This window comes from Meleagris gallopavo, chromosome 3 (genome assembly GCF_905368555.1).
Source record: "Meleagris gallopavo chromosome 3, MGAL_WU_HG_1.1, whole genome shotgun sequence".
Classification (NCBI taxonomy): Eukaryota; Metazoa; Chordata; class Aves; order Galliformes; family Phasianidae; genus Meleagris; species Meleagris gallopavo.
Window position 1 is genome coordinate 64,331,531 of NC_139406.1, and position 72,089 is coordinate 64,403,619.

A 72,089-nucleotide genomic window follows, 5' to 3' on the forward strand; every position below is an offset into this window, starting at 1 on the left:
GGAAAGAGGTAAATGGTAAATGAAGGTGAAGGTTATTTTAGTTTGCTTTTGGTTCTCACTGCTCTAGTCTATTATAACCAGACAATAATTTACAACAGCCTCCCTTATGCTGAGTCTGTTTTGTCCATGATGGTATTTAATGAGTGATCTGCCTCATATCTAAACTTCTGAGCTTTCTTTCACCATATTTTCTCCATGTTCTGTTGAGGAGGAGGAGTGAAAGAGCAGCATGGTGGAGCTAAGCTACTTGGTAGTGTTAAATCACCATACGCTTCTAAGTAAATCTTGAAAGTAGAGACCCTTTCTAATTTTTCTCTTCAATAAAATGGATTTTTTGAATGTATAACAAAACAAATTACTTGTGCTGGATGAGAACTGAAATGCATCTTTGTCCTTCTAGGGTATATTTTAAAAAATTGAATAGTACTTCAATCTGTCCAAGGAAATTTTATTTTTTTAAGTTTTGTTATTGGCTAAAATTCCATAACATTATTCTTAGACTAACTTTGTAATTAGCATTTAGTTCAGTACCTTTAAGCAGCGCATAGCTGCTTAATTTTCTATCTCAAATCCAATTTCCAAAGTTTTCAGGAATCTGTTCACTTTCTGCAGGGTTTTTCCCACACCTTTATATTGGCTCTTTAAGAGAGAACAGAGCACATCAGCCATCTTAGTGTTCCAGAGTAGTATGGCAGTGGCAAGACTCCCTACGTATTATTATTGAAGCTGAGTGACAAAAATATGAAAAATTCAAATGAGTTTATGTGTGAGGCAGCTCTCTTGTTTTTAGGTACAGATGAGGTTTAAAAACTGGAAAGAGAGGTGGAGTAGGCTGTGAACTGGCAGCTCACTGGTTGACTTTGCACTGGGCTTAACGTAGCTTTGCAGCAGTTTATTTGGACAGCTGGAACATAATGCAACCACTGAGCAGTTATCAAGTGAGAATCAGTTGAGATCATCTGCTAGCTGTTACGCACTTCTTGTCTCCCGGAAAATTGAAAATAAGGGTGGAGTTAGATTGTGATTCTCTCCCGTAAAGAGCTGCCATACTTATGGAGGGTAACACACGGCTACTGTAGTCTTCCTTGGCCATCTTGAATAAAAAATAAATAATCTGTTTAGGTAAAATAATTCCTGTTTAAGATCTGAGGAATCTGAGTCTTTGGCTTTTTAGTGATTTATTTGTGTAGATACGTGTTATTTATTTATTTATTTAGTAAGTCATTTTTGTAATTCAGGGTGCATTTTATCTTTAATCTGCACACATCAGAAAATAGTATTAGTACTAAGTGAAAGCATATCAAAATTGCAAAGTGCAGTTATAACCACACTTAATTCTTGTGTACTAATTCATTAATCTTAGTAAGGTATCCGTCTTGATAATAGCCTTGTTGTAATAAGATATAGATTTAATTTTATGCTGTATTAAAATTACCCTCCACTCTGCTTTTAAATTGGTTGCTTTCTGTTTTCATTCCATGCTCTGTTGTATGCAGAAAGTGAAATCCACAGGCCTGTAGTAGATGAAGCTAATATTGTCTGTGTCTTTCACTGCTGGCTGTAACAAAAATCAATACAAAAAACTTATGAGCATTTTCAGTACCCAATTCAATAGAAAATATGTCCCATTTCTGCAGCTTTTGCAACATTGTTTGAGCTTCCAGGGCATGAAGGTCTGGACATACTTTTTATTGAATCAGGTCCTGCGTAATATCTTCATATATTTTTAAAGAAAACTCAGAAGGTACACACTGAAATAAACAGTGAGAATTGTACAAGTTGATGGTTACACTAGAAAGCTTGAATCATGACGTGAACACTGAAAATTGGCTAGCAGCAGTTTCTCCTGCAAAAATATTTTATTTCTTACATGAGGACTGCTATATCTGGTTGCATCAACTTCAAAGAATGCAAACACAGTGCCTTTGGCATTGCCTAACTTTAAAAATATACCCACTGATGAACCATCAATAGATACTTCAATAAAAATCATCATGGTGATATTATATCCTGCCAACATTACCTGAACTGAACTTGCTCTTATTTTGTTCTTTTTTGGCCTTTTTTCTTCCCCCCTTTCTCCCCCCCCTTCTTCCCTCCCCACCTTTTTTTTTTTTTTTTTTTTTTTTTTTTTTCCTTTCTGAGGCATTGCTTAAATATTTAAAAATATGCTTTAACCTACTGTTCATTCAAAAAGTCTGATTAGTGTCAGTTCCATAACTATATGGAAGTGCCTGGAAGATATATGCAGTCTGGGAGAAAGCACTTGGCTTATGATAAACGTAAGATGAAAGTGATGCTTCTAGGCAGGGATTCAAGGAAATTTCTAGAAGGCCAACCTCCCTGTCAGCTGAAGACAGCAGAGCATTCAGCTCAGGAGGAAGCACTCATTTACTTTCACTGTTTTTATACACACTTAACATATTCAGCAAGTGTTTTGTGGAAAATTGTCTTCTTCATCCTCCTTTGCTTGGGCTGAGGAGAAAATTTGTGTCACTTCTAATGTCTGGGTATGACTAATACAGACTTCCAAGATTTCCTTGCTGGCAAATAAATGGAAATTTGTAAACTCTAGTCATATCTGTGTCTGATGTGGGAGATATAGTGCTATGATTTGCCAATATGAGATGTGGTGACTGTGTTAAAATCATTGTAAATTTGTCTTGCCATTTCAGAAGTAAAGCAGAAATCGCCTTTGTTGTTCTTGTGGTACAATTTCAGGTAAACTTATAATCCCAATTTGTCTTAGTTGTACCTTAGTTTAACCTGCTGGTTTAAACTACAGCAGAATTCTGTTACCACTTATTGTAGATCTCTACCTTCTCGCTTCTTCATTAGGTCATATTGGTGACGTATGAATTATAGTCATAGAATCACCAAGGTTGGAAATGACCTCCAAGATCATCTAATGCAACCATTTGTCGGCAATGTGAACAGTGGTGTTGAGTGCACCATCAACAAATATGCAGATAGCACCTAGCTGAGTGGGGTGCAGTTGTGTCAACAGTTTACAGGCTGGTATGGCCCAGTTCTACGACTTGTGGGGCAGGGGGACCCACATACCCACACCCTGGGAAAGAGATAACGGGAAAAAGGATAGAGAGAGGGGCCTGAAAACAAAACAGCAGCAATAATCTGAGGAGAAACAAACTTATTTACTATGTAAGATATTGGAAAGCAAAATAACACACTATATTACAATAAGATATAATATAATTAGAATTGAAGCTAAGAAATCAAATAAAATAACAATGTGTCTGAAAGCTGAAGGCCTTACTCTAATGCTGTGACAAGATGGCACCTTCAACAGAAACATGCCAGACAATCGAAAGGGGGGCAGAAGTGAAGTATGAACAGTCTTTACCTTTCGCTCTGAGCGGAAAGTGGAAACAAATTATTCTTCTCAAGACTGTGCTCTCAAGCTGTTCTTTGCTCAACCTGTATCAGTGCTGGAGATTGCCTCTGCCCAGGTACATGACCTTGCACTTGATCTTGTTGAACTTTATGAGGTTGGCATTGGCTCACTTCTCAAGCCTGTCCAGATCCCTCTGGATAGCATCCCCTCTCTCTAGCATGTTCAACTTGTCATGGTTTTATGATTTTTGGTTCTCAGCATCTCATCATAACATCATGTAGTAAGAGAGTTAATGCTCCAGTTCCGTGGATCGTGGATAGTTCCAGGTATCTGTCCCAGAAGAGAAGAACTACATACTACATACATATTTTATTTTTTGTGTCACAGTTTGAAAGCATGAAGAAACTAATTTTCTCCTCCTTGGCTGTTTAACAATCTATTCTTGAGAGTTTTTTGTTTGGAATTCTTTCTTTCCACATTCTGCAGCAAACAATTATTTTTGCTGTCATTAGTGATCCTTCTGGTTTTACAACTTGAAATCTGCTTGGAGTTGTCACTTATTACTAATTATGTCAATAGTATAAAAATAACATGGCTAATTACATGAGATATATAATGCTACACACCAAAAGGTAGGAGCAACTTTTAGATGATCTTTTGTATTTATACCCAATTTTTGTCAAACAAAAGCAATATGTTTTTGAAAGAATCATTTTCAAGAACAGACTAAGCAGTCAAGTTATCTAATTGATTGGAGAATTTTTCATTTCAATTATGACCTTGAAGTCAGTGATGCCTGGAATGCCCCTCAGACCATGTCATGGGATGCTCTAGTAAAAGATCTATCGTTAGATCAATTACTAAAAGCAATGGAACATCTGATCCTACCCTTGAAATTAACCAGGAAAAGTAGGTCAGCACACCTTCAGCTGACACAATGAAGTATTATGCTCTCAATGACCCAGGAAGGAAAGCACTAATGATTGATGGGAAGAGATATTTAAATGAGAAAGTTGAAGCACACTAGAATTAAGCACGTCAAAATGATCAAGCAACTCTAGACAGCCAAGTGACTTCAGATAACAGCAATTTTGGCCATATCTTATTCTCCCTCCACCACCAAAAACAAGTCATATTTATCATCAAATGAAAGAGAATTTAGGCTTCAAAGACCCATCATATTTTTCCAAATTGTGATTGTTTCTTTCCTTTCTTTCCTTTTTTTTTTTTTTTTTTTTTTTTTTTTTTTGAATAATGCTGTTTAGTTCATTAGCTCTCATAGAAAATCTGCTGCCACCTCTTCTGAGGAGTTTAAAATAAAAAAAAATAAAAAAATAAAAAAAAATAAATAAAATTGTGACAATGAATTTTGTAGATTGTCACCACTGTACAATATGAAAACTGTTTTCTGAATATGCTTCAGTGGCATTATTGCTCTTTGTATTAAGAATGAAGGAAGAAAAATAACAAAATACTTGTAGTAATATAAGAATATCAGAATGATATGCAAGTATTCTTAAATTATTTCATGGTCAAGAGCTTAATACGTACTTAGCACTCTCATAGAACAGCCTGGATGCACATAGATAGCAGTACAACCTCATAGTACTCTAGGAAAGGCATCATAAAAGCTCTGTATTGGTTTTTCCTTTTATTTCCATTAGATGTAAATTAAAATGAACCATACCTGTTAGAAATAGACTTCCAAGGTAGATACTACACATGTTCAAGTTATTGTTTAAGGACTGTGAGAAATCCTCGTCTCTGACGGTAGAAGGATTTCATGATCGTTTTTTTAAGATCAATAGTGAGATAAAAGGTGTGTTTTTTTCTAAAGTGTATAATAGATTATCTAATACCTTTCCCAAGCTTTCTGGGACAGGATTTTGAGGAAGGGAAGACTGAAGAATCTTGGCAATTTCTGCCCAGGCTGATGGTTTTCTTTTTTTCACATCTGAAAAGACTGTAATTACTGATACTTTTTCTAAAAAAAATCATTCAAAGATTCAGCAACTGTATTCAGAATATCCAGGGATTCTAGGTAGTTATTTTATTTGCAAATTTGGTGCTCAATTGTTTTAAAATAAAGTGACCTAGTTTCTTTATTCAGCAATTAAACACACATCTGCCACAAGATATTTATAATTTAAAACTGGAAGTTTACTGCATCAACGACTACTTGGACTACTAGAAAGAGAATTTACAATGTGCTGTTTTTCTAAATAACTCTCTATTGAAGGAGACTTTGCTTAGTTCACCGAGCGTTTAAAATGGGTAGATACGAAATATGAAACACCTATACAGAAGATTAAACTGAATGTCAATAGAGCTTGAATGACTCTAGTCCTTAGAAGAGTCTGCTATGAAATTTTTCAAGTTTATGTTGTTGCAGCAACTGAAGTGGATTGGACAGGGGGACTGGAATGTGAGCATAGACTACTTCAGTGTATTTCAGTGTTCAATACAAAGGAGAGGAGTTGTAAGCATAACTTAATGGTTTTTACTGCATTTTTATCTGTTCTTTAAGTAGTATCTAAGGGCAAAGAAGTAGCTGGGACAACTGATTAACTGACTCTGTCAAGCCCTATTAACTGTAACCTCAAGAATAAATTGCTTTCATAGACTACAATTTGGGTTCTGCCAGGTATAATTCCAAAAATTCTGCATCAGTTTGTTTCCACCAGTCTGTTGCTTTTCTTTAGATCCATGGCCTTTACAAAGGGAGATTTAGTGGATTTTCTCTTTTTCTAGAAAAGTTGTCAAAACAATAGGAAAATTGTTTGAATTAAGAGTAGGAGAAATTCTCAAACCTCCCATAACGTAGGATAGATATTATTTTTTCTTATATCATGCATTATGACTTCTACTTTATTTTTATTAGATTGCTATGCCCACTTACTTTTCTTCATATCCTGTTTGAAATGAGCAATTCTTTTACTAAGTAAAATAAAATAAACAACAACAAAGCCAATGGTGCTGCACATGGGTAAACATGCTGTGATGATTAGCCTGATATAACTCAGTTATTTTACATAAACCACATGGAACTCATTGCTCGATTTGAACTGCATCCAATGAAATTAGCTGTACTCTGCATGCTCAAAATATTTAGTACCAGCGTATTCATTTATATCACTAAGTACAGCCCTTTAGAGTGATGAGGGCAACAACTCTTCAGCATTACTCTTCAGCATTACCCTTCCTTTCAGTTCATTATCACTGAGATAATCAGGAACATTCATAAATTAAAGAAAGTTAAAGCCAGTCATCCCAAAGGAAATTTGCTGATTCAAGGTATGAAAAGCTTTTAGCTTTCATAGTTGGTATTTTCTTAACAATCACAGGACAGTGTACATAATACTGCAGCCTGTAATATCATTAGCAAGTCAGTGAAATGGACATCAAAAACTGGACTTGCAAACAGAGCTCAAAAAAACTTTGAAGTAAGCACATCTACTGAATGTAGTCATATGCTGAGATTGAAACAGATTGTTTCTGGATTGTTTTCTCCCTCTTTTTGTGTACATGTGCTTGAGTGTATGTTTCTTTAAAGAAACATCAAAACATGACTCTGGTGGAATTATTATATTTAGATTATTTGCCTTAATGCTTTGTGGAACACTTTCATTAATATAACATATTGTAAACAGAATGCCACCTGGAAATTAGACCTTTGTTTGATGTTTGTCAAATTGTTCTTAAGAACTTCAACAAAATAGTGTATCAAGCATTACAAAGACCAAATCTTAATTAGGAATGGTATACTTGGAGTACTGATTAATTTCAGGAAATGATTTTTCAGTACAATGAAGAGATGGAGATATAGCAAAATTTTTAGTATAGTTAGACTTTGAATGCCATGGTTTTGATCAATAAGAATTAAAAGATCATTTGCAAAGCTATAGTTATACAATTTATTTTTATTTTTCTTTTCTTTAAATATGTCAAAGCCTAATGCATAAAAATTGCTGGTACTATATGACAGAAACATCAAAACCACGATTTTTCTTTTTTATATAACACTTATTTCATAGCTTTAGTTTTCCATGTAAAATAAAGTTTTATATGTGTTGGGCTGGATTTAGTTTGGTAGTTATCAATTTAATTAATAATCAACCAAATGACATTCTAGGTTTGCTTTGGATAGCAGTTCAATGCATTGTATTGATTTTGTATTATTGGACTAGGTGTTGTCATCATTATTACTGTGTGCCATGCTTCAGGCAGAATTTGAATTAACCAGTAGTATTTTAGTATAGGGATTTTTTTAGTCATTTGCATGGAAATTGTGCTATAGCTCAGTAGTTAATTAAAAAGCCCTTTTTTTTTTTTTTTGGTTGTCGCTATTGTTTTGTGTTTGTATGTTAAGCATTTTTATTAAAATGATTCAGAACAAAATGCTTCTAAATGCTTTAGCTTATTTGTATACTGTGATATTTTTTCTTTTTTCTCAAACTTCATTTTCTTCTCTTGAGAATATAGCACTGATGTAATGTTGGGTAGTATTGTAGCATCAGGGCTGAGTTTAGATTGTTGTTTATGTCTACTGACCTTTATTTTCTGTATAATAAAAAACAGCCCACTATTCACAGTTATGTCAATTACAGGAACATATCCTGCCCAGAGAGTCACAGTAGCTGCTCTGACAGGGAACTAGTCTCAGCAAGGAGATGGGTGACAGTAAAAGAATGCTTAAATACATTCAAAACCTCTACAACTGCAAGAAATTGGACATCTTGTGCTGTATTTTACCTATCTCTTATTCCCTCAAGAGAGGGAGTCTTCCTTGCAGAAGTGATAGAATTTGAGAATAATATGGACTTCAATATTCTATCTGAAAAGAAAAATAAATTCCTTTAAAAACTATTTCAAAATAGAATTTCCTGTGCTGCAGGCTTAAATTTGTATAACTATTAGCTAAAATGAAAGACCACAATTATTCAGATCTGAATAGTGGTCTGTTCTGGATTAGTTGGGCAATTTGTGTGAATAATAAAGATTGCTATTATAAATATGCAAGTGGCATATCAGCTAGACTTTGCAGTGATGTTCAAATTAGAATCAGCTCATTCTATATGTCTATAAGTATTATGGACACGGATGCAGACTCAGTGCTAAAGTTATACTTTTCCTTAGAATCTCTAAGAAAGGCTGAGATTGGTTAGGTCTCTAGATCACTACTCTAGAAGTGTTAGTTCTTAGTAAATTTTTAAGAAATTGGAAAAACCTAGACTAAAATATTACTGCTTTACAATCTACCCAGACCCAACAAAAGAGATAAGGAATTGTAGAAAGAAAAGGACTTTCCTTTCTCATATCTTCTTGTTTAGGAAAACATATTTTCTTTGTGTGCCTGAAAATGTAATTGTGATGCAAAACTATGTGCTTAAATTAATCAAAGCCTTTCTCAACACAAGTCCAAAAAAAGTATTAATTCTGATGGACCCACTTTTCTCAAAAAACAAAAATATGTTATTAAAGATATACCACATAGTCACTTTTGGACACTTTTTCCAAGCGTTGTTCCATCTGAATTTCACAAATTTGATACCATATTTTGACAATTCAACTGCTTATCTCAGTATTTCACATGATGCAATAATAATGAAACATGATGTATTTGCACCAAATGAGTCATTCTGATGGTGTGTCTAACCCAGTATATTTCAACTCAAAATTCCTTAAAAGACATTTGTAAAAGCCTCTACTTAATAGAGCTTCCCTTGTTGGATATATTTCTATTTACTATCACTATTCCTTATATTATTATTATTTATTTCTTTTATAGCAAACCTCTCAAGTCAGTTAGCTTTCACATTAAGTCAACGCAAGATAAGAACGAGATATGCAAAACCTCAGGAGTTAAAACATCTTTTCTTTATTTCTACCTTTGTTCAGTTTTGAGAATGCATGTGTAGAAGGTCTATTCTAGCATACTTTATTCTAGTAATAATTATATTCCTACACAGCTTTTAAATACCAGATTGTTCTATTCCTAAAAACTTGTGCCAGGAAAAGGAGTTTGGAGATATTTCATGAGTATGCATTGAAAACTGCTGATAGGATAGACTTTTGTTTGGGCAAAATTTCATCACTGAGTCATGTGAAGAATTCCTGGAATAAAGTTTCATTTTTTATTGCTCTAAGAAGCCTGAACTAAAGACATAAAAAATGTTTCTACTGTAAGAAAGATCAATAAATATCTGAATGTTAAGAAAACTGCATTGTTCTTCCAGTTTTGTTACCTGAAGAAAAAATCCTGCACCTTTTACAAAGACTCTTTGCCAGTCCAGGATATTTAGATTTCAATCTAGAAAAATAATTACTTGATATTGCTTTTTATATGGCATTTCTAAACTGTTGCATTTTTTTGCTCATGTGCCACTGGTACAAAAAAATACAGGAGATACATGCTATTTGTGGGAGATGACAGATTTCCATGGCTTCAAGTGTACTGTTGAGTCTTGGTTCGTTCAGTTTGATGATTAGTCTTTTTTTCTGAAATAGCTAAGGAGGGCCTCTCTCTGATGTTACTGTCTTCTTTTGCTTCTTTGAGATGGAATTTATGACCTAGTTATGGAAATGTTAGGTTTAGGGAAAAAAAGAGTTACATATCTTATTATTCGCTTTTCCACTCCTGTGAACATTGCGACTCTTAATACTTATGGCATTATATACACATCATGGCAGACAAGTGGATCACCCTGCTGAGTGGATTTCAGGCTCCTGTTAAGGTGATAGAACAGCAAAACCATGGCGTTAACCAAAATATCTCCAGATAATCATAATAGGTACTGGCACAGAATAGAGATAGCAGAAATCCTGGCAAATTCTGTACTTTCTTTTGATCATCTTCTGCATATACTCTTTCCTAAAACACTGGTTTGGAGCGGGGAATAACCTTCATTCAATTGGCAGAATTCAACTACAATGATGTCCATTACTAACTTAATAAAATACAAAGCACCAATTCTCTGAACTCTCCAATTTAAATCCTACTGTATGTGTGGAAGAAGGGGTAAGATAAAGGGAACTATAGAGATGGACAAAGAATGCTGAATATAAGATGATTTTTTTGCAAACGAGTTTTCTGAGTGTATATGGGATTTCAATGAAATGTAAGTGGACAGACATCACTGATTTTTTTTCAGCTCTAATGGGCTAGGTTGTTCATCTTTTAGGTGCAGGTTATGAACATGTACAAAAGCTCCACATTCTCTTATACAGGTGGATAACCTTGTAGCTATCATCTCTGCCCCAAAACTTGCATATGTAATTAGTTAAAATACAAGTGCTTTCCGAACAGTAAAAATAATTTACAAACTCTCAGGAGATAAGGATACATTTTTTTCGTCAAGCTAGTTTATTGGTTGAATTGAACTGCTAATATTAATAAAGTATATTTTCATTATTATCTATTGTGTATGTGACAATATTCCTGCCCAACAAAAATAATAAAAATAACCCTAAAAAAACCTCAGCACTGATTAAAGTGAGATGTGTCTATTCCTTAAGCACTGAAAAAGCAATAAAATAAAATTAAATCCATATTTTAATAAAAAAGATCTCTAAAGGCCATTAGAAATATGAATAATTATAATTGTCCCGTAAGGAATAAAGTTTATGGTGTTTTTTTGTGTGTTTTCCCTATATATAACAAGTTAGCTATTTATGTACATACAGCTTGTTACTGAAATTTTGGCACAGTTCTTTCCTCCTTTGCTTGCTACTGAGGATTCACGATATCTTTTCATTTCATTGTATTGCCTGAGCTCTGATTTTTGTGGAGAGTGTAAGCATGTTCCCTGATTCATTTTTTTAATATTATATTTTTACATGACTAGATTTGCTAGCCAACAGCTATATTTCAGTTTGTCACCAGACTTCCTTCCAAATGGAAGCACTTTATAAAACATGTGAAATCACAATACCCAATCATTCAGAAATATTGGGCTACTTCAAATTTTTATAAGCTCTTAAATTTGGAGGTGATCAGGGTTCTGAGCTTGCATTGCACAGAATAATTTAAAATTATTGGAGCACTTCACATATTTTTAAAACCACTTCAGCTAAGAAAGGATAGGGTTCTAGAAATATGTGACACATAAGGGTGTAAAATTATCTGAGAGCTTAAGTGCTTCAGTGTGAAAGTGATCAAGGTTCCTTGCTTGCACATTGCAAAGTAATTGAAAATTACTGGAGTGCTTCAAGTGGTTCATGTTTTTAGAAGAGTTTTAGTCTTTCCTACTAAAATACTCTTTACAATTCTGAACGTCTCCAATATTTTCAAATGTTGAGATCCACCCATTATCCTTCTTTTCATTGTTTTGAGAATCTTTTAGTGCTGGACACATAGAAGCTTTCCTGAATGTAAGTGTTCTATTTCTACTGAGGTAAGCAATTCAAGCATTAATTTTAATAATATCAATATTGAAAGCTGATATTTGAACTCATGCCTATATGTACCATTATTTATAGAGTACTTTCTATAGGTAGCTCAATTAATTCCATTTTTTATAAGATGTTCTTTTTGAATTAGATTTTAATTTATTTTAAATTACTTGATGCTACATTTAGTTTTGTTGAGTTTTCCTAATTACCTTGAAAATACTGCTTTTTTTTTCCCCTCCTTTTGTGTGTCCTCTATTCTACTCCTTGCTGTCTTCAACGCATACGGTGCACAAACCACTAGTATATCATAATTCATTTTCTCACAGCTCATTCTCAGTACTGTGTTTTGGTAGAACTCACAGAGGGTAGATTTTTGAGCTGGATTTATCATCCACACAAGAGAATCATAATAGTTCTATATTTTAAGAGGGGAAGAAAAAAATCCTATAAAGAGCATCATTCTGCAATGCATTGTTTCTGTACATTGAATTTATGACTGTAAGAAGGAAATCATTTGTGTTATACAGGTATTCTATTGTGTGCATTTAAAAATTTAATTCTGTCCCCATTGTGCTATTTGTTTTACTTAATGGTTCTCACAATCTTTGCTTATTTCAGGTCCATATTTCCTTACCTTATCTTTATCATGAACTGTTCCATTCAACCATTTGCATCTTTCAAATATGTAAGAAAAGAATCTATATTCCTTTTTATTTTATTTTAGATCTAAGAAGTGCTGTGGCAAAATGTTAAAACTAAAATCACCCAAAATTATAGAAGCTTATGTTTACTTTAGCATTGCACATAATATCAAGATTAATAATACTTTTTTTTTTTTCCAAAAAAATTATGAGATTTAGAGAGGGTTTTAAAATATCTATGCAACAGGATGAAATCTTCTTTAAACAGAATAGTACAATCATAATCTTAAGAAGAAGCAACTAGAAAATACTTGCAATCAATTTTTCAGCTTTTTGAAGATCAAAATGGACATATTACATTGTTTAACATAATATTGCATTCATTTTCATGTTACTGTTTTCATTTCTAAGATGACTAGAATAGCAGAATTCCTCGCAGCTAATGCTGCCTTCTGATTTGAATTGACTGTTTGGAAACTTTATTTATAGTGCTTGTTATCGTTCCTTTGTGAGAATTTTAAATTATGAGCTGCCAAAAAGTGTTCACTATGTAAGAAAGGTCAGGAATTAAAAAGGCATCATCTTCTATACATTCTATGCTTGCTGTCATGAATAGTGCCCTCCAACCTTTCTATGACCCATAGAAAATTAAAACAAATGATTTTTATCTTACAAAATCGCATTAATATTGGCTACAGATATATCCATATCAATAGCCACTTTTAAAACAATATTTTTACAATTTTGGAAAATGAAATGGCTATTACGGTTACAATTGTTGGGATAAAGAAGACAGATATGTATAGGGATTGAAAAGACTGAAATCTGTAAACATTAATATAAAAATTGTTTACAGTGTTAACATTTATCAGAGAGAATTTTCTGTGTGTTACAATAAATCACATCCTATTGTACAAGTACCTGGCCTCTATTTTTCAACTCAGTATTTTCAAGTATTAAATGTGATCATGAGGAAAAAAGATGTTTGTACCTGTGGATCATTTTACACAAACACAAAAGTAGCAGATTAAAATATCTGTTCCTGATGTTTTTCACTTTATTTTGGGATGGATGATTAAGGAAGATTTGTCTCCAAGTTCTGGGAAGATGTTTTCCAGAGAAACTTACTAAAAATCCCTATAAAGCTGACATCATACACTTCCACTTTACTACTGTAGCCTTTTCAAACAAGATAAGAGAAATTTCTGTAAGAAGAAACAAAATGCTTGCACGTGTTTGGAGTGTGTAAGTGCTATGTGCATAATTGCAGCATTAATATCATGTTGTGGGCTCTGGAGGTCAAAAGAATGAGAGGCCACCAAAATAATAGGAGAGAAATCCATCTTGGCCACTAACCTCAGACGGTCTAGATTTGCACCGTTGTATCTAGAAGTAAGTTTAGGGAGAAACATCACTTTCTATTCCTTGATTCTTGCCTTCCTTTTTACTCTTACATAAGGATTTACTGCTATCTACCATCAAAGTGAGAATTCTTCTCAAGGTAGACTTTTGATCTTGGTGAGGATGGCCATTTTCAGGCAGTACTTACCAGCAAAATGAATAGTGCATAATCAGTGCCTAAGGCAATCCCTTAGAACTCACTAATAACTTTAGATGTTTCATAAATTTGCTGCTGAAAACAATCTCCATTTCACATATGTGGGAATGTAGATCTTTAATTTTCCTACACATACCAAAGTGTTTAGATAGTGTGACCTAATTATTTGTCACACTTTCACCATCTTTCTGTTATGCTGATAAATCTTAGAACTGCTTGGAGGGTCCAAAATAATATTTCTAGACAAAACCTCAAAACTATTTAATAAACACAATCCATATGACCTGCCTTTTGAAAAAGTGGATATATAATCTTTCACCTAACTTGCACATGTGCTTACCATGGGTGAGATTCACATTGGTTTATGAGTAATACAAATATTCATAAAATTCTTCTGGTAGTAGAACCCATGTATATATTGAGGTTTTTGGTTTGTATACTTTGAATTTTGTTTTGCCTTTTTTTTTTTTTTTTTTTTTAAATTAAAATATGGTCTCAGACCTGGTTGTGCTTTGCCTTTCTTTTAAAAATCATTTTCTCCCTTATCTTCCTTTGATCCTTCTACTGTAGTTACTTACTATGGTTATTTCTCTGTATTGTAACTGAAGAAATTGAGAAAGGGGAGTCAATTATTTTATCATTTCAGCAGTAAGGATGATGAATAGATATGTATAAAGAAAGAGTCCTAAAGAAAGGAAAAAAAAAATACATCTTTCCATGCTGAAAGTATCATTTCCTTTCCCTTCTGTTGCAAATTCAATTCAGTTATTATCTGAGTACTATCATGAGGAGCCAAAGAATGAAAAATTGAAGTCGCTCTACCAAGGGGAGCTCATAACTAAATTACAGGTTTCAGAAATATTGATAATTATTTTGCATTTTCTGAATTTCTGAAACACTTGTTACATGGTTAATTATAGATCTTTTCTGCAGTCCTGCTAGGTTTGTACATGCAATAGTTTGTTGACATACACTTACATACACAAATATAGGAACAGCAGAAAAATGAATGTGTGACTATGAAGCAGTAAAAAAGTCAAGAAAAAAACCCTCTACTGTTTTTTATTTATCTCTCTATCAGTAATTTAGTAATTTAGTAATTTAGTAATTTAATTACCTAAACAGTAATTTAGGTAAAATTACACAGTTTGAGTTCCAATAATTTTTTTTGTAACAATTAGGGAAGTTCCCTAACTACTGAAAGTCCTGTTAACAAGTAAATATTACAGGGACTTCGGACCACTTTATGACGTGTAGATAAAATACTATAAAAAGGGAACTTTTTAATGTATATTTTACTTAGGAATATTGAAAGCTGTAGTAGTAGCACTGTTTCAATATCCCAAATTCATTATACATTTCAGTTGGATTTATTTAAATATGACTTTTCTATTATTATTATGTATTATAAAAGTGATCAAGGCAGTGCTGTAGGGACTCAGTAACAACAAAAAAAAAAAAAAAAAAGAAGAAAATAAAAAGATGTGATCTGTGTTTAGTTGCTAAGTTGGAAACTTCATAATTAGGCCATCTCAGAAAAGGTCTTATGGAACCAGCAGCAGATCATGACATGCTGAAAACACAGATAATATTTCTGAAAAAACGCATCTAAATTAATCAACGTATTTTTTCTGTAAAGTTGATTTGATTTATAATATATTATATTTATTGGTATTTGGTATATTTTTAAAATAACAAGAGACTTGAAATAAAACAGGACTTTTTCACTCTTTGAGAAACAAAAAAAATCAATCCATTTTATCAGTGTTCGTCATGTAGGAAACTATGACCCAAATATTCATTATGAACTTCTTCAGAAATTAAGAATAACGAAGATTTTCACTGTGAGTTTACTTAAAGAATAGACCATTTCTCTTACAGATTGTGTGTACTATAAATATTTACCCAATAAATAATAGTAATAATACTAGTGATTAAGAACTTATTAGAAAACAGTGCCCTAGAAATAGAAAGGTGACTGTTTTGTTTCTGTGTTTATTTAAGTATTTATTGAATATGTTTTGCTGTAGTTATTGAACTAGCCTTTATCTGCAGAAGGAAAAGAGATCAGTTTCTTCCAGCTGCTGCTAAATGTAATTTTAATTATCACAGATGAAAATGGTTACTTTCTTAAAATAATAAAAATAAAAATCTTGCAGAAATGATTGTTCTTTGTGCTGTTAATTGTTTGTTGACTGTAAGTTTATTTTTTCTTAAACTTTTCCTACACCTGATGGGAACTTTGATTGTAATAACTTGGACTGTAATGAGGCCATATTCACAGTATATAAAAAGTAAAGACAAAAGACAGCTTGTAATGATTTTTCGTTTTATTTTAACGTGGCTGTTATTGAGTGATAAGCATCACTCATTTTCTACGTGGCAGCACCAGGGAATGGCCGAGCTATAAAGACAACTTTTGATATGCTACAGCACTCTCATGCCTATAGGGGATAAAATAGTTAGTAAAGCTGTGGCTTTTAGAAGGGTTAGATAATACCACGGAGCAAAGCAACAAAAAATTAAGAAGCCAGGGTGCATCAAGTCTACTGATTCCATATCTCTCTCTGTAGGGATTCAGGTTCCTCAGTTGTCATCCTTCATGCAAGATCACAGTAAAAACCCAGTCAAAACAGTTTTTAAAGACTTTGAAGCTGAAGTTATTTTAAAGAGCTTTTGTTCACCTAATCAGTTGTGTAAACAGCTATGAGATACATTGTTGGAAACTGCGTTGTCAGCAGTTTATGGGCTGATTTGACTTGGTTCTGTGACTAGCGGGGCAGGGTTACCCATGGGTCTGCGCCTCTGGAAAGGGGAAAATAAAGGGATAGAGAGATGAGCCTGAAACAAAACAGCGGCAATGATCAGAGTAGAAACAAAGTAATTACTAAATAAGATATTGGAATGCAAGATAACACACTATAATACAATATAAGACAATATAATTAGAATTGGAGTTAATAAGTCAAATATTATGAGAGAGAGTGTCCAAAAGCCAAAGGCCTTACTTTAATGCTGAGGCAAGATGTGCAGTCGGAACAAGCAGCAGGAAGGAGAGCCAGGTCTCGTGACCTTGCCATGGACTTCATCTCCTCTTCGAACGCAAAGCCCTTTGGAGTATGTAGTTCTTCTTCTTTTCATTAACTCTTTAACTCCAGTGCACTACATGATGTTATGATGTGGAATACCAATAGAGCAAAAACATAAAACCATGTCATTCATAAAGCGCGATACAGGAGTTGGGGTGTATTTGTGGTGGTTTGATTATTTTTTTTCATAGCTTGGCAGTTAGCTTACCATGGATAGGATATACCCAGCATGGATTCTGTACTCACTGTGAAAATACCCACCAAAGTTTTGGAGCTGTGTTCCATGTTTTGTTTGCTGTGATCATTTCAGTAATTAAAAAAGTTCCACTTTATATCCATGTCTCCTCTTGATGGTATTCTGGTTGATATAAATGGATGGCAGGATTTGGCAGCCCTATTCTAGGAGAGAAGGAGAGATGTTTGTCAGCTCATAAATCAGCTGACTGGGAGGAAACTCACTGGTGCTCATACCAAAATGAGCAATATGAAGAATGGTTTCCTACATTCGTGCAAAGGTGAGATTTATCACTGGTGAGAAGGTCCAACATTGCTTGGGTAAATACCTTCCTAAAAGCCAGTGTTTTAAAGGACTTTGCTTCAGAACAGGTCATCTTGACCTTGTTATTTCCAGATTAGTTCCCGAGGTCTGCATTTGGCTTTTCAGTCAGCTCAGAGAAAACTTCAGCGGCCTGGAACGGGAGGTGCCTGCTGCCCTGTATGAGGGAAAGCATATTAGATGTCAGCTCTGATTGCTTAGGCCTCTGTCCAGAGAAAAGACAGGGTCAGCGGTCAGGCTGGCAGCTGGCTGTTTCAAAAGGGCAGCTTTCAAGCTTAACCTTAAAAAACAGTCTCCTGGGATTTGAATCCGCTCTTCAAAGTCTTATGGAATCCCAATTTCAACTTTGTAAAGATGATCTCTCTCCAGCCTGGAAGTCAGTACCACCATTCCTGCATGGCTTCTCCAGTTGGAATCCCTGCTTATTTATTTCTAACTTTTCTGTTTACTAAAGAGTGGTTTCTTAGTTTTGTTTGAAAAGGAAATTGACTTCCCTCACTCTTTGTCATTGCCTTGTTAACAAGGAGGAGGAAAAGCTGCCTAATCTCAACATTATGAGAGTTGTTAGAATTGATCCCAAGTGAACTCTGGAGAGCAGAAAGTCAGATCACCTCTTTGTTTTGTTTCAGGGGGTTACCGAAAGGGAATGACAGCCTTCAAGGGACCTATTTCCCACTAGCTGAAAGACTGCATTAAGCAAACATGTTTAGTGAAGGGTAAAGAGAGTACCGGTGGGAACGATAGCGTGCACCACTACAGCAGGCTCAGGGCTCAAAGCAGAGCAGGCAGATGTCTGCTATGTAGAGCTCTCTAAAGAGGCCACGTGGGCCTTTCTTCATGTGTTAATTTGGTATTGCGGACTGGATTCTCTGATGCATCCTCAGGGGCAATTGGTAGAATAGTGCTATAGGCTGCCTCTTCTAGCCACTCCTTACCTACTAGGTAGAAGAGACATTGCTCACAAATCTCAGCATCGGAGATGTTGGACAAGGAGATTTCTATTGCAGTGATTAGATTTCTGCATCTAAGAAAGTATTGGGAAAAAAAAGAAATGTGTGCTTTTTTTTTTTCCATGTGAGTTAGCATTGCTTTGTTGTCATTGGTGCAAGTAAAGCTATTAGAAATAAAATTTCCAGTATCTACATGCTTCTCAATACAACAGGGGAATATTTGTACTGATTCCTAAATTGAATTTGTTCCCTTTCTGAATTTATATAGGAATAAAAACTTTGTGTGGGCCAGTTTCCTTTCACGTGTTTGGGTGCAACATTTCCATGCCAATGAGAATTCAGCATGCGGGGTGAAAGGAGCTGGTAACACCATATCAGATATAAAAACATGAGAATTTTCATGGATACATAGAGAACTGTGATAGAGTTAATTCAGGTCACTGCTACAGACAAAAAATCATTTATTTGTTTTCTTTATTTGTCTCACAACAAAATGTAATATATTTGTTTCAATATAGTATTTTCAGAGTGCATTCTACAGGGCAAAGACGTTTCTTGCAAGACTGGGAAAACTGAGCTCATATATTTGGGCTCAAAGAAAATTAAAAAAGGCCAGTGCTGTGGGGTTAGTATCCTGCTGAGGCATGCCACCACTGAACCTTGTGCCCTACCTTATTTACCTGAGTTCTCTCAGTTCCAGAGGGACCCAGAGGAAAGGAGCATGCCTGCAAGGATACATACTACGACTCCCAGGAGTCACTGCAGCCTGAATGAACTTTACTACCTAGGCCAGACAAGGAAAATGCACGTTTTTCCACACTACCTAAAATTTCAAGAAAAATCTGAAACTTATGCAGTTTTATCTTTATTGGACACACTTAAAAATGTAGCATTTGCTGGCTCTTCACTGCCATTCCCAGGGTTGCAGAGAGAATTTTTATGGGAGAGGATCCTAGGTCTTGCATGCAGTCTTTTCCCATGCCCTTACTGGTCGGGCACCTCGGATAATGCTCTCTGAATTATCTAAAGGAATAGGTGTTGTAGATAGACAAAGAGAGGGGTGCTGGAAGTTAAGCCTGTTTCTTCAGCATTCATGTACTACTCCAAAACTTACAGGAGTTAATCAGAAGATCATTTCTGACAGTGCAGTTGTTTGCATCTTCAAGTGAAAACTGAGAAGACAGAGACTAGTAGAGAAGATGAATGCTGACAGGCCTACGTCTGTCACGTTCTCCACTATTTTAGCTCTGTTTGCTCCACACTCTGATGCCAGTGAGAGCTCTTCACTTAAAGGGCTGATATGGGAAACAAAATTTTCCATCCGCCAGGATAACAGCATCTAACAGAACAAATTATTTTATTTATTTATTTATTTTAAAATATAAAGAGGCTATTTTCACCATCTCCAAATTTTTGTCCTCTTTTTCATCTCATCTTATTTTTTTTTTTTTCTCCCCCCCCCCCAGTAAGTTTCAGTGCTTTTCAGATGTAGGGCACTCTGTTTTAGTGTCATTCAGAACCTGTGACAAGAAAGCCATGTTGTCTCAGTCCAATTTATAGGAGGGAGATGAGGTTCTTTTAATACTATATACCCGGCATGAGATTAAGAAACAAGGTTCAAATGTTGGTCCGACCAGTTTATTATAAATCTTAATTAGGGAGATGGGGAAAGGGAGGATGGACATTATTATGAATTAGGGTAATGGGGAAGGGAAGGAGGATGATAGAAAAGATAGGAAAGAAGGAACAAGGAGTCTTTATAGGAAGCAAGAGGGAGATAGTCACCACCATGGATCCAGCGTGGTACATAGTTCAGTCACTGATCTTCAGTAGTGGTGGGTCATTGGGCATTGTTGTTCTGTTGACGACGACAACAACAGCAACGATGACGACAATGGCCATGGCGATGATGGCCCCTTTTCAATGCTTTCAAAGTGGTTGAGTCAGCTGTCTTTGGAGTGACAGCTCAAATCCAAAGTGGTTGAGTCAGCTCTCCTTGAAGTGGCAGCTTCTGGCTCTGGGATCTCAGCAGAAACTCCTTTGTTCACACCTTCTGGGCCTTGCCATCAGATAAGAGGGAGCAGGGATGCCCATCTGCATCCTCTTTTTCACAGGACACGATGGTATCATTCCCCAGTTTTCCCATACCAAGCTGGAGCTATTTAGTCACAGGCTAGATCTTCCGCCAGTAAACACTCCTGAGCACTCTCTTCCCGAGGCAAGCAGCTCTGGAGGAAGGGGCTTTCAGATGTTCCCAAAGTGATGTCGATTGTCACATGGTAGCACCCATCATTTGGCTCCTCAACAAATCAATTAGAGTCTTATCACAAGAAATACCTCAGGAAGCAAACTTTGAGCCAAAAAACAAAGAAGGATTCTCACACATGTAATTTATACTATTCAAGGAAATGCTATGGAGAACAGCAGGAGGGAGTTAAAAAGATGGTTATTAATTAAAACAAAAACAAAAACAAAAACAAAAACAAGCTCTCTCGAAGTCTAAGTATCTCTTACTAATATCACAATTATTTAAAAGTTTTGCTCATAATAATCAACTGCTTAAACCTTAAGCTGTAGCCATCTTTTCTACCAAATAATTTAAAATAATTTTGTAGCAGCTTCAATAGTTAAAAAGAATTTTTTAAAGCAACCAGCAGTTCCTTTTTCAAGAGCAGCCTATATCTACAACAAAGCGAATACTCTGAAGGGGATCTTATTCGAAGACAGGATTTTTATGATGTTGGGACATTTCTTACCAGCATTATTTAAAAGCTTTTTAAAAAACTGCTCTCTCATACCGTTGTTCTTTCTGTTCCAGGAAATGTTGTTACATATTTAATATCATATTTTAAATGTTTCATATGTTTATGACATGAAATACATGTACAATATAATCAAGGCTTTTCAGATTCTGCTGCACCTATATCAGCCAACACAGCAGTCAGATTTTGTGTGAGGAAATGCCTCTGACAACAAATGCTGTAAATTGAGAAATGCATTTTTAAAATATATTTTTTTATAGTTTTCATTTCTTTCCATTGCAAGACAAAGTCATGGTGAGGAACCTAATGGGAAGAATGCTGCTTCTTTTACTATCTCCTAAATTTACTTTGTTTATTCTGAAGGTTTTATACAAACTGTTAGTAGGCCTGCTTGAACTTGAGGAAACTGTATTAAAAAGGGGACATCTTGAGCTTCACTCATCATTATAAACTGAACCAGTACCATCATTTATTTCTCAAATAAACTACCAAATACCATCAACGATAGTAACTTGATACCTCTGAGACTATACCCAAGCAGAGTAAAACTTGTCTGAGGATTACTAGTTGAGAAACCGGTAAATAGTTTCTAAATTTAGTTTTATGGATCTGCCATGTTCATCTAGATAAAGAATCCTTAGGAATTTGGTTTCTATGGGTAACAAAGATTAGAAATTTCTTTCATTTCAAGATTTTACAATATGGATGAGATCAAAACATTTTTATTTTTTTTTCAGATAGTACTGTTTTAGTTTGGTCTGCATGTAATAGTTGGGATAAAAAGAAAAATACTTGAAATACTTGGAATATTCAACTTTATGACATGGTGTTCTTTCATAAAAATTGATCTGTCCAAAAGTAATTTTTTTTTCTCAGTGATTGGGTTTTCAGTAAGAAAATTATGCTTTTTGCTTTTATTCTAGATTACTCATGGCATATTCTAGAGTGAAAATTGCTGAGCAATTTTCATTGCTTACTCACTCTAAATAAGTCAAACACAGAACTTAAAACAGAATTCACAGAATCAGATCACACTTTAACAATAAAACAAAGTAAATTTGAAGAAAAACTGAAACATTTTATGGTATAAAATGTGTTTTTTAAAATAGTTTTGATGGAAACTTATGGTTTTCACAGGGAAAGATTTTTTAATGAAGACTTCACAGAAAGATGTAGCATACATCATTCTGTGGTGAAAAAAACTTTTCTCAGGAGCATCAATATATTGTGTGTTATAATATAAACACTATAGCATTTGAATGTCCATCCTGTTCTCTTTCTGCTGTTGCTTGTTTACTTTACTTTCATCATATTTGCAAGCACACGAGTTTATTTTGTTGCTCTAAACACATGTGAATCTGATTAATAATATGTTTAATTTCAATGTAGTGTTTCATGAATTTTAGTAACCTCCAAGTCGCTTTTAATGCTTATAAGAAATGTATTTCTGGAACACATACTTCTCAGACTGTAGGGATGTCCTGTTCCCAGCAGTAGTAGAGATTATTTAATTTATTAGCAAATGAATAGTGTGCAAGTACTTTTGAATGAAATCCTAGCGTTGATTAACAGATATTAGTATGTTTTTTTCACTTGTTTATGTTTGTTTGTTTGTTTGTTTGTTTTTAATACATCTTAGGGAATCCTACATCTTCCCCTCCACCCAGACATTCCCCGGTGTATATATTGCATACTTCGAGTAGTTTGAAAATTACATTTTCTGTGTATTGATTTTTAGTAGCATTCTTGCAGTAGTGCTGTTTTGTTTTATTTTCCAAAAATCTTATAAGGACTGGAAAACTGCCAGTGTAGGAATTATAGAAATGAAATGACGTCTGACCTTTGGTACAGCAGAGATGACGACAGTAAAAATTTTCCCATAGCACTTTTTCATTATATGTTGCATTAGCTGCTGAAGGACTGCCTACAAGGAAATGTTAGATGAATCGTCTTGCCTACAAACTTGCTTTTATATCTTTACTAGATTGAAGATAAATTATTAAATATTTTTGTGCTTACTGTGATATGAATTCTTGAACCAATGTTTTTGGCCTTGGCACCAAAAATTAAGTACTTTGAAGTTTCAACTGTCAGTGATTCAAATGATACTGAAAGAAGGTAGTACATGTGAAAAAAATAAGCCACTTAAGTGTTCAAATGCAGATTCAATGCAGATTCAGAACTGTGTGTTCTTTGTTGTTAGGATTGAAACAGATTTTGAAAAATCAGCTATCTACATACAATAAGCAAGTATTTTACTTTCACAGGGGAAGCTATTTTTTTCCCAAAAATTACTTCTTAATGTATTTAACATTTTTATTTCCTTTTCAGCTGAAAGAAATGTAACGAAGTTGTGAGTCAGTGCCAGTCAATAATTATAGCTACAAGTACATGAAAAACTGACTGTGATTTTTGACATTTCAAGTTCCTTCTATATGATTGCATTGGAATGTCACTTCCATCACTGTGCTCTTTATTTAAGTTTGACTATTATTCTAGTTTGATTCAACAGTGTTGTCGTTCAGTTTTTCATTGTTTGTGAGTGGAATTTACTTAGCTATTTATACTACTGTCTCATTTTCCATGTTTCTGCCCAAGAGATTCCTTCCATCTCTTATATAAGGTGCCATTTGCAAGTCATTCTTTACCTGTGTAGCCTACAACTTGTTTGAAATGCTTGGTGTTGACATTTTAATCTTTATTATTATTATTATTATTTCCTATGTCATTTTTTTCTTCATTCTGCTGGAGCAGTACCTGAAAGTTACATTTGAATGTGAAAAACAGATAGACGTGTTCCACAGATAGTGTTACTCATGTTACACATAATTTTAACTCTGATTTTTGTGGTTTGAAATTTATATGCTTGTGATTTTGCAAAATATTAAAACCACTGACTTTCATAGAAGCCTTTGAAGAGTTGCCCTGTGGTAGTTTCCTGTCTGTGACAGTAGCACCATCATTTTTATTTCTGCCAACTTTTTATTAATTTCTACCTTCTCTTTGATAAGATCAGATGGTAAACATTATGTAATCAGTAAGAAACAAATACAGTGATAATTTCTAAAAATTACAAAAAAAAAAAAAAAAAAATTGTCTTTCTGAGTTACCATTACAACAAAATTATCTCTGATTCTAGTAGCTAAGGAACCCACTGGACTACCTCAGTATCTTCTGCCATTGCCACGTTATCTCTACACGGGCCAAACCTCTCTGAAGAATTTTCTCTGTAGATGATATTTTACTTTTGATTACCTACACTCTTCAATGTAGGCAGTAAATTAAACAAAATAAACAAAAAGTCCATAGATCTGATTCCGTTTTCTTTAAGCACTGTGGAGTTTGCACTGGGAATAATTAGAATTATTCTGAAAATCTTTTCAGAAAAAAAAACAAAAAAACTGCTAGTCAACAATATTTTTCAAATTGAATGCTATAGACATATAAAAGTTTGGTTATGTATTTGATTCAGAAGAGCTCATTAACTATGAGAAAAGTCCTGTGTCTTATTAAATGCGGCAATTTGCAACATCTGAATATCTACTCTAAAATTTGGATTTGAGGGTGTTCTGTAAATAAAAGGCAACAAGCTGGCAGTAGAACTTCTTCCTCACCCCATCCCATAAGCATTCCATTGTACATTTTCAATGTCATCAATATTAGTTTCTTTATTTTTCTATGTCATAAACAATAGTGAGATCATTGTTTTCCTACACTATTAAAAAACAAAAACAAAGCTTTTTTTTTTTTAATATCCTACTTTTAAATGGTAGAACAATATAAAGTATAAAGTAAACAGAGTTGCTCAAAAGCAGGAACGGCTGTTTGTAATTGTTCACACCAAGGCACTTGGCTTTGCGATATCATTGCTTACCACTGTCATAGAAAACATTAGATATGATTAGCTGCAGGTATCCATGCCAGATGATATCCTAGTAAAGTCCTTTATATATTTCATCTTATAATTGTATTTGCAAGTTAATGTTTGAAGTGTCAGCCTTTGTAAAATTAGCTCATCTTGTTATGATTTAGAGCTTTGATGTGAGTGAAAGGCTTCAATTGCAATGCACAGTCACATCTGAGAGTAAACTGCATAGACAAAGAGACTTACAAGACTAGTAAATCAAATACTCTGAACTGTCTATGTGGATTATGAGGTACTATTTGCATAACTTTGAAGTATTTATACTGATGAAATTACAATAATTAAAATCATTGCTGTGTCAATTGCTAGATGCCACAAGGCATAGCAATTACTAGCATGCAAATCAGACTTTGTGTAAGCATTTTAAAGAATAATTACCTTATTTGATTCAGATGTGCCTGAAAGGCATTAAGAATCATTTGAGCTATTTTGCCTTCAACAATTTTTAGGTCTCAGATAATACTGTTTTTATTATTATTGTTGATGATACTACCTTTGTTTGAATATATGTATGTATGTTTCTAGTTTAGTTTTAAAGTAAAACCTAGTGGTAAAACTTGCTGAAACAGTAAAGAAAGATTTATTTTATATTAGTTTGTCTGAATCTCTGTCTACATCTTATTTTATTTTGCATAAGAACCAGTACAAGCATGCAGTATTAGTATTGTGTTGCAGATTGTTAAACTTTGTATTATGATATTATGAGCGTACTATATAAATTATTTCTTAAAGAGCAAAATTTTTCTTAAATTTTTTTTTTTTTTTTTTAATTCATAACAACCAACTTGGATTTCCATGGCATGAATTTGAAATACATAATCTGAAGAAAAACAGAGCTTTAAACTCCTCATTCACATCCTTGCAGGTAAATAATTACTAAAAATATAGCACTGATGATAAAATTAATTCAAGCTTATTCAACTTTCAAACCCATTTCTTCTTTCAAAGTCTGGGTGCTGAAGTTGTACTCTGCAGTGAACAGTAGTGGACACTTGACAGATTGGTGCTTTGGCAACGCAAATGGCACAGACTGAATTAAGGGCCCTTTCTAAGACAAAGATCACAGCAGCAATTCAGAGCTGCACAGGAATAACTGCCAAATCATTTAGGCCTTAGGAGTAATCAGTGCTTTGACTTTCCCTCAAAAAGATCCTACCAACTATATTACATGTATCCCAAATGTATGATATATGATGGTTTCTAATATGAGAATCAAGGAGGAAGAAATCAGTCGTCCCTTTGTTTCTCAAGGCAGTCTCAATGGATACCTTCACATACAGCACAGTACCTGTTGCTATTCAAAAAACAGACTATCAGCTAATACTTGCTAAGCATTTGGCATATTAAGCATACACATAAGCATATTTGCCCAGAAGCTGGGCAAATTTTTTGTCACTTTCAGCCTGAATTTTACAAGGATTATGTGGAACAACTAATTAAAGGAATTAAATCCATAGCATGACAAGATCCTTACACTATCACAGCATCACATTTGTTAGCATAAATCATCTTTAAAATGTCTAACCTTTTTTTCTGGAAAGAAGACACAAATAATTTATATAGATAGATAGATAGAAAAGAGAGAGAAAAGTAAAGCAGAATTTCCTAAACATGATATAAGCCTCACAACATGATATTGTATTGAGAAATATGTTGATCAATATCCAATGCCATAAAGTGTCTGCTATGGCTGCAGCTTGTCCATCTTTGTGGGACAGTGCTTTTCACTTTCCTACTTCCTTCTTTTGTAAGGCTTTGGTTGTGCTCTTCAGCAATTTGTAGTCAGTAAAATATGCACTGTTCTCCTAGATGAGAAGAGGTTTCTGATCCTCATGAAACTTTTGAACCATATTAACTTCTATCAGATGCCAACTTCAGAGATAAGCTTCAGTAACAGATGGAAAGAAGCCTCAGTGTTCAAAAACTCCTCATTACCAGTGTAATTAATTGCGACTGTTTGCCTTGGCATCTGCTAGATATGTTACTGGGGAGTCTGTACTTGCTGTCTAGATTGCAAGGAGCTGTCTGGGAGAAAAAAATGCTCTGTTGTGTTTCTCCAGAGGATGAACCCAACTCGATGACCTGTCTGAGCAAAGATTAGAGGGCCTAAACTATGGAGCAGGATATATCATCTTCCACCTGATACTCTGCTCTCTTGTGAGGTTATGACATTTCAGGCTGCATGACAGCCAAATGTTCTCCATGGCACTTTTACCAATGTTAAGGAAATATTCTTCACTGATATGTTGGGAAGAAATACCCTTACAGCATATTTTTAAATTTCTTCCCCAGAAATACCACTGTGTAAGAAGAAATTGTATCCAGCCTGTAAAAATACAAAAAGGAAGTATTATTTTATGAACACTTTAAATTTCAATTACATTCATTAAGCTCCATCAAACTCCAGGGAGACAATCAAATTCCAACATGTATTTCAGTTTGTAAAGTCATTAAGATATTCTGTTCTAAAAGACTACTTTTATCCATCTTTCCTGCATCTTTTCTGCATAGCTTTATATTAACAAATTCTTGACAGAAAAATAATAAAAAAAACCTGTACTTAATACTTATTATTAAATCCAGTAACCTTATGCTTCTTTTCTACTCCAATGGTACAAGTATGTTGTTACAGGAAATATCCTGCATGCTTTACACTGGACAATTCTGAAGTGGTGGGTAGTACTGTGTTAATTTTTAAAATAATTAAAGTGTAGTTCCTGGCTGATTTTGATGTACAAGGTCTGATTCTTAGCTTTATGTGCATCAAATATCAACCCAACCATGTAATGAGCCCAAGCTCAGGCTTTAAGACTATGGGCAACTGACAATTATAAAGTGCTAGATTCTAGCACCAGGAGCCCATCCCTGCTGAATTGTGTCTCATTTAATATTTCCTCACTTTTCTCTGTGTGTCTTTTTCTTTTTTCTTTTTTTCTTTTTTCCTTGTCCTTAAATTCTGAAGTTGTGTAGTTTTGTTTGAAGATTTTTCTTCTGCTTCATATTTAGACTTTGACTGGTATTGGAAGTATCTTTACTGTATTGGTTTTTGAAGTGTTTATACCTGAATATACCCATATACATCTATACATGTGCTACTCCATTTATTTTTTACAAAGGCAGTTCTTTCACCTTCCAGTTCCACTTCCCTCCTATATGAGCCAAGTGCCATCATCATTCATCATGTTCACATAATGGGTTGGAAGAAGAGGTATACTTGCTCTCCTTAAATGAACTGCTACTGTTATTACAGAGGTGTGATTGCTGCTGATATAATGTATTGTAACCATCCAATGTGAAATGCATTTTCTGATGGTTAATAAGTACATTAACAGCCTTTATGTTTGCATTATTAGGATTTAGTTGGAAACCTACTACTTTCAGAAGAGGCAATCATCTACACCAAATCATTTCCAGTCTGACCCTTATGTGCAAGGGCATGAGTATAACTCATCCTAGTTTTTCCTCTATCAGGTTCCTAAATGGACATGCTTTATCTGTCATTAACATAGCTTGAACTGGCTACTGAATGTGGCCAGCGTTGCTAGCAGTTTTCGCATTGCAACCTTACACTTTTCCTTACAATTTTTAAATTCTGGCTATTATTTATCTAAGCCACAGGAGCATTCATGAAGACTGCTTGTGGTCTGCATGCCTTTCAAATTCCCTTCATCATTCTTTTTGCATCCTAGAGATCCAAACACACGATAACAACAAAACTCTGCATCTTTTTCTTTGACATTTGAGCTCATCTCCTTGGATAACTCTTTTGTTTATGTTTTATTTCTTTATTATTAAGATGATTTTAGTGGTGGTGCTGAGTCCCTAGGTACTGAGAAATCTGGCTGTTTCATTTAGTTCACTTGTTAGAAGTGGTTTTCTTTAGAAAAAACAGGCTCTTTTTGATGTCTTAACAAAAACTACCATGTCTTTTGAGATCCTTTGGAAATCTTACTACTTATTAGTCATTTAATTTCAGGGAAAATACTAGTCTGTTTAAAATATATTTTTTAGCAATTAAAATTTAATTAAAAAAATTTAAACTTAATTTTTTTTTTCTAAAAAGAAGTTTAAAAAATTGTTCTTATGCTTACTGTACAAAAACACTAGACTTTATAGCAATTCTTTAATTATTTTTAATATATCTGTGGTCCCAGTGTTACTGAGACTCCTCATCTACCCAGAGAAAACAAGAGAAGGGAAACTATGAAATTCAGTACAGATCTAGTCCTTATGCATACAGTATATTTATTATTTATTTACTAGTACATTTGTGAGACAGCATTTATCTCTTCTTACAAGTAGTATATGAGACTGAATGAGATATTATAGACATGAAGCCTTTAAATAGAAGGCTTTGCAGATGATCATTTATTGGTCAAGAGGTCCCAGCAAAGTCCCCTGTGTAGTCTGCTGCATTGCATTGCATTGCTGAATACTACATGGAATGGGCATGCATAAATCTTAATGTGTGAGGGCAAAATTCTGTTTGTCTTACTGGCAAGTTGAAACACGTGGCAGAGAAGAGAAATGGGAGGGAGGAATTACTGGCTTCTATCCAGTTGGCAGGCAGATGTCCCTCAACAGTTCCTTTTCTTGCTCCAATTCTTGATCACTGGAATTTTAGCTGGTGTTAGGGATGAGATATCCTATTTGAAAACATAGATTAGCATGGGTAAGTAAAAAATGAGGCAAAATGTACATGTAATTCCATGGGATTGTTATTCCTCTGCTCTTTCATTAAAGCTATGTTGGCTCAACGATAGATCAGCCTACCTGAAATCACAGAGATAGAGCATTAAAAAGAATAGTGCTTGCCTGACTGTGTAATTTGAGGACCCCTCCCTCAAAATAGAAAATATGTGGAAACAGTCTGGATCTTGAATTTGCTTATATGGCTATGTTTACATTGATCATACATTGATCATTGATCATCAAAAAATATGTCAGTTAGAGCAAATGAAATCTGGTCAGCCTCACAGATAAAATGAATTACATGTGCTTTGTATGTTAGTATCTCTGACTGGTGTAGCTAAACTAAATATTTTGCTTTCTGAAAAATAAAATAATAAAAGGTGAAACAAATGTGATTATTTGACATTTGTTATGAAATATATGGATATTGGAGCTGTCTTTGAAAATGATGGCATCTCTGCTTACTACCTCTCTTAGATTAAAGGAAATTTTTGAATGCCTTCTTCATTCTTAAAGATGAGTACCAAGGACTTTGTTGCAAAGAAAATGTGAAAAATGTAGGCCAATAGGGATTGCCACACATATGATAATTTGCAAAATCTTGCCTCATGCCACTCTAGCAGTTCCCGTGTTGCTTCCATCATTTCATGAAATGTCTTTATCTCTTGTTTATATTTTTTTCCTTTTTCTTTCTTTCATTTTTTCTTCTTCTAATTTTAGGAATTCAAAACTTAGTATTCTTTCTGTTGCATTTACAGTGTGCTTCCTTCAAAATTTTATTACTGACAGTTCAGCTTTGCTGAATTTGGGGAAAGAGAAACTTTTAATTAGCAGTTTTGGTTTCCCTAGGGCCAAAGTAAGGCATATCTTGTCAGCATAAACTAAAATTCATGAAAAAAATTAAAATTAGTCTTTGTAAATTTTGAAAGAATGCTTGCCATCAAGGAAGAATGTGTTTAATGTTTGTTGTTGTTTTTATTTTATTTTTTTCCTATGTGCATTTTCAGATTGTAATTACCATACTCTCACCTACTTAAGCAATGCTAAGTATAAGAATACACTATGGTGAACCATTTTTAACAGTCTGAGAGTAACCGAAGAGTCCAAACCTACTATTTCCCTCAGATCAGAAGACAGAGATATTGATCAGTTTTCTGTAGGAATCTAGATAAACAAATATAGGAATTGTAAGGTTATTTGAGTCCAAATGTTTTATTAGTAGTATTTTACATGAGAATATTTCTTGCTGTCATAAGGAACTACTACTTAATGGAACTGCTTTAGAAAACAAACAAACAAACAAAGTAACAAACAACAAAAACTTTCTTAAATAAGGAAAATAGACTCAGGAAGGTTCTAGAAGCTCGTAGTGCAAAGAGTAAAAGTCTCACTACATCTCACTACATTTAAATGGAAAAATGGCTCAAACCCATCAGTTTCACCACTGGATTGTGAGAGCCTCTGTAGTTCCTACACTTGATTGTTGTATTTGGCCCCTCTGCAAATACATCGAGTTTCCTAAGTGGCTAAAACTGGCTCTACTCCCTTAGGTATTACACACAGTAGCTGGAGGGAGTGTTCTTTTTGGAAAATTGTAAGTGTTGGCTCTAACCACTTTTAGAAAATGTGTAGAACAGAAGGATTTACACCTCTTAATTAGAACTCTTTTCCCTTTAAGATAAAAAGTTTACATTCCTTCTGGGCGTACTTGGTTTTTAAACGAGGTATCTAGGAACCACATGAAAATCAGCAGACAGTAGGAGAGTAGGTGAATGCAAGTTGAGATACGTACAAGATTGTGTGCTATGACTAGAAGTACTCCTATAAAGCAATGTATCAGTTGAGAAAGTTGAGAGCTGGCAGATATTGTATAGTGGAAGGCTGTATTTATTCATTTATTAGACCTACAGCATAGAGTATTGACCTGAGGCGACCACTTACCCTGGAAACTTAAGAACCAGATCTGAATTAATGATGTAGCTACAGCTCATAAAATTAAGCAAATCTTTCCCCAAACAGAAACATTTCCAGCTCCTCTGGAATGGATGTTGCCATTGTCTATCATGTGGGTGAGGAAAAAAAAAAAATCACTGTAGTTTGAGTATAATTTTCCTTAAGGATACTTCTGAGACATAGTATTTTTAGGAAAAATTGACCACAGATAAAATATATTTTTAGAAGAACTTTTTAGAAGACCAGCCGTCTTCTGGTCACAATCATCTGATCATCTGATATATTTGAAAAGAAAAAAAAGTGTATTTAGATGAAGAAAATTCAGGATATCTAATGAATTTTAGCTGCATGTCTGAAATGGATATGTCTCGGGGCAGCCTGGTGTAGAGGTTGGTCACCCTGCACACAATAGGAAACTGGAACTTGAAAGTGGATGATCGTTGTGGTCCTTTTCAACCAAGGCCATTCTATGATTCTATGAAATGCTACTTCAAAGAAAGCTGTAAAGATAGGCAGGATGTGAGAATTAGAGGCCCTCCTCCCAGCCCTCTATAAGGGGGAACATAAGCAAAAGCAATGAAAATAGATCTAGAAAAATCCAGTGAGATTATTACTTTTTTTTTTTTTTTTTTTTTTTTTTTTTTCTGTAGAGGCTTGTTTAATTTTAGGGAATACATTGTTATATATATTCAAGATATATAATGCTTTATATATGTGTATCTTTAAAATATATACAAAATATAAGCTTGTGTAAGCTTTAATGTGTTCTGAGTGGTGTATTTGTGGCAGGCAATAGAAAGCTTGATGTGGGCTGCTAAATCTCCACCTTTGGTTCACTGATATCAATATCAACTCTAGGTTTATGTTAATTGCAATCATGAATACTTTGAACAGGGAAACAGAATAGAGTTCTATTTCTCAGGAGAATAAAATGCTCTAGGAGGGAAAAAGATAAAAAAAATATATATATTGCAGATTCCATTTCTTTTTCTCCATTAAATGTCAGGTGAAAACCTAATCAACAAGAGATTTTGAGGACTTAAAAGCGACAACAACAACAAAGAATCTTTTTTCAAGATATAAAGTCTTACTAAGTAAGACTTGTATATTCCACTTTTATACTGCCCTACTGAATTTCAGATGAATGAAAACACTTACTGTCTTTGTGCTGTGATTGTTTTTTAACATTCGAGAGCAAACCTTGGCTTTACATTTTACATTCTTGACACTTATAGTTAATTGCTAAAAGGAGAGAAGAAGGTTTAAGAGGTAATAGATGCCAAAAGGTCAAATTCTGATATATGTTATGTTTGCATGTTAGTTTGATTTACTGATTTCTCTAAAAGCCTGCAGGAATGCATCACAAAGCATAATATGGCCTGAAATGTACACAACTACAAATGTAATTCTTTACTTAAATAGCTAAATAAAACTGTTTTTGATATTTAGAGCTTTTCCTTTTGTCTTCTGCTGATAATCTATGAGATTTACAGTTTTAGGATTTCTATCCCCTTAGTTCATAATTAAAAGCTTAATGTCTGTTCCAAGATAGGCTCTTCTCTTCATTTTTTAGATTGTATCCCTCCAGAGTAGCAGTTATTTCAATATCTTTTCTCAGAGGTTAATGCTTACAGAAAATATAAATGGCAGACTTAATAGAATTAAGATAATATTTTCCAAAAATGGTATGAAAAGAGAACAGAGAATTCATATGGCATGACATGTAATATAGTATGCAGAAATTTGTATTATGGGGTAGATTTTCTTTCTCAAATGTGGGCATGCAGTAATCTGAACATGAGCCTAGCAAGGAAGAAATTGGGAAGAGAAAGCTAATTCCTAAAAAGGGAAAAAACATCAAATATATGTAACATGAATCCCTCTAGGAGAAATAGAAATGGAAAATTTACTTTATTCATTTACTTTTTGTAATTTCAATTTTATTTGCTTGCTTAGAATAGATTGAGGTCAACTTGATAGACCAAAGGCTGTAACAGCAAAGAGAATGTCATTCTTCATACTCTTGGAGAAAGAATTATGAATTTTGTTGAGAAAGATTGTGATTTTCTTCTGCAAGTGTTTTGATGAACATTCTGTATTTACTTGGTGCTCCTTAAGCATCCAATCTTACTATTTTTCTTGCTTTACATGTTAGATTTTATTTATTGATTTAATAATATGCACATTTAAGCATTATAATCTTTTATAAATGAATAGTAGATATTTTCCTCCACTGAATTGATGCAGTTAGCTGTTTTCACAGCTTAATTTGGATCTGTTTTTGTCAGATAAGTGCCCAGTCATTGTATATGTAAGTAACTACTGGTTAATCATAGAACGGCCTGGGTTGAAAAGGACCACAATGATCATCTAGTTTCAACCCCCATGCTATGTGCTGGGTCACCAACCACTAGACTAGGCTGTTCAGAATCACATCCAGCCTGGCTTGAATGCATCCACAACTTCCTTGGGCAACCTGTTCCAGTGTGTCACCACCCTCTGCATAAAAACTTTCTACTATTATCAAACCTAAATCTCTCCTGCCTCAGTTTAAAATCATTCCCCATTGTTCTATCACTATCCACCCTTAATGACCACAGGTGCAGCTTAAGTATATACATTACAGTTCCTTGCTTTTTAGGGATCTGGTACATAACATAAGTGATTTGCAGAAGATTTTCTAAGGAAGTTCTTGGAAGAAATGAAAGTACATAATGGTAAAAATCAATCAAAACAAAACCTAGAATGGAAAAGCACTAAAATGAAAGCTGATCTTCAAAATAAAGGAACAATAGTTTGATAAACAGTTGCCTGTTCATGTTAAGTAAAGTGTCAGCTATGTGTAAAGAGTAATACTCTGAAGTTCCCAGGACTTAGTGCAGACAGATTCTTAAAACTGCAAATATGTGGTAACCAACTGCTACTACTTGTTAGTTAATGGAAGGAAAAAACACAAACCTGTTCTCATTTGCAAATCTGTTTAGTTACAGCTTGTATTTATGAATACAAGAGTAATAACATATTCTTTTCTCATACAAACACAGAAGTAAACGGGTCTGTAAGAATGTAAATTAAGTCCTCTCAGAAACAAAAAAATTGAAACTTCCATAGATGCAGAGCTAGAAGCCATTATATGAAGAGGACAAGAACTGTCATCTTTAAAATAGATATTGGAGAATGGTATTATGATGGAAATGTTGATATTATATAATAAACATTAGGCCTTAGTCTTACAGGTAATCTTTGTAACACAGATAATGATTTATGGATTAAGAATTATGATTAGAATAGAAACTTAACGGAATTTGGAGAGAACTTTTATTGTGCCTTCCCAGCTTAGGGCATTTTAGCAACAACAAAACAGTGACCAGCATATGCCAAAGGAAAAACAGAAAGAAGAGATATCCACATATCCAATGGGTATTCATAATATCTAGTCAGAACATTAAGGCAGACACCTATTACTAACAGTACAAAAGGTCAGTGGACTTTATTAACAGTCATCTACAATTATATACTTCTTATATATACTCCCTGGGCAACCTGATCTAGCTGTGTATGTCCCTGATCTTTGCAAGGAAGTTGTACTAGATGATCTCTAAAGGTCCCTTCTAACTCTAAGGATTCTATGATTCTATGATTTTGTGGTTATTTTAGTGGTGCTTTCACAACTTTCATGGCAGGACTGTCTACAGGATACCCTGAGCCTGATTTGATCTGAGAAGCTACACGCTTTGGTCTGCAAATTGCTCTTTGCTAATTTTTAACATCATAAGGTTTATTTGCTACCCCATTATGGAGTGTATTGTAACGATTTTACTTGTATTCTTGGCAGGAAGTTGGATATTTCTGCTGTTTGTATAAAATCAGTGCTTGCAGAAGGAAAACATTTGACTTCCAAAGATTACTAGGAAAGTATTGCTTTTTTCTTCTTTTTTTTAAACCATGTTTGGACGTAAGGGCTTTAAGCCAACTTTGTTTGATTGCTAAAGGAACTCATACATTTCAGCCTAGTCACTGCCAATAGCCAACAGCTTCTGACAGATGTATTATACTCTCTAAAGCTCAACTAGTGAACCTTCGGTTTGTTGTTATGGAAGACATAGATATGCTCCACCATTCCAGCAGAAAGAGTTCAAATTGAGAAGAAATCTGTGTTCTGATGAGAAACAAATATGCCTACTCTTCACAAATAAAATATCCTCATGTTGAATGCCTCTGTAAGACGAAAAATCTCAGCTCAGTTCAGTTCAGAAAAGCAACAATTCATAATGATATTGCTTTTAGGATAAGAAACATCAAATCCAAAAAACCTTTAAAATTACTCCTCTCTGTGTTCAACTCAAGCAATGACTGGATGACATACAGAATTTTATTTGCTTATTTGAAAGAATTCAAAAATTTTAACACGCTTGCCTCTCTGTGGGGGAAAAACGTTTTCCAGCAGTCTCTCTGATTTAAAACTGTGTGTATTGTGTGATGTTTGATCTTAGTAATTAAAGATCGGATATAAGGGATTAAGGCTTGAATTTCTATCCAGCAAATTTTTAGATTTTATGTTGTGCATTAGCCTCAAAACCCCTACCAAAGGTTTTGTCACCAGTTTCCAAATAGCTATATATGTTATATACTCAATACATGCATTTATATAGACAAAAGCAGAGGACTTTAAAGCTATCTGAATATCTAAAAGAGCTTAATAACAGTCAGGTTTAATTTATTGCAAATTTGATTAAATACTATACATTTTAAGCTGTATATAAATTTTATAAAGGTATAAAATGACTCTAATGCACCAAAAAAACTGTCCAATGTCATGCACAGCATACTTTGGAATAGTTCTATTTCTCTCAAACAAATTATTTTTATATATTTTTCCTGTATCAAGGAACAAGTTTTTTATTCTTTCTAGTGAAATAGTTGTGACAATATAGTGATGCTTTCTAGGTCTATGAACACATTTGTATTAACATTTAAACTTATAGCAGCTTTTTGACTATGTTCAGTATGACATGTGCATTCAATTAGCTTCAAAAGGCTACTATAAAAGCAATAACTGAAGAAATGTAGTTTAAATATATCAGAAATGTTTTTCTGTTGCAGCAAGTAGATCTGACTCACAAAATGTTTCTGAGATTTCAAGTTTAAATTTTTTCGAGCATAGAAAAGATATTGTTGTGAGTTCATGATAACAGTGATATGTGAAAGGGCCCCACATTAAATAGATGGAACAAGCATCATTAGTACAATGTGAGCATGTGCTCGCTGTCTACCCTTTGGAATAACTAGTGTCACACACTATGAATTTGCAGAAAACTATTTGTCCTGGCTGCTGTCTGAGGAGAAAAAATACAGCCAAGAGTAAAACTTGATATGGTTTCAGACACAGACATATTTGAAGCAGTCCACCTTTGCACAGGCCAAATTCTGAGATATTATTGTTTGTCCTCTATTTAACCTTCTTTGTCAAAATACTCTTTAAGTTACATTTCTTCTTAAATGTATTGTATCTACTTGCAAGCTCATACCCATATACTTGCTATATTCTCCTGTGATTAAGTAGTTAATTTGTTTCCAGAATCCCATTTTCCTTCAGGACAATTTCTACACCAAATTCAAAATTTGTGTAGCTATTAAGAATTTACATTTAGATAATTAAAACTTTATTTCTTAAATCTTTGTATTTCCCTTTAGTAGTGTTGGTGGTCTTTTCCATGGTACTTTCCATGCAAACTAGATGCATGCAGTATTTTATTGTCAAAATAATGTTTCAAGTAGTAAAATGGCAAGGGAATACTGACTGAGCTATTAATAAAACACACCAGCTTTTAGCTGGCAAAGCAGCCTTCTTTCCATCAAATATGTCTCAGCCTTTAATAAAGAAACTCAAGTGGTGTAGGTGAAAAATTACTTTTCTCACCCGGTCATCTGTCTGTCATGTATTATTCAGGTCACCACTGTTTGTCCTGAACTGTATCATTCTGTAGTTGTGTCAGGTATGAAATATGTTCAATGTAATTCCATCAGACTTCACGAAGTTGATTAGAACAGATCACCTTTCGGCATGGGCACAAGTTATCTCAGCAGATTGAGTGAAAAAGACTTATTTATCTTTGCCTTATAATACAGAAAGAGATGAGCAAATTTATCCACTAACTCCAAAAGACTCTCATATTTTGTGTGAAAACAAAATGAAGGCAGTAATTCTACCGAAAATACTTAAATGCATGAGTATTTCTTTGAAAGAATATTTCTTTTTGTTTCCAACCACTAAAGTTAAACCTTTTGCTTCATACATTATATAGCAAACTCTTAATTATTCTTTCCTCTCAGCAACATCAGTGGAAAGAAATAAACTGATGTTTCTTTGATGGGTTGTAAGCTTGCAATGATTCTTTGTTTCATTAAAGATACAAATGTTGGTGGAGGTCTAAATATAATGATGCATGACATATTATATACTAATTAATAGGACACAAAATAGATACAAAATACTTCATCAGATATTCTCTTAAGCAGAGGCTTCTTGTTTCTCAAAGATGATTACTGAACCTCCACTCTGCAATAATTTGGGAGAGACATTTTTAACATTGCATTCTTTTTATTATGGAGAACGATTGTGCCAAAACATTAAGCAACCTTTGCAAGATCTGTGATTACTTGGTGAAACCCCATCTCCAATACGTTTTCTAACTGACAATATCCTTGCCTGGTATATGGCTACTATAGTTACAGTGTGCACTTCCTAAAGCATTAAGTCTTGGCTGCAGAAAATCCAGGATAGGCTCAATTTGCTGATTCAGACCAGGAGTCCAGGAGTCACCCTGGAGTCCCTGCGTGGTTTTTCACTCTAGATAAGTGATTTCCTCTCACAGTATTGCAGTTGAAGTAAAGCTGTGCAACAGCACTTCCTTTTCCAGTTTGTAAAACGGTGTTGACTTGGCTGTGTACCTCTAGAAAAGAGTGGAGTATATCGGGTCCTCTGAGAGGAAAGCTTAAAATACAAACACAAATTTTCTGTTTTCTTGTGAGTCTACAGTTTGGTGCTCACCTTTTTGGCCTAGCAGCTGATGAACAGGGCTAGGTTCTTTAGTCAGAACTGAAATGTCTCTCAAAGAATCGAGTGCCTTATTAGGAACACAACAATTTTTTTCACTGTCTAAGGGCTCCATCCAATGAAAGATTTGATCTTATACATTTTGATCTTATAGTATCAGTATATGACAATTTGCTCGGTTATTTACACCGTGCTGGTTGGAAGCCCTATTTAAAAGGAAAAGTAGGAAAGACTTCCAGAATTACTTTTGTAAATGGTTCTTTAGAACATGGATGGGAGGAGGGATGAAATGGGAGGTTTTGAAACATTTTACCACAAACACCTGTCTCTTCAGTGACCCATGAGGGTTACAAACTATTTAATTTCAATTGGCCAAACTACACGCTCATCTGATGTTTAATCAGAGTAGCTAAATGTCACTCTTGAACTATACTAAGATTTTCAGAATTAGTTCATAATTCTAACCAGCTTTCTAGACTTCACGTTCTATGCTTAAGAAAAGTGCACAAAATATGCTGTTCTTCTAGTATTTTACTAGGGCAATCTCCTTGAAGGCAACCGCTCTAAACTATCTCAGACTACACGAATATAACACAGAATCACTTCTGTTAGAAATCTGGACCTATTAAGCTAACCATTTTTTGTCAAAGCCTTATGCTAAAACTTATGATATTTTTATTTGAAATATGAAACTGTTAAACTCATATTTGAATTTTAATTTTGAGTCCTTGCAATGAGATTAATAACTGCAGCACATGCTGATATTTTGATTTGAATAAACTGAACCCAAATTTAATACATCAAGATAAAATCCTATATTTTGTTAGAGAAAAAAAAAAAATCTCCAGGATTACCACTTTTTTTTTCCCAGGACCTAAATGTAAGAAAGATAACTATTAATAATAGTATGTAACATAAGAGTGATAAGATAGAAGTATAATCATTGTTTAATCTTTTTGACATCTTTATTAACAATCATGACGAGGGGACTGAGTGCACCCTCAGTAAATTTGCAGATGACACCAAGTTGGGAGGGAGTGTTGATCTGCCTGAGGGGAGAAAGGCACTACAGAGGGACCTGGATAGACTGGATCGATGGGCCAAGGTTAACTATATGAGTTTCAATAGGGCCAAGTGTTGGCTCCTGCATTTTGGTCGCAACAACCCCAGGCAACCCTACAGGCTTGGGGAGGAATGGCTGGAAGAGGACCTTGGTGTACTGATGGACAGTCGACTAAATATGAGCCAGCAGTATGCCCAAGAAGGTCAAGAATGCCAATGGCATCCTGACTTATATCAGGAATGGTGTGGTGATCAGGACTAGGGAAGTCATCCTGCCCTTGTACTCGGCATTGATGAGGCCTCATCTCGAGTACTGTGTTCAGTTTTGGGCACCTCAGTACAGAAAGGATATTGAGGTGCTGGAGTAGGTCCAAGGAAGGGCAGCAAGGCTTGTGAAGGGCTTGGAGAATATGCCCTATGAGGAGAGACTGAAGGAACTGGGGCTGTTTAGTCTGGGGAAAAGGAGGCTGAGGGGAGACCTTATTGCTCTCTTCCAATATCTGAAAGGTGCTTACAGTGAGAGCGGGGTTGGTCTCTTCTCACTGGTGAGAGGTGACAGGACGAGGGGAAATGGCCTCAAGTTGCTCCAGGGTAAATTTAGGATGGATATCAGGAAACACTTCTTTACAGACAGGGTGGTTAAGCACTGGAATAGGCTCCCCAAGAAGGTGGTTGAGCCACCATCCCTGGATGTGTTTAAAAACTGTTTGGATGTGGTGCTCAGGGACATGGTTTAACGGAGGGTTGTTAGAGTTAGGGTAGTATAGTTAGGTCATGGTTAGATTCAATGATCTTTAACGTCCTTTCCAACTTGAGTGATTCTATGATTCTATGATTGTATTTAAAAATAATTTTTTTTTTCTTTTCTTTTCTTTTCTTTTCTTTTCTTTTCTTTTCTTTTCTTTTCTTTTCTTTTCTTTTCTTTTCTTTTCTTTTCTTTTCTTTTCTTTTCTTTTCTTTTCTTTTCTTTTCTTTTCTTTTCTTTTCTTTTCTTTTCTTTTCTTTTCTTTTCTTTTCCTTTTCTTTTCTTTTCTTTTTCTTTTTCTTTTTCTTTTTCTTTTTCTTTTTCTTTTTCTTTTTTTCCCCTCCTGAGCTTGATAAAGAGCTATACAAGCTAAGGACAGTTAATTATGCAGAGGGTCACATTCTAATACAAACTCTAGTCTCAGCTCCTGCTGAATCAACAGGTTGTTGCAATCAAGTAATATTTTGGTTGTGATGAAATTTGGCCTAGTATGTTTAAGGAGATCATATAATTAGATAATATCTGCACAGTATACTCTATGGAAGAAACTAAAGCTCCATATAAATATACAGCTCAATGTGTTTGCCAGTGTGGAAGGTGCAGACAGAATATACAGCATGCTAGCAATTGGTTTAAAGCCCAAGGTTACAACTTCTATTGAAACAGGATAGCTTATACTGCAATGTTACTTGACAGATAATAGTCTCTGCAGACATAAGTAACCGTAAAAACGAAGAGCACCAATCACGTGCTTCAGATCCTATGAAGATGTGATCTCCAGGCTGTACCAAGACCTAGAAGAAATGTAATTTCTCAGGGGTGCCAGCGTGTCCTTGCTTCTGCTCTGTTCATTTTGTGGGGAATGCTGTGACATTTTGTGGTTTGTTAAAGTCTCAGATGTTGGAATGAAAAGATCAAATGAGTAAATTTCCTTTCACTTTTTTTTTTTTTTTTCTTTTAAGGAGAAAAAAGAAAAATCTACTTCTCTGTTTACTGAGAAAATGTGTTTTACATATAGACATGCAGTAATACAAAGACTCAATTGAGAGAGCAGATGGAGCATCCTGGATTCTGTTATTTTTCTTTAAACTTTGAAGAAATCTTATGAATTTTTGCAATCTACCTTTTTATGTTTTGGAAATGACAATACCCATCCCATTTCAAGAGAATGAAAGACTTTATTTGATGGGCGATTCAAAAACATGCTATTGAAAAATTCCTAGAGATTTCTCTGTGTATTAGCCTGATTAGAGTTCCTCAGCTTTCCAAAATAACTTTTACATGAATTTGTGAACAGGTTAAGTGATGTTGTATGGCAGTAGAGTATGGTAGCAATTTCTGCCTCATAGCTTTCATGCCAAAAAAATATCAGCTAAATATAAACTATGCCTTGTAATAAAATTCTCTTTAATGAAATACAGAAGTAATACTGTTTTGAGGGCATATAACCAGATTAATTCCCTATGTAGTCTGACATAATTGCCTGCATTTTTTTATATCTGGGTTGGAATCCAGCTCCAGATAGTATTGATTGTTTGTAATGATAGTGGGTTCTGCCTCAATGCAAGTGCAAGACCTTGATCCTGAATTTTGTGAGGTTCTTCTGGACCCATTGCTCAAACCTGTCTAGGTCTCTCTGGATGGCATCTCGTCCCTCAGGGGAGTGTAGACCACACCACACAGCTTTGTGTCATCTGCAAACTTGCAGATGTGCCCTCAGTCCCACTGTTGATATCACTGTTGAAATGTTGAAGAGCATCTGTCCCAGTATAGACCCAGGAGACACCACTAGTCACTGATATCCATCCAGACGTTGAGACACGATTGGTAGTAGTTGGCATAGATTTATGAAGTAGTAGTAATTTCTAATGAACTTCATACCCTTCTACAATGAGACAATTTGGTAGAGAAGAGGAGAACAGTGTTGGTTTTTTTTAACGACTATTTAGCAAAGCTTTTGACAATGTCTCTGACAATATCCTCATAGGCAAGCTGACAAATTAGAGGCTAAATAACTGCATAACTATGTGGATCAGAAGATGGCTGAAAAGCTGAGTCCAGAAAGTCAAATCTGGCTTAAATTTCAGTTGGAGGCAAATCACAAGTACTGTAACACAGGTCTTGATACTGGGGCCAATAGTGCTTAAAATCTATATTAATGACCTGGAAAATGGGTCAGGATGAACCCCCAGTAAGTCTGCAAATAATAAAAAACTGTGAAAAAAAGGGATCTTGATGGGTTGCAAAATTAGGCTGAGGGGAATCTTCTGAAGTTCAACAAGAGGCATGTCCTGCAGATTGAGAAGATTAACTTTAAGCACTTTAGTTGGAAACTATCTCTGCAGAGGATCTTGGAGACCTCTTAAATGACAAACCAAGTGCATCCTCAAACAAAAGAAGGCCAGCACCACTAGTGGCTGCATGAAGAACATCAGTGCTAGGAGATCAAGGGGGGTGATCTGCTCACTACTGGCAAGACACAAATAAAGAATTATGACCAGTTCTGGGCTCCTCAGTACAAGAAGAGTATGGGCTTAGTGGAGTGAGTCCAGTGAAGGGCCACAAAGATAATTAAAGAATTGGAGCCTCTTTCATATGATGAATCATAGAATAGCTTGGGTTGGAAGAGACCTCAAGGATCATCGAGTTCCAACCCTCTGCCACAGGCAGGGTTGCTAGTCGTTAGATCAAGTACTAGCTCAGATTGCCCAGGGCCCCATCTAGTCTGGCCTTAAAACACCTCCAGGGATGGGGCATCCACAGCTTTGCTGGACAGGCTGTTCCAGCATCTCACCACACTCAGTAAAAAACTTCCCCCTGATATCTAGTCTAACTCTCCCCTCCTTTAGTTTTAAACCATTTCCCCTTGTCCTATCACTATCTACCCATGTGAAAAGTTGATTCCCCTCATGTCTGTAGTCTCTCTTTACATATTTGAATGTCGCAATGAAGTCTCTCTGAAGCCTTCTTTTTTCCAGGTTGAACAAGCTTGGTTCCTTTGGTCTGTTCTTTATAGGAGAGGTGCTTCAACCCCTCGATCATCTTTGTGGTCCTCTTTTGGACCATCTCCAGAAGCTCCACATCTGTCCTGTGAAGGGGACCCCAGACTTCAACACAATATTCCAGCTGCAGCCTCATGAGGGCAGAATAGCGGGGGACAGTCATGTCCCTCACCCTGTTGGCCACCCCTCTTCTGATACTCTTGGGCTTTGGGGCTGCAAACTCACACTGTTGGTTCACGTTAAGCTTTTTTTTGTCAACCAGGTGCCCTTAAATCCTTCTCAGCAGTACACCTGAGAGAGCTGGGTTCTGCTTATAGAAGACTCCAGAAAATGTTATTTGTGCATATAAATACCTGACAGGAACAAATGAAGAAGCTCCAGAAGCAATTCTGGAACTCTATCTAGTGCCCTGCTATGTGACTTTAAGGCACCTCTGTAAACAAAATTGACCACTACAAATGCATTAACTAGATCTCTCTTGACTGTAACATCACCTTGGATGCCTAAGTTGTTGCATGTCCTTAAACTTAAGTATGTCAAACCATGATAGCACAGACTACTCATGTTGTGAAAGCAAGTAGGTCAATACTAAGATTTATTTACTTGAGGCACTATGTCTCTACTGTGATTGGGTGGGGTATAGAGAAGTTCAGCACCAGGTCTTCCAAATTAATAATTAACTAAATATAACATTCTATCCTCTACTTCAGCAAGGAATGTGTTAAATAGTCCTTTGTTCAACTCAAATAATCCAAAACAATATGGACATAATGCCACAACACTTAGTATTAGCTTATCTCCAGAGGTGTGAATATTAAGGCCAAAAACTTTTTTTTTTTTTTTTGAGAAGAAACTGGAAATTCTTAAAATTAATCAGTTTCAGTTGTTTATATTGCTAAATTTCCGCATACATTTCCTAAACCTACAATCATATAGTGAATAAGTTGTTGTGAATTTGAATGTCACCTGTGTGTGCTGTAAATATAGAGATTAATGGCACTGTAGATGTCTTTGATCACGATCTCATTAGTAGTTAAAATATCTCAGACTTCAACCTTGTCTTTCTTGGACAAATTAGATTCTGATTTTCCACATATAGCAACAAACACCATATTTCTAATCATGCTATTGTAGAAAATCAGTAACAAATGTTAGTGTTTTTGTTTGTTGTTTCTTTTTCTTTAAAGAGAAAACAGAAGTCTGTTGTACATGGCAAATTGTTAGATGTAAAAGGCAAATGGTAGAAATATGTGTCAGCAGTTTTAATGAAAGTTTGTTCTAGCATAATTCAAACTATTTTCTATCTGGTCAGTCCTTTATGAATAGGTGTTTTAAGACCAATATTGAGTAAAACTCATTTTTCATGGTAGCAGCTGTTTTCACAATGAGCAGCTGACCAAAAACTTCAGAAAAATAAAATCTAACTTTAATGAGCTAAGATGATGACTAAAAATAAATAATCAGCTGATCAGACCATGAGGAAAACCTTAACATGACAATGTGGCTAAATCTGGACCTTATGAGTTTACTGAATCAAGTAGATAGTTTATGCCTATTAAATTACTTTTCCTGTGATGAGGATATGTTTGTATTAAGTTGCAAACATTTAACTGTGCTGAATTCCTCATTTAATGACACTGTGAGAATTCTATCTGCATTCACGTGACTCTGCCTTGTACGTCAGTAGGCAGTTCAAGGGTACACATATTTAAAAAGAGTCAGTTTTGGAAAAAAAAAAAAAACAAAGCATGAATCAGCATTTAGCTTCAAACAGAATTCAAGTGGAGCTAAATTGACATCAAAGAAGCTAGGAAGTTTGCCTTGTCATGATGCAAAAGATACTGTGTTTCAGCAAGCAAATTCACAGATAGCATGTTGAAACTCAAAAAACTTATTAAACTGTGTATCGATTCTTTTTCATATTTACATATTTGAAATAATGTAATATATTCTTTGTGCTTTTTTTGTCTAAATATACTTAAACTACAAATTTAATCTCCCTGTTTCAGACGTGTATTAATTTTGTGTTGCGTATTTCAATTTACTGAAACACTGGCTTTGCTTCTAAGGTAAAGAACCAGTGTTTGGTTGTAAGCTTTCACTTCAAGATTTTTCTCTACTAAATAAATAGGTCATTGGCTCAGAATAAAGAATAATTTACCAGCCTATATATAGCCATATATGTGTATATATTTGTATGTGTATATGTGTATTTATGCACTTTACAATATTGAGAATGAAATTAATTTAGATATAATTTTATTCTGAATTTATGTATGTTTAAAAGATACAAATCTCATGCAACCCCAGTAGGGTTCCCATTCTGTACATTGATTTGTAGAATTAAAGGAATTTAGAAAGAATTCAAGTTGCTATGGTACAAAGTGGTAAAGTCCTAACCAGATGTCACGCAATTGAGGCCACTTTGAAGTTCACAACCTCCACAAAATTTCTTACTATTCAGCCTCACCCAGGGTCAGAACAGTATAAACCCATAGCAAATTTTAGTCGTGTTTCAAGAGTTTGCTCTAGTAAGATGAAGTATCTGTTTTTGTAGAGGATGAAGAAAAAGAAGAAGAAAAAAGCCTTGATAGTTGTAAACAAAACAGCTATTGGCAGACACTTTCAAAATTTGAAGAGGGATATATGGACTGGTTCAATGGGAATGTGCAGCTCATAACTTTATAGAAATAACACTGCACAAATCATTACCCTGTCATGTTTAATACATGTGAAACACCACACAGAGAATATGCTTCGTTACATTATAATGAAATGCTTCTATCTGTGAGAGTTCAAATATCTATACTTGCTAATGGTTGGAACGTAACATATTATCTGGAACATTCTTTGTTAGATGTCTTATCCACCAAGAATTTTGAGCTCCCACTGAGATCAAAGAATTCTGAATTTGTTTAATTCCTTTTAAGCTGTTTCTTGAGTTCAACACATTAAGCTGAACTTTAGTACACTAAATAATGATCTGCTTATTTGTTTGTTTTAAATAAATTATTTCTTCATGCTTTTCCTCAGCTGATCCATTGAACCAAGTTTAAATTTCTTTAAGGAATGTCAGGCACTAGTTTTGTAGATTCATTTGGTAATACCAAAACATTTTATGGTAAAATGTTTTATATGAAATTAATTGCAAGAATGTAGAACTTAATGCCATCTGGGAATTTGTAGCATCCTTTGGAACTTACAAAATAACTATTTGGTCCCAACCAACTACAGTGCTTTCAGGTTTTTAGAAAGCGTCTCTTTTTTTTTTTTTTTTTTCCCCTTGAATCTTGTCATCTTTTTATTTAATAAGAAGCTGAATTTAAAAGATCTCACAATGTCATAAGGGAAAAGCCAATCTCTCTTTTTACTATAAAAAAACAACATTTCATCAGGAACCAGATTAAATCTAGAGTTCATCTGGTCCATAACACAATTTTATATTCTCTTTTATGAGGCTTTTCCCAGTAGCAGAACTGCTTCATACGAGATCTGCTCTGAAACTAATGCCTCCTCATGTATTAAGTTGACATGCAATGTCAGAAAACAGATGTTGGTGGTATGGCAGTAGAGGCTGAACATTTTTGCCAACATTGTACTAAATTTTGTTGCTGTGTGACAGATGGCAGCAGAGGGGCACTCTGACAAAATGGCATCCGATGCAAAGGTATGTAACTGAATTCCTCTGTGTGGAAAATTGTGCACTTATTGATATTTATTGATGCTTGTTGAACATTTATGGAGAAAAAACAGAGAATGTCAGAAGAATGAGGTGCTGGATAGTGCAATTCAGAAGTGGTGGCACCAGTATGAAAGACAAGCCACTTTCCAGATGGCCATGAAGATTTTTACAAGCACGGCAGGCAGGCTCTTGTTCATTGCTGGAGAAAGTACATAGCTAATGGTGGTGACTATGTTGAAAAATAGTATTTTGTAGTTGAAAATTTGCTCTTCCAAGCAGTGCTGTTGTGCTTTTTGTATCTGTTGTAGTTTCCATGGAAATAAAATAGGAAACATTACATCCAGAGCAACCTATGCATATTTGCATATGTATAAAATTAGTAAATAAGACATATTCTTTCAGTATTATTTAGTTTTGTGCAGTTTTGTATCTTCATCCTTTTGTAATTTAGCTGTTCTTCTGTCATTTTGCATGTTTAACAGTATTATATAACAATACTGATGGGTTGCTATGTACTACAATCTTCGTGTTTACTTATTGAAAAAAAAACCCACAATGTCTTTAATACTAACCACTGTATGAACTTTACTTTGAATAAATGTTTTCAAGGTAATTTCACAAGCTTCTGTTTCTATTCTGCACACTATGATTCAGTGCATGTATATTCTCAGAACTGATATTGTTTGATTGTATTTATTGTAATGTTAAAGTGAAATAAGATATGCATGTAGTATAGCTATGAAAATACCTGTTCAGTAACTAGTGCTCTTACTGAGTCCTTAAATGTGTGTATGGTTTTCAGTGTTATGGTTGTATAAGATAGCTTGAGTGTGTCCCATTTTCACCCCATAAATTAAAGCTGACTGGGGTCAACTGTAAGTTATGTTTATTTTTTTTCTCATTGAAAGTATTTGCTGTTCACATTTATGTAATTTTTCTTCTTTTTTTTTCTTCTTTTTTCCTTCTTTCCTTGGAACTGCCACTACTTTATGTATTTCTCCCTTTCCTTGAAAGATGCACACCCACTGTCACATAACTGGAAACATTCCTGCAATGTGTGCAATTTCATGTGTATGTTACCACAGTCCACATTCTTTTAAAAATAACCATGTCTCAAATTAAGTAAACTTTTGATATCTCAGACAGTAATGGAGTGTATGTATGCCACCACAGATATCTGTGCCACCACAGGCCAGGAATGGGTTATTAATCAGTAAGCAGGAAAGACTGAGAGGACTTATCCCATACTAGTGGGACTGGCATTGCACAAAAAGACCTCTGTCTCTTAGCCTTAAAGAAAATCAAAACTGTGTGCTCTTTAGTTTGATGTCTGTTTTCTCTTAGTTGATATGCAAATTGAAACTGAGGTGCAGCTAAAAGAAATAAAAACACCCAACAAAAAAGAAATTGAATAAAATACATCCCTTTTAATTTCTTTGTCTTGTAGTGTTGAAATATATCACCTTTGTCTTGCTTATGAGGATCCTTGAGGAGCTTTTTAGTAGTAAGTTATCTTTTTTACTTGCTTGAGTATCTGGATTTTGTTAGAACTGAAATCTAACCATGAAAATCTGAGCAAAATGAATTTTTATTCTATTTAGTGGAAGCATGTTAAAATCCAGCATTTTCATACATTTTATGATGAAAGTCCAATTTGGTTGCTCTTTTGTTTGTTTGTTTGTTTATTTGTTTCTTTAATTCTTTTGATCTGAAGAGATAGGTATGCTCTTTTCCAAAACTAGCCTTTTCCACACATCTTTGTACTCTCTTTGGTCAGCAGCTGGTAGAAGTTCTCATAGACTTTTGAATTGATAATGAATATGAAGAAAAAAAATGTGGTAATTTCACTCTACTTCTTTTGATCTAAAGGAAAAAGGAAGGCATCTACCAGAATTGTTGTAAAATTTCCTTGTTCAGTGGTTTCAGTGGTTTCCTTCACAAAGGGTCAGGAATGAGCAGCCCATTCCTGTTGTCAATGGAAGTTTTGCTAGTGGGCTGTGGATCTGTTACACTGTCCATCATCTTTGTCTTGTATTCATTCTTCAAGATATGTGTTAAAAATAATTTTATCCCAGCTAAGACTTTTTTTTTTTCCACTTGGAATTGATCAAGAAAATAACACTTCTGAATATTATGTGACTAATTAAAGCTTATTTAACCTAACCTAATATAATTTTTTCCTTATAGTTTTAAACATTAAATTCTATTAGTGAAAATAAGTTAGAATAACTTAACAAAAGAAAATTCTCAAGGCAATTACATTTACTAGGACTGAATTAAAAAATCCTTCAAGTTAGAGGTGATGATGAGAAGTGAGAATTGTAAATCATGCTTTTCCTTCAGAGTACTCGATATAACTTGCTGAACAATCACATAGTGTTACCAAATTTGATTGAGTCATATGACAGTATATGAAAAATATGGGCAGGGGATGAGAAGGAAGGAAGGAGTGTAGAAGCAAATTAAAAAGCAAAGTATAATTTCTGGCTATTAATTTTCTACAATTCTACATTTCTTATGAATTTTTACTCCAGTGAACCAATGTTTATGTGATGTGCTAGTTAATGGTCTAATGGAGTCTCTTACAGTGAATTTTCCAAAAAATTGCAGGAGAAAGAGACAGTTAGATAAAAACAACCGCATCTAAAAAGCTGTTGAAGTTGTTTATAAATTACACAATTCAGTAAACAATGACTGCACTCCAGAAAAGTAAATATCAGTTCTTTACTGCACTGATCCTTCAAACTTAGTCATGTGTGGCACCACGAAACACTTTTATGTATTTTAAAGCTGTCATTTTTGAGTTCGAGTAAAGTATAATAATCCCTCCTGGAATTGCTCTGTGGTCTACCATGATGCTGAAGAAGAACAGAGGTGCCTGCCATCAGATTCCTTACTACAGAATTCCTGTGTGCTGACAGACTCTCCTGGACCTGCTACCTGAGTCCTGCTGCTTCCTCCCGGATTGGCTCTGCGTCTTCTTCCTGCTACCTGCTTGCTGCCCAAGGCCGGCCACACTGCTGCTGCTTTCCCCCTCTGCTGCTTTTGCCTCGGACCTTCAAAACATCGTGCAACGGGACCGCTGCTGGATCCTGGTGGTGACTATCCCCGCTTTATGCAATTCTTGCTTCTTTCCTATCTTTTCTATTGCCCGCCTTCCCTTCCATGTCTCCTTCATTAGAATTTATAATAAACTGGTTGGATCAACATTTGAACCATTATTTCTTAATCTCATGCTGGGTATACGGATATTAAAAGAACCTCATCTCCCTCCTATAAACTGGACCAAGACAGCTAATAACAGGCAGAATTCAGTGTATTTTCTTCATCTTTAATTTAATTTTGATAGGAAGGAAATGAAGGTCCCATTAAGACTTGCTGCTGGAGAACTTCATTTCACAGAGTGATCAGAACTAGCCACGCACAGTGAGTCCTCCAGTATAAGTTCATTTTCCTGGATACTGTTTGACTCACTTGAGGGGAGGTCTAGGGTGATAGAGCATCTCAGTATTTTGAATACGCCTGCTGTGATCTATTATGCTTTATTTCACACATCTAGTACATAAAAAAAAAATCATGTCTGTAATATCCTCCTCTCAGATTGGCTGGGAAGCACAATCTTATTTCATGCTTATTGGCTGTGTGAATGACATGTGAGTGAATATATGATGCACTGGTTTCTTGAGTATTTAAAAAAAACCTTTTATAAAAGCATCTGATTACACTTCCATTGTAAGGATATTAGAGAGAAAAAAAGATATGTAGAAGTAAAAATAATAATTTTTAATGAAATTGGAAAAACATGACTTTCTGTGAAAGTTGATTCTATTGGTGTTTAATACAATGTTGAAAACAGAACTCTTAAGAAAATCCTGCACAAAATATATCACCAAACTTCATGTGAGATTTGTTACAGATCCTTAGATTCCTCAGAACCCTATAGGAACATATTTTGTAAATGAGTACATAAACCTGGATATAAAAAGAACAAAACTTTACTTTTGCATAGCGGACAAAGGAAAATTATAAGTATGGTAATATCTATTAGTTGAGTTTCACTACAGATATTTACACTATTAGGTTTGCCGCATGATCATGATTTTACTTTTTAAAAATACATTTGTATACTGATGGTTGAGAAGTATTTCAAAATACAATTAGTGATATGCAAAAAAATTTATGTATCATAATAGACAGTTACCTTGCTGCTAGTTTGCTGTCTTCAACTAAAAGAAAATGACTGTTGAATACACACCTAGCTTTTCCAAATACTTGATTACATGATATTTCTATATATAATTATGCTAATGTGCATTTGCAGAGCACTGTTCTGGAAAGAATGGTTATATCATCAGCACAGTATTTTACACATCTTTTTTCATGATTTCAAGAATCTTGTTAGTGATTTCATTTTACACAATCTGTGACTGCTGTGGCTTGGGATGAGCTTTGCAGATGGTTTCTTTACCTTTCACTATTATAATAGTGAAGCAAAATACTTTTTAATTGGAATGCCAAGCAGGAACTGAAAAAGGCCATCTTTGATTTTGAGACTTTGATTGTTGCAAATATAGAGAAATAGTACAATTTCCATTATTTTCCTTTAGAAATAAAAATTTTACACTAAAAATTATTAAAACTGTTATTTAAGTGAAACTATGATATTGCCAATGTAATTTATGCAACAGGTAAAAGAGAAAGGAAACATCATGAAATGAGTAGCTATCTGAACAGAGAACACAAGCTAAGGCTTTTAGGATGACAGGGAGCTTGAGAACATATTTAACTTTCAGTTAGCCAGCAGTGTTAATTCAAAGCAGCAGATACTGAGGATAGAGCCTTAGTTCATGTCAATAGCGAGGCTTCCAGGGTTACTAGCCCACTAGTCCTTGCAGATTACTTCTGACAGAGAAAATAATAAACATCAGCAGGGATTCCAGATGTTACATCTAATTCAGGGGTCAAAGAACTATAAGGAAAACTTGGGAAACTACTCCATCAGAAACAGTAGCTAACTATTGGCAGAGTTACCAGTTTCTTTCTACTAAGGTTGCCAACATTGGCCATGACAGAATATTAGGACCTCTGTTCAAGATTTCTTTTTTGCCTCCAGGCTCTTGCAGTGAATGTACTAGAAGAGGCTCCTAAGCAATTTCTACATTAGATAGGTACCCAAAGGTAGCGACTCCTACATTAAGGAGATGATAATTTCTACTTCTACTATTATTAAAAGGTGCTATTGTTGTTATTATTATTATTATACATTAATTTATGTGTGATGGGTATTTTTTTGTACTTTTGTTTCTGTATTTATTATTTCTCTGTCTTGAGTAGAAGCAGCACTTCCTAAGTTCTGTTTTTTCAGTGACTTTTTATTGTGCCTTCAGGCAGAATTTTCCTAAGTCCAGTCAATTCAAGTGGCTGATTGACTGCAGGGTGAAGAGGTTGAGGAATTTCTGTCAGTAAGTCAGATTGCAGCAATAACAGCTATTTTCATCCAACACCATCAGTTCCCACTACATGGACACCACAAAAAGTGCCAAAAGATAAAATAATCAGCAAAAAGTACTGATACTCTTCACTTACTCCGGAAGCTAATCGTGCAAGCACCTTTTGCAAACTGCTTTTTCAAAAATATTGCTGGATCCAGAATTAGGACTTTAGCTTTGACTTCTTTCCCCTGCACTCTCAAGTTCCATCCTACTCCTTTATACAGTCTGCTCGAAGCAAGTCATGAGCTGCTGCTCATGAGGCAGGATTGGAGCCACACTTCCACAAGAAAAGTGAATTCAGATTAAGCCCATTAGAAAGGTATAGCTTTTAAAACTAGTATTAAAAGGTGTAACAAAGAGCATTAGCATACTAGTTCCAAGGAAATGTTTCCTTCTGATCTGAGGCATACTTACCTCCTAGAAAATTTGTTTAATTTGCATTTTCTCCTTTCCAAACATGAAAAGCTCTTATATTTACAGGAAAAAAGGAATTACAAACATGTTTTTGTTTGTTTGTTTCTATAGCATATTCTCCTCCTCCTCTCTCAGAACCTTATCTTTCCAATAATACTCTGTGAATTACTCAGATTGGAAATTGAATTGTTTCTTTTGGGATTTTAATGCTTTAGATGTAACTGATATAAGTATATTAAATGTTGATAGATTAATTCCAAATTAATTGGAATGACTAAGAATTAGATGACTAAGAAGAACTCAAGACTTTTCTGGAATACATAGATTTCCTAAACTATGTAGATCATGTGCTCAGCTGCAACTAAGATAAATTTCATACTGGCAGAGAAAGTTTAGGGATGGCGATTTTAGTGGGTTAGATTTAAGGCAAGTTTTGAATAGAAGAAATATCAGTCATTTATTTCAATATCCTGTAAACATTAAATTGATCTGCTTAGCTGACAGACATTTCTTACTTGCTGAATATTAGACCAGCAGAACTTCTGATCTTCTCCCTCTCCCATGTTTGCTGATTTTTGTGACATTGTGGCTAATGGTTGAACGTTTTTATTCTGAAATCATTCTGTTAGGTTCACTTCAGCCTAGTTAGTACTTGAGATCCTCCTGCCATTCCAGTAGTATACACAGGTTCTGCTCTTTTCTAACTTGGTGACATTAGGATACACTGTGTGTTTTCCAGTAGAATCTTAATTCTGAAATCTCTTCATCCCAAAGAACACATGCTAGAGGGGAAGATGGGCTTAAAGACTGTAGATGGGCTTAATATCTGTATGAAGAAATGTTATTTTATAAAATTCACCTCACTTGTATTAGGTTAATTTACTAGGTCTGAGTGAGAATGTGTTCCCTTTCTTTTTCAGGATAAAAATACAGCTGGATGCTGTGAAGAATACATGTCAAAAGCAATGTCTTGTATTTGAAATTTAAGTATTTAGATATATTTAGTTTATATTAGGGAAAGGAGGGGTCCAATGTCTGAAAATATCAGCAAAAAGAAAGTTCATTTCATTTTTAGCACCTTTCCCAGGTAATTACTCCTAAGCAGTTGATCATATTAATGTTAATAAATAAGCAGTTATGCATTTCTAGCATCAGTACATATATCATTTGGTTTAATGGTTGCTGAATCGATTTGTGGTGATTGCAGATTTAACTGTTGAGTTTTTCTAGTCACTGGAATTATATAAAACAGAGCATATGAAAACCATCACTAGTGGCCTAGAGATCCTTTGATCGCTTAAAGGAAGATTCTTGAAGTCAAGGAATAAAATTCAGAACAAATGTAGTTTGGTATTGCTTCCAAATGGTAGGATACAGTAAATCAAGTTGGGCCACTGGAGAAATAAAACTGTGCGCTTTTATACACGAGTATGAGAATTTTCAAAATAGTTACTGTATTTATTTATTTATACATTGTTTGTTTGTAATGTATAGAAATCATCATGCAAATGCAAATCAGAAATCTCTTTTAGCAAGATCAGAAGTAAAATCAGTCATTCTACCCCATCTGGGGAACTGCCCACTTAAATTTTCCTGAAATAATCTTTTGCTGTTGTTTTTCCTTGCAACTCACATATCTATGCTTCTATGTTTGGGGCAGATTTTCTATCCCACTTTCCCATATTGTCTCTATGATCATACATGCAGAAGCACAGAGTAGCACATGTTGTGTACGCACTATTTCCTCTCTCTTAAGAAGAGGAACACTTATTCCTAATAGCTGCAATACTGGTTCATACAGACAGGGAATAGGACATGTCCGCTTTGAATCAATGGAAATTTGGGGACAGTTTCTCCACAGATAAGATGCATACTTGTAGGGAGGAAGAGAGACTTCCTTCATACTGCTGAAACTGACCAGCCTATTAATCTGCTGTTTGTTCTACTCTGTCTTTCTAGGTCATTATTGCCAGTGAGTTGACATGTGATGATGGTGCAGTCTGTTCAAGCTTCCTCCAAATGGGTTTACATGCAATTGACTTCATCTGGATCTTCAGATAACTGATCATTATCTAGGTGACCATAAGTCACTTACAGCATGGCTAATTTTCTCAGGTACTGGATACCTCTCTGCACAGTAATCTGCTTGCCAGGGCAGCATACAACATCTTCCTTGAAAGGATACTTTTTCCTCCCACCTGATAGGAATTGTTGTCTAGTTTCAGGCTACTGTCCCTGTTATCTCAGCATCCAATTAGCTAGGTGACAATGTGCTTGCTCAGGTAGCGACTGAAATCTTTTTACACAACTTGCAGCTCACCCAGGATGGTTACTAGCTTATTTAAGAGTTTTGCTCTTCCTCTTGTTCTCATGATGGCCTTGATTCAAGAGTAACCTGCCTCGTTTGCATCTTCTTTCCCCTGCTTTGTGGGAGATGCTTTCCTTGATAAATGAGCTGACTTTTGCACCCGTGTACTTCCTGTTCACAGGGGCAGTTGATAATGGTAGAGGTTGGTTCTCTTGTTCTGCTGCAGGGCTCGGAGAAGCAATTGTTTAGGTGTTAAGTTGCAAAACACTGGAGGTACCCACTGTCCTAGTGCTGCTCATAGTGTACCACACAGTGGTACTGCTCATAACTATCCTACCTTGGGGCAGTACAAAGATGACAGCAATGCTTAGTATAAATACTGGATTAGTATCACAACTGGTAATTTTATCGGATTATCAAGACAGTGTTACACACTGCAGCAAAACAATAAGCCTTATCCAGATTCCACAGATGATCTACAACAAAACGCGGAGAATAGATGGAAACATAAACATAACCGAGAATCATAGAATCACCAAGGTTCGAAAAGGCTTGCAAGATCATCTAGTCCTACTTTCCACTCATCACCAATATTTCCCAACTAAACTGTGTCCCTTAGTACACCATCTAAATGTTCTATCCAGCCAAAACTGTGACATTTGCAAATTATTTCTGCAGTTTGTGAAAGGCAAAAAATGTTGGGAAAAAAGGTATTCAGATGACAGCTTCTGTGCAAAGTTTTATGTATCTTAATAAAGGTAATGGAAATTTTGAATGAAAAGGTTACCTTCACAATGTGATTCACCATATTCTAAAATCAGAAGGAAGAGAAGATAATAGCACCAAGACATGCTTCATTTTGTATGCGATGGTTAGAATATGGTGTCTAGGGGTGACATGTTCTAATAAGAAGCGGTAGAAGCCCCTACATCGTTATTACTTCAATGATAACTACTAATTGGGTATCAGTAGGTGTAGGACTGTATGGGGATAGGAGAGAAGACAAAAAGCCTCTACTATCTCCTTAACTTGTCTGAAAGAGCAAATTTCATATGGAAATATTGAAATTTCACTCCTTTTTCCATAATAGATGAGATCATTTTTTATTTGGGAATAATTTTTCAGACAAGGATCATAAAAAACAACTTGCCATAAATTGGTAACAATCAGTATTAAGTGACATGATGTAAGTATATGCAATTTTAACCTAAATTTTGTCCTCAAATTGAAAAGGTGATAGACTGCGTCTAATGTTCTCAAAATATTATAATATCTGCTGTTCAAATATACTGTCAAAAATGAAAATGAAAAATAAAGATTTAAGATAAATATTTAGGGAGAAAACGTAGTATATAAAAATTTTTGTATTTCTTGCTTATTCAAAGTTTAAACACTTGTATTAAAAATTAAAAAGCCAAAAAAGCAAAGCAACAATAACAAAAAAAAAAAACAACCAACAACCCAAAAATCAAAACCTCAAAAATATTATTTCATATTCTGATATTATTTCATATTCTCATTTTCAAAACTGTTGTTAATATTACTCTTAAAATTTTGAAAGCACCACTAAATACTGATGCATCTATGAATAAAAGTCTACTGCCTCCAAATTTGACAGCATGGCTTATCTACTACCCAATTTTTTTCTCAAAGGCCAAAAAAAATATTTTGAGTGATAAAACGGTTTCAGAGTCCCCTCAGTATTAAATGCTTATTCCACTCTAAACCCCTCTAAATTTTATTTTTATTTGTTTCTTTTTAATGCACATAGATTGAAAATGAAAACCTGAGTATTATAACCTTACATGGGAGTTCTGATAATGGACTTAACCAGATGGCTTTAGTATGTTACTGTCGTTAGTTTCTACATCATTCATGGACTGATTCTGAAAGAAATATCTGAAGTTATTTTTAGCCAAGAGTAGTACTTATAATTCTATCTGTGGAATATCAGATAAGATAAAATAATTATTCCCAGAAAGATATCCAGTTGGTCTTGTGGAAAAATGCATTCAATAAATGGCTGGACATGTGGAGTTTCCCAAGAGATTGGTTTCAAGCATAATTATTGCAACTTAGTTAATGCAAGTTAAGATTTAAAGATTTAATGAAGGCTTAGAAATCTCATAATTGGGAATTATACTCCTTTTCCATCAGTGAATTTATCCTGTTTATTGATTATTTTCTTATTTTTGTTGTGCTGGTGGAAGATTATCCAGACAAGTATTTACTGGCATAGTAGTTTCGTAATGTATTTTATTTTCAGATTAAAGCTTTTATTATAAGAATTGAACACATTGTGCACTAACTCAAGCTCTGTTATTGTTAATTTATTTAAAGACATGCATTACAAATTTTGTAATATTAAATTATATCACACAAAATAGAATAAGATCTTAAATGGAATAAGATTTTACATTGCTGTATTCTCTCTCATACATTTATCATCTCTGCTATACAGCCATTAGCCATCAAAACAGTTCATTTTTTCATGGTACTATTCAAATTAGTAAGGATAATATCATAGAGTTAATGGGACTTTTCAAGCTGTTGCTAAACCTTTCAGCCATTTTGGAGTTTCTAAGAAGTATTTTCAGTGCTGTTCATATATTTGTAATATATAAGAAGTCATCTCTGTATTGACTTTTGTACTGCAGAATCTGATTAATTGTTATTCAGTGAAGTACCATTTAAAATGTTTAGGCCTTTGTATTTCCTGTAATGTAAATGAGACCAGAATCTGGCGCTTCTTTTCTTGAATGATGGGTGGCTGGTACTTTTAGGGAGGTTTGAAGTGTTTTCTAAGAGAACAGAAACGATTTAATCTGTGATTTATGTTGTAGAAATTTCTCACTCTCAAGAATACTGCCACATATCCTTATACCTGCAGCTGGGCTGGCTGAATAGGTTTACTGCCTCATCAGCTATGCCAGCTGAAATGTTTGAGTGATTTCTTCCTAATCCATTTTGATCCAAATTTGATGGGCAAGCAAAGAGTGACTATTTAAACTCTACGAGCTAAACCACCTTATTTTAATTGAAATGGGTGAGGAAGCAATCACGTGCACAGCTCGGGAAGCAGACCTCAGACTGTGGTAATCTCCAGAAAGGAAATATGGTATGAAAGAGACAAGAAGACAGAAAGATAATAGGAGTTTTTTTCACCTGATGTAGTTGTTACCAAGAAAGGGCATATCTGCATACTATATGTACCTAGAATACATACAAAAATAGAAAGGAGGAAGGAATTGTAATTAATTTATAGTGTTGTATGACTCATAATTAAGTTGAAGTATTGGAAGGGTTCCTAAAACATCTGTCTTTAAGTCCATATTTAGAAGAAAGAATATTCAAAATCTGAGTAAAATTATTTTTTCTTAGAATGACTAAGCCAATATATATAACAGCAATAAGGTAATCAACATACGTTTTTGCAGATGTTTAAAAAAAAAAAAAAAAAAAAGTTGAGTTAAATAAAGGCAGATCATTTTAATTTCTGATTTAGAAGAGAAAGGATAAATTTTTTCTGACAATGCTTCTATCTTTTGCAGGATGACAATTTTCTGTAAAATGGTAGCTTTTTGTTATTTATGTATTTATCAATAAATATAACTGTGGTAGGGGAGTCAATTTAGAATAACTTTTTCCTACAGAAGTTAAAAATTTGGTTGATGAATAAAGCAAAAGAACTCATTTCCTTCTATCTCACTCTTCAAGGCGTATAAGTAAGAATCTCATGTTTATACTTGTACTGTTATCTGTTTTCTCCTTACAGTAAAAAGGTATTGGATTGAGCTGAATCTACTTCAGTTTTTAAATGTTGTTTCAAATAGACTAATTTATTAGAAATTATATGCACTACAGGAGTTCTATGTACACAATCTTTATTTAATGTTTAGAAAGATGAGTAAAATGGTGGTGGTGGGCTAATGCGTGGGAGGGAGCGAGGAAGAGAAAATCCTTAAACAAAAACCTGGAAGAATGACTACGAAGTGATTTTTTGGCTGATATTTATCAGATTGCTTAAGAAACATTTTGATTATTTTCCCATTTAGTTTTCATTCCTTCTGTTCACACTGGAATTCATTGCTGATACCAATAACAAAAATCATAAAACCATGACAGGTCTAGAAACCAAGACATATGAAGAACAGCTGAGGTGCCTGGGTGTGCTCAGTGCAGAGCAGAGGAGCTGAGGGGAGGCCTGATGGCAGCTGCAGCTCCTCACAAGGAGCGGAGGGGCAGTTAAGGACAGGTATGGAACAGGCTCCCTGGGGAGTGGTCATGGACCCAAGCTGCTGGAATTCAAGAACCATTTGGACAATGCTCTCAGACACAGGATTTGAATTTTGGGTGGTGCTCTGTGGAGCCAGCAGTTCGATTCAATGATCCTTGCAGGTTCCTTCTAGCTATTCTATGGTTCTATGATTCTATGAATCTCCTGGACTTATAAGGTTACGAAATGCATTAAGCTAAGTATTAAGTCTAGAATTTGGCTTTGTTGTAATATTAAATATTTTAATCTTGCCTAGTAGTGTGAGTTCTCCTTTTATTACTTATTTCTCTTTAATGGTTATGAACAATGTTTGCTAACATGAGGAAATAATTTTCTATTTGAAGTTAAGTTAGCTAATACTGTAAATGGTAAAGGAGTTTTGTTTATTATTTGATTTTGGTTTTAGGGGCAGGATTTTATTTTGTTTAATATGCTTGGAGAACTGGATAGCCATTCTTGATATGTTCGCTATATTCTTGATTGTTGGGAAAATCGTCAAGTAATTTATAACGTGTTCATATTTCAGAAAACTAATGAAAGGCCAAAGCCCAGGGACCTGGGGACATCTCATGCGATAAATGAAGCTTTGAATTACTGTCAGCTTGGGTTGTAGGATTATTGCTACATAGAAGTTCTTAACTTTTCCTAAAAAATCTCCTTAGAAGACAAACTCACCTGCTTTGCAGGAAAGTCAGGAGGAACCAGATAGCAGATCAGTGGGAGACGACATTTTTGCATGCAGAGTGAAGCACACTGAGGAAGAAGAAAATCCTTCTGTGATTCTCCTCCAGCAAACACCCCTGCCCCAGCAGGAAACGAGCAATTAATGCATTTTTTAAATATCAAGAAGGGAATGCAAATTGTGTGCAGCAGTACATCTAAAATTTTGGCTTGTTGCTATTGTCAACTTCAGTAAAAGCTGATTTATGTTTATGAACTAAGGGCAGTATTGAGGTTGATTCTGAGCCCCTGGCCTAGAAATGTGTCCAAAGGTTCTAAAAAAGCAGTGATTTTCAGCAGCTGCTCAGTGCCCCATGAACTATTCTTGGCAGCATTCCTGCTGGCTCGTAAGTCTATAATGCTTGCCTTCACAGCTTATTTCACCTTTATTGGATCATGGATAACAAAGCCCAGTGCTCATTCATGCTCTTTCTCCCCCCCACCCCCCTCAACGTTCATCTATTATACTGCTATTCTGTGGGATATGTGTCACATTATTAGGATTTTTTTTCCTCCTTCTGATATATCACACTTTTAAAATCAGTTACATGATGCTCAGATTGTTTTCACCTTAAAGTTGTGAGACTGAAAGTGCTTTTCAACTTCCAAGTTTATAAATTGCACCAGCTGATATAAAAATTATTCACATTTAGAGGTAGGAAATGAGAAGTATTCAATAAAATCAAAATGAATATGGAAATACAAACAAAATTTTTAAAGCAATTATATACACTATACTTGGAAAGCTATTTTGTAATTTGTTTACAAAACAGGAATGAACAAATGAGGAATTAAAATAGCTAAATTCTTCTCATAGGAATATATTTTCAAATTATAACACTCAAAGTATTATCTTACTATTTCTTACTATAGAGTAAAATATTTTTATGCATTAGAAATGTTTCAATTTTTTTTTTCATTTTACATTTTTTTTTTATTTACACCTTTAATACCTTTTTGTCCACTCCATGGTCACCATTCTGCAGGAACTTTAAGTGTGGTTACAGAGAAAATAGTCTTTCTTCTACAGTACATGTTAATGCGTTATAAAATGAATTAGAACAGATAAAGAGCTACAGTAGAGATTCAAACTCAAAGTTTTTTTTTCGCTTTTTTTTTTTTGGTAACTTAAAAATGATATGCTTAACATATTTTCATACTGAAAATGTATATTCTCAGCTGTATTTAAAAGTATTTATTGTGGTTTCTTAGCTGTCCTATGTCATTTCTATTGCATTGAGTATCTTCACAAAACTTGATCTAATTGCTATGCTGCATAACCAATTGATTATGTATTTCAATGCTGATTCCAAAATCAACTTGCACCAGAAAAATATGCACTGGAATGCAAGTTCCTAAAAAGGCAGAAATTCCCCTCTAAGAAATATGGACATGAGAAAATTGCCCCTTCTTAATCATAAAAGGAGTTTTACATAGGTCTTATGAGGGATTTGTGCAGTTTCCTTATGTTCAAACAGATAATGTGGTCATATTTCTCAAGTCAAAATCTAATTTAATTCTGAAAGAAACTGAAAGGAGAAGATCTTTCATAGCTTGGCATCTGGACCCTGTGATTACCTTCCAAAGACGAGGAGAAGCGGAATGAAGTCATGTGTAAATTGAACTCCGCTTCAAAAGGTATAAACCATATTTTTTGTCAAATAGAAATAAAACATTCTTAAAAGTAATGTTTGGGCCTTTTTTGGTATTTTGTGGGTCCTTTTTCATGGTAACACTCATAAGAAGAATATTTATTTATTTATTTATTTATTTCTGTTTCAAGCAGAAAGTAATGGAATATGTAATATAGAATATAACTGTTTGGTATGCTTAGCTTTATAATCACTTGCAGTGATGAGTTGCACTGTTCACTACTTACTCTTTTGTAAGTTTCGGTTATATTTAAAAAGATTTATGAATTTGATTTTAGTAAGCAGAATTTAAGAATAATTAGATTCAAATTTAACTGTTCAGAATAGAATAGAAGATAGAATCTGTGGAAAGTTTGTATGGAAGGGAACGTTCAGGTGTACGGAGGCATGTACATGTAACACAAAAACAGGTACATCAATTACTTTGAAAATAATGCCTCCTTTTCTTTTCCATGCAAACTGCAGCAGACACAAAACAAAATAACAGTATTTCATAGGGCAAATTTTCAGCTAAAACCCACTATTTTTAACATAGTCACCACTATTACCTATGCATTTTTGCCAGCAGTGATCAAGAGTCACATACCACGCTTGTAAAAGTCTGCATGGCCATCCAGAATGTGTTTTGTCTTTCATGTTACTGTCTCCACTAAAAAAATGTGCCACCCACCATCTGACAGTGCTCACATCCATAAACATTTAGCAAGTGTTGTTGAATGCCAATTGGGGCAATTTCTTCTGCATAGAGGAAGTCAATTACACATTCTGTGTCATAAGCACTTCCATGTCAGACACCATTTTGACAGATTGTCTCTCTGCTGCCATTTGTCATGTGACAGCAAAATGCAACAAAATACTGGTCAGAAGATTCAACCCCCATTGCCATGCTAACATCTGCCTCAGACATCATGGGCTAGACAATGAACTAGCAGTGTACACTAGGGTCAGTAACGAGTCCAAGCCTGTTTAAGTGTATAGGTCATAGGGAAAGAGTATTCTAATTAAGTTTCCAGATGACACAAAACTGGGAGAAGAGTCTGACTTGCCAGAGGGTTGTGCTACCATTTAGAGGGGCTTGTACACTCAGATAGTCTTTATTGTACATGTCTGATTCTAGAAAAAGGATGAATTTCGGTAATTCATTGACGTACAGATGGTGAAAAAGGCTCTTCAACTAACATTTATAAATTTTAGCTCAACACATCTGGGGACTAGTTGGTTATCTAGCAACTTATAATTTGTTGGAGAAATATTTCCATTTTGTCTTCTAAATTCCTTGGGATCATTCATCATTGTCTTCCACATATTTGGTTGAAATATTTTGATCAAGCCTCAGAAAAGGAAAAAAGATGAAAACATAAACTAAAACAAAAACAGAAACACAATAACACAAAAATCCACATCATTCAACTTCTTTTCTTAATTTGACTTAATTTGGTCCATTTCTTAGAGAAGAAAAAAATCGTTGCTCTGATTCCTTCCTCTCAATGCACAAAAAACTCCAGCGATGATTGCTAGCTGTTTGTTATGTGAGAGAGCTTGAGGGAGGGAGGAAATAATACCATCTTTAGGAAAAATAATGTTTTATCCAAAGAGTCAGAAAAACAGCATTTTTTTTCCGTGTTCCTGACAGAATAATATAGATGTAAGTGTTCCATAATGAGATTCACAGCTATTAACTGCATAACTGTTGGTCTTAGTAGAAATAATCTATTTCTTTGTTATTTCACCTGTTCCAGACAGAGCACTCTTAGCACTCATCTTGACAAAGGAGGCTTCACTTAGTCTATAAGTTCATGTATACTTCAGTATTATATTGATTCCCTAAAGATACATTTTGAGTTTTTTTTTTTTTTTTTCTATAAATAGCATTTCTTGGTATTTATATAATAGCCAGTTTTTGTCAGGCTTTTGCTGTACTTCCATCCATGAAGGAGTAATTGTAAGCAGATGAATGCTACCATCTCCAAACACAAGTGAATTTGCAGTTCACTTTTAGTTTAGTAATCTTGGAAAACTGCTTTGGACGTTCTTTGAAATCATGAATATGATCATGTCAGAGTATAATCACTGTAAATTTAATCAAGTGACTACTATGACAGTAGATTCTAATGGCTTTCCAATAATATGTGTAGATTATTCAAAATATTCTATGGAATCTCTGTGGAAATACATAGCTTTTCTTCTATGTAGCAGTGCCTTTGTGTAAGGTTTTCAACATCACTGTTCAGAGTAAAAAGTACCATCCCATGTATCTACTGAATGCTTCCCTTGGTGACTAGATTCCAGTAATGTCCATCATTATGCACCAATTTTATATGTTGCTTTAATGGTCAAGGCTGTTCAAACTTGGGTGCTTTCTTTTTTGATACTTCTACCCAGGAAAAAGAATTCTTTGCTGTGTGGTTCAGAATTGAAAACCTCATTGGGTTAACAGCGTTACCGTTCCCAACCCAACTGTCAATCTCAATACCTTGGAACATCAGGTTTCACAGGTCAACCCATAGCTTGTTAAGCCATTTCAACAGTCCAGAAGTAGTAGATGCTTAGTTAAAATCTTTAAAATCTTTATTCTGTACAACTTTCATTATATTTTTTCTGTTTCTCTACATTCCTTCTTAATATCACTGCCCTCTAACAGAATACTTTGCTCTAAGAATGATTAGAAATATCCTTTACTCTCCCCACTGCAACCAATTGACCTCCAAACAGCAACAAGAGAGATCTGGAAAATAACCTCTCTCAAATTTAAACTCTTATTGTAAGTCTTGAGTTCTTCCTGGAGCTGGGAGTCACAGTAAAAGGTCAATGCATTGATACAGGGCATATTAGTGAACTGTACCTCATGTTAGCCCAAAACCTGTAGTGCTTGAGGTAAAAAGAGTGATAAAACGGCTATGAAAACTTTCCTATCAGTATACTCGTTATGTGGGAAGGATGCTTTTGTGATGATACAGGGAATCAAAGTAGTTATTCACAGATTCATTTTTGGTCTAACAATCAATTAATGACCCCGGGTCACAGAACTCTATTTTTTAATACCTCCTTATCTCTAAGCAGCTTAGGATAGTGATGGCCTCTTGGTCATTTTCTTTCATTTTTTTTTAAAAAAAAAAGATGTCAAGTGCCAAGGAAATTTATATTTGGGATTTGAAAAAGCTCTGCATCTTCCACAAGAGCAGGAATGCTCTGATTAATTTTTGTATGTTTTCTCTGAAGTCAATATACAAATTATTGCTCATATATGTGTCTAAAATGTTTTAGCTAGCTTGGTAACTGGGCAAATAATTCACCACACAGTGATTACTTAGAGCTGATATTTGCTTCAGAGTCCAGCAGGAGGTGACAGAGGAAAAGTACTTTGTATTTAACCTTAAATGGGAATTTTATTTTTGCATTAGCATTGGATATTCTGACACATGGAAAGTGGTATTGAGAATATCTCGTAATATTTCCATCCTTTGGCACTGTGTTTGTCAAATTCTGAAGAATACAGAAGATACACATATTATGACAGTGACAAACAAATAAATGAATTGGTTCGCTTAACAAGAAATACAGCATGATCCCAAATTTAAACTCACTTTGTTTAATTGTTCTGAATGAGAGAAATCCAAAAAAGATTGGATTTTCTTGTAGCAAAAAGCTTTATTAGGTTAATTTTTAGAGGATTTCATTTTTAATTGTCACTTGTAACAGATAAACTGTTTCTAAAATGTGATCTACAGATTGCTGGCATTCCAACTTAATATCAGTAATTCATAATTTACAGTTATACATTCATCTTCAGTTTTAAGTTTGGGGAGTTTTGATTGTTTGGGGATGGGGAGGGAAGGGAGGCAGTTTTGACTTTGTAAGAAAAGACAAAATAAATAAAGATTTATCCTTCATTATAGTCTTCATTGTACGTATTGTTATGGAAACATTTCTCTTTTTCTAAGTGCAAATGAAATATTAAAGTTCAAATTAGAGTAGATGTGAATCTTACTACATTTTGCAGTTCTTGTTCTTCCAGACATATTTGACAGAACAGCAGGTGGCCTTATTTGAATATGCCCTATAATGTATCCATTGCACTGGCTGAATCAGATCTTTGTTAGATCAAATCTCAGGTTTGATTTGTCTGATAAAATCAGAAAATTGTTTCTGTGTGCTGTCACTTTATCCAATTTCAGCTATTCTGACTGGAATTTTAAAAGCTTTATCTTTAGAAGTAGGCAACAACAATAGAATATAACTGTTTTTAACTTTTAATATGCCCTAAATTGTGAAATAGATGGAAATTTTTTAAGCTACAATTTTGTGTATCCCCTTTCTCCTGGCTTAGTGTCTTGCAGTCTCACAGGAATCCACATTGTCTTACTATTGTTTTGATACTGGATTTCCATCAGGTAAAAATCTTTCTAATATACTGACTAGTCCTTTATGATCTTCTTCAACTGGTTATTCAGGACAGAGTAAAAGGCACTGAATGTCTCCACTATATAGTTTATGGTTTTCTTTTGAATGCAGAAAACATGACTTTTTACCTATCCTTACCTGAACCTAAGCCCGGACCCTATGCAAAACATCATGGTTAGTGTTTCCAAATACTTCATGCCCATACTCTCTCAAGCAAAGATTGGCCAGAAGAATCATCAGAACAGGATAGCATTCTGACAGTGTTTCCTGTACCTAATGGGTAGGCATAGTAGACTCATATCTGGTGAAAATATATATATTCCCCTTCTCCTAGTACTTAAATTAATCTTCTCAAGAATAACATAAATCTTTATAGTAACTCCTACTGTCAGTTATACTTGTTGCATCTTCTACCTGTCGCTTCTCCAGAAATTCTTTCAGTTTCATAGTTGAAGGTTTCAAAATATAGCTAATTTTCACTACTGCTTTTAACTGAATTGCTGCAGTCTCTAGCTCAAGTATTCCTGTTGCTGTCTCGTTTTTGATTAGTGAAACAAACTTGTGAGTTATTGCTGTGATACAGCTGGAGTACTGGGAGAAGTACTGAAGATAGTTAGGCCAAAGACCTTTGAAAATGACAATGAGACTACAGATTCAAAGTGATATTTAATGGGCCACTTGTATAGTCAGTAAAGGACAGATGTCTCTTATCCTGGCTCTTGTAGCTTTGAAAGCACATAGCCAGCCAAAGAATTTTCCAGTCAATTAACATTACCTCATAAATGACTGTATTTTTATTGAATACTTGATGTAGGGAGAATACCTACATACATTTGTTCTGATGTACCACAGTTGTTCCAAGGGTCTTAATGATAATATCTATGTGCACAGTGACATTTCTTAACTGGTGATAAAACCCTCTAAATGTATAGCTACGTTTGACTATAGTTCTAAATTTTAAGTAATAGCATTTACATTTATAGACTGAGAAGAACAGCACAATAACTTTTTTTTTTTTTATTAACTTCTTTATGATCATTCTTTCTTTATCTGAGTAATGCCTTATGAATCTGAAATCTATTGAGGCTCTTCACCCTGCAAGCAACTGTCTTAGGGAAGACAGGCATGCAACTGTTATACACTAAATGATTGTTTGTTATTGTTGTTTTTTTTTTAAAGAAAAAATAAGGAGTCTTTCAGAAGGAAAATTGCAACGTAATAATAAGATGATGACGTGCTATTGCCCTTCATCATGAGTTTTGGAACTCAAGAAGGACATAGCCTAGTGGTTTTAAACTTTCAATCTAGAAATTCTCTTATATAGTGAACAACTAAATTCAAATTTCACATTAATGTGCATATTATAGCTTCTGTATATATGATTGTTTTGTCTCTATACAGCTTTTCATGATTTGAAAAAATCAAACAAATATAACTGCTATAAAAATACCAAAGTACTTAGAGTATTATAAAAGATTAATCTAGATATAAATCTATTCATAACACAAAAACATATTCATTGTGATGTATGGTACAAATTCAAACTACTGATGTAGTTCATCTTCTGAATTCCTCACACCACTGTCTAATAAAAAGTAAGATGCCAGATATCTAACATAGCCTAGATGACTGATGATGGATGTTTTGGAACATTATTATATCAAAGATTTCAGATACATTAATAATTTATAAATAAGACATATTCTTCTTTGTTTGAAAAATATTGTTTTTAATCTCCAGTTGCTAAAAACATTTGAATGCCTTGTACTAAAAGTACAAGAACTTTTGAATAGTCACTGAAAATGGTGAGAGACTTACAGCAGTTAAATATTTCAATGTTTAGAAAAATATTCAGTGGTACTTCATTCTACTCTTGTAGTTAACAAATTGTTGGCCAGATCAGTTATTACAGAATCAAAGAATGCTCCTTTACTATTGTGTATGGCTTTTCAAATCACTTAGGTCCTAATTGTTGAGTAATAAAATGTGAAAATAACCAGAAGAGACATTTGGGCATTCTCAGTTAGGGCTTTGATATTACAACCTGTCTCTTCCAGTCTTCTTTGAGCCATATTTTAATAACAAATTTAAACTTGCTTGACGTGTAATTCCAGTTTAAATAGGATATAACATTTTAAACACATTTTCCAAAATCTTTGTTGCATATGATTGAAGTTCAAATATCATGTGTGAAGAGTTTTGGAAACTTTGACATTGTCGTCTGACCAACTAGACCATGTTTGAAATTGTTATCACTTCTGCATTTGTAATTGAGCTTGAAGCTCAGTGCAGACAACCTGACAGGCAGCTTCTTGGAAGTACTGTGTCTTAGTAACCTTAAACATGGTTTTCCATTTTGAACACTTTGGTAACTGAGATAAAGTAGCAGCATCTTGGCAGCCCCACAGTCTTTGATCCAGTTTGTGGGAAAAAATAGTGCTGAAATGCACTTTAGTCATGAAGTATATAAACCATAGCAGGATGACAGCTATCTGTCCTTTCCCTCCTCTACACTTAGGGTAGAATCTTCTAAAAGGGTTCCATTTAAACTGCAAATTGGATCAGGCAAATTAAAAAATAATTTAAATGCCTTTAAAATCCTAAAATGTCATTGAGGATATCACAGAAATAAGTAAAGAAACAAAAACATAACATAAATGTTGTCTTAAACTGTGTACAATCACTGAAACTCATTGTACTCCTTGTGAGCTACATCTGATTCAGCAAATTCTATGAAATCATCCTACAAATACTTCAATCCCTCCATTAACGTTTCAAAGCTATTTCCAATTTCATATCTCCATTATCATTTTGAAATGAATCTGAACTACAAAACTTTTTTCTCTATCTTCATTGTTTGTAGGTATGAAAGAGTAACATGTTTTCACTGTGTGGATATTGCTTACCTCTTAGTTTACCTATTACAGAAGAAATCAAGCCTAGCAAAAAAATTATATTTTCATTGGATGATACTAAGATGAAACCAAATCCATGCCAAGTGATGAGGGCATCAAAGATGCCCACAACTTACTAAGTTATTAAATCTTCAGCCTTTATATATTTATTTGTTTGTTTGTTTATTTTCCGGACAGAAATAGCTAGAGTATCAGGAGACTGGAACTTAATGCATAGTTTGAGTTGGGGAAGCCTGAATTTTTCCCCAGATTACAGATGATGTGTTTAAAGGGATTGAATGCACTCTGGAAGGAAAAGCCACCATATGAATAGTCTAGAAGACTGGACTAAGAGGAATTAAAAGAGTTTTAGGAAACATAAATGTGAATTTCTGAACTTGGGACGTTATTGCAGAATGTTGTTGCAGCAGTGTAGGTAAACAATGGACTGCCCTGCATCAGAGCAAGAGTTTGGGTAGGAGACCAAAGGATATGATTGTTCCAATACACATTGTGTTTGTGAGGCGTCATAGATATTATGTCCTGTTTTTGTTACCCACTCTTCAAGAGAGAAATTCAAAATAATGAAAGGATCCAGTGAAGAAACACAAAGACTTTTGGATAACCTGACATATGAGAAAAGATTGAAATACTCTTTTAGCCTAGAAAAGTAAAGTCCTGGAAAATCACAGTCTTCAAAGTTTAAGTACAGAGAAGATGGAAGTTCTCTCTTCACAAGGATGCACAGGAAAAGAAGCAATGAGCATAAGAGGCTTGAGGAAAAATTCCAGCTGACATAAGAAAAAAAAATTTACTGTGGTGGTATAATCTTTACTGGAAATATTCAGGATTTGGTTTGGTAGGGCTCTTGACAATCAGAAGCTCAACAGACGTTTGGAAGAAATGTTCTGCTGAAGTCCCTTGCAACCTAGTCATTTGTCTTTTCCATAATTCTATGTTCTCCGTTCTACTAATGCTAGGCATCCTCAAATAACTTGTTATTTAGTATAGGGAAACAACAGTTGAACTACATTGTCTCTCTATGGCAACCTGTAGTATACATCTTTGGGCTTTTAACTTTTCTACCTATTTTATCAGCTACTAGACTGAAATATCTAATTTGCACAAGCAATGGGAAGAAATTCTCATGTGTAATGCATTTGTTAAACATTTAACAGTTACACACACACACACACAAATCAGCAAATACAACTTAGTTATTAAAAACAAATTATGTTCTTCTGAGTTTGCCAGAAAATTGAGGTAGAGCCTTCATCGTAATAATTAATTTAAAAGAGAAGCAGCATTTTGACTTGTGTACAGATTGGATAGGTAAAGTAACTAAATTTTTAAGATTTTTGGCTACAATAGATGCCACGTACAGTGCTGATTTCATGAAAACTCTATCATGAATAATGACTTTTTAGAAGGGTAGTATGAAGTTCATCCAAAAGGAAAACTTTAAAGTGGCATTTGAACTAACAGTGCCTGAGATCACAGCACTAAGTTACTTTCCAATGAATATTGTGTTGAATTCAAAGCTTCCATGTTCTGTGAGATTTACTGAAACTTCCTGAGAGACAGCTTCTCCCTGAGTGGCCATAAGCATTTATACAGCTGCTAAAGCCTTTTGGCAGCTGTCCACAGCTGTGGAACCACATCTGGAGTAAATCTAAGTAACCATAAATTTCAGTACCTTCAGAACAAAACAAAGTGAAACCTACTTCTCTCACCTAGCAGTACCAAAGCCAAAAAATAAGTCAATCAATTCCTGCTGTCGAGAGAGGGATTGAAGGAAGAAACAGAGAAATTATTTTCTTCTTTTTAGCAATAGTAAGATGCTATAATACTCTGATAAAGATATAGAATATAAACTTAGATAACTAAAGCCTGATCTGGGAAATACAAGTCAAAGTCAGAGGACCTAATTAGGTTACAGAGATCCAGAAAATAAAGTCTCACTTGGTTTAACTCTTAAGTGTGAAGGCTGGAATTTGACTCTTCCTTTACATGCTGTCTTTATTCAAAACAAATACAAAACAGCACATTTTTTTAAAGAGAGTCACATTTGGGTTTTTTTGTTTTTTTGTTTTTAAGTAATACACGGTTATCACATTTTTAATTGCACAAATAAGTTTGTCCAGTAAACAGTGGTATGATTTGCTTTGTGCTATGCATTTTGCAGTTGAATAACTGTATTTGTGAAATAATTATGGTAAATTTTGAATTTCTAAAGGGAATTTGAATCATATTATCCATGGAATATATAATGTTATGTGTTTCATGAGAAATTTTTGATTAGGTTGACATTATACTATTGTTTGAAATGGGTCTCATAAGGTGAAATTGAGATGTTGAGAATGAGAGAATGTATAATTTATAAACTCAACTTAATAAAGCATATGTTAAGTATAGCTCTTTGTGGAAAAGGTTATTTATAGTTTGATTTATTATATTAGAGTTCTTCTTGATAATAGAGTTATCTTACCATTGTAATTGAGCCTATCAGTCA